Here is a 67,420-nt window from a genome sequence, read left to right on the forward strand (position 1 = left end):
CCCCCGCCCGCGCCCCCGCCGCCCGCGCCCCCCGCCTGCGCCCCGCCCGCGCCCCGCTCCCGGGCCAGCGCGGGGAAGCCTTCGTCGGGGGGCCCGGCGCCCGCCGCGTTCGCGTTCTCGGCCGCCGGGAGCACCGGCAGGCTGGGCGGGGCCGGCGGCGGCGGCGGCGGCTGCGGGCCGGGGGGCGGGTTCTTCACCAGCAGCAGGCTGTCACCTGGGGAGGAGGACACGCGGAGACGTGACATGCTGACAGCGCTCGGCCCCGGCCCCGCACCCCCGCCGCCCCGAGAGGGGCCCAGGTCCTTAACCGATTTCCCCTGCGGCTTCGTGCGAGTCGCAGGCAATCTGGGCCTCAGTTTCTCTGAAAAGTGAGGGGATTGAGCTAGGCCAGAGGCCGTGTTCCCTGTGGCTCTGGGGCTCCTTGACCCTCTGACCTGCCCCAAGCCACCTGGGGTGGGTGGGGGGTGGGGAGAAGCACCGGAAGTGCGTGGGGCAGGCAGCAGGCAGTTAGGAGAGGGAACCCCTCCAGAAAGCAGGGGCAGGGAGGCGGGGATGGGGGTGGGGATGCAGCTATTCGGAAGTCCCGTTGGAAGGGAACTGGCAGAAAATACTAAGACTTAATTGCATTCTGATGTTCAATGCTAATTTATCCAAGGAGAATCTCTCCACTGGGGGGGAAAGAATGTACCAGAACGTATCCAAGGTGAAAGCCAGACAGGAGGCCCACAGACCAAAACCATGCTGCCATTTTCAGTCAGGTTTCCTCTAAGCAAGTGGCCTTCAGACTTGAACAGCAGCATGGTCCCGGGCCCACCCTGGAGTCTGACCCCATCTACACCCTGACCACACGGGACCGGGGCTCTCTCCACCCGGTGTGGAGGCAGCTGCCCTGTCAGCCTCCCCAGAAAGCGCTGTTGTGGCCCACACACCGCGGCCTTTTCCTCGGACCCTCGGGTCCTCCACTACCTCGGGGTCAGCGGGGCACCCAGTCCAGGCTCTGAGCAGCAGAGCAGCGCGCCAGGCCCAGCCGTCCAGACTTCTGCTTGCAGAACTCCTTTGTGTGCCCACTGTATTTAGGGGTCTTCTTACTCCTTCACCCCCCCCCCCCCCAGTGCCCGTTCACTGTCCTCTCTCCCTGGAGGAGCCCTTCCTCCACTGAGGGGCAGCTGGTGGAAGAATCTTTGTTCCCACCTCTTGTTGGCATCCTCCGCCCAGGTCCCGTCTGCTCCCTGGAGGCCATTTCTCAGGCCACATCTACCATGCTCCCACCCCTTTCCCCTCCATGCTCATCAGTGTCTGACTGAGGCCTGTCCTCCTTACACGACACCCCTAAGTACATGGGGCCCAGCCTGCCCTCTCCATCCCCATCAAAACTGAGCAGGCAGAGAGCCCCCTCCACAGGACAGGGGCCAGCAGCCGAGGCTGAAGTAACTCTCCTGGCCTCGATCCCGGGTGCCAGGCCTTCAATCCTGGGGGACCGACTGTGGGCCTTGCTTGTCCCTCCACACGATCTGCGATTCTCACTCCTTCATAGGTGTTATTCTCAAAAGGACTCCAAGGAAACCACATGCATAGGAGCCTCCATCTCAGGGGCTGTTTCCCAGGAAACCCAGCCTGAAACGGTCCTAATCCTACCCAGATAACTCTTCAGACTCCGTGTGCACGTCAATCCACTTTTCTCAACCTTTGATCTCCCTTCCTGACCCAGCGTGGCTCCCGTGGTCAGCACTGGGGTCACTTGCCATGAAACGCCCTTTATGCCTCTGTTCCTCTCCTCTCCTCTGCCCTGCTTGCCTGGGGACCCCCAACCGTGCTCAAGCAGCTGAAGACAGCTAGAGAAAATTGCACAAATCTCAAAAGCACCCCCCCCCCCAGCGAGGCACCCTACTACACTTCTCAGTGTGCCCTCCTTTTCCATCCTTTGCGAGAATGTCGTCATACCTTCTCCTCCAGCCTCTAAAGTGAGCACTTTTACTCTAGACCTCACTGGCCAGGAACTGATTCAGACAGAAGCACAGGACCTCGTTCTGGCTGATGACATTGAGAAGGAGGCTTCTGGGAGTTTCCTCACTCCTTAGAGTGCAGGAAGGATGGCCCATCCTTTCCCTCTGGTCTGGAGGTGATTGCTTAGAACAGCTGCCGCCATCTTGCCCCAGTCATACCAAGGGAGCGGAGCCGAGAGCTGGAAAGAACCTGGGTCCCGGATGATGTACTGAGGCTGAAACTGAACTGCCTCTTAGTTCTATAGGAGAAAACAGGTCTTTGTTCCTCAGGGCAGTTTGAATCAGGGTTCTAAAGCTAATGGAGAGCAGCCTACTGGACAGAGGTCCAGTTATCCCCCAACTTAAAAGAACACTCTCCCTGGACCCCACGTGCTCCCAGGCTCCAGCTACAGTCTCACCTCATCTCTGACCTCATCTCTGTTCCTTTTCATACCAATATTCCTGACGAGTGCTCTACCCTTGCTTTTACTGTTTGCTTTCAAACTCTGACAGTCAGGCATGTGTCCTAGCACACCACCGAAACAACTTCTGTCAAGGTCACCAACAACCTCCAACCTGCCAAATCAATCCACCTGCCTCTTCCCAATCCGGCATAGTCAACCCCTCCTTGTGTTTGAGCTAGTTGACCCCTTCCTCTCTTGAGAGAGTCTCTTCTCTTAGCCTGGGTGATGCCCTTGCTCCTCTGGATTTCCTCCAGGCTCACACCTGGGCCTCTTTCATTCTTTGTCTACATTCTCCCTAGATCTCAGAGAGTCCCCAGCCTTAAAACAGCCTCTGTGTAATAATTTAGCAGGCCTTTGTCCTTGGTTCCTAGGAGGTAGCCTCTAAATCCTTGGAATTTCCAGGGTGATAGGAATGTCTTTGTTATTCGTGGTAGGCTCTGATGTTTTATGCTGACGGGGTAATTCACGGTAAGTGCCTCAACAGTTTAAGCTAACTAAACAGTTTAAGCTAACGGGAGGACTCAGGATGGGGGCTGGGTATGCCAGAAAGACCATCCACAGACAGGATTAGAGGGTTGGGGCTTTGAGCCCAACCTCTGGAGAGGGGACGGGCTAGAGAATGAGTTCACCTCACGGCCAGTAAGTAGTTCAATCAATCATAAGTACGTATGGAAACTCCAGTACAAACTCTGGACACAGAAGCTTGGGTGAGCTTCTCTAAAGGGCAATGCTCTGTGTATTGTCACACATCACTGTGCTGGGACAGTGACACTCCTGATCCCACAGGGAGCAGACAACAGCTTTGTGTTTAGGACCCTTCTAGAATTGGTCCTATGGATCTCTCCTTTTGGCTAGTTCTGATTTGAATCCTTTTGCTCTAGTAAAACTAATTCTAAGTATAGTAGCTTTCCGAGCCCTGTGAGCTGTTCTAGTCAACTGCTGAACCTCAGGGGTTAATGGGAACCCCTGGATTTGTAGCCAGCCAGTCAGGAGTGAGTGGGCTGGGGACCCTCGAACTTGCAGCTGGTGTGTGAATAAGAGCAGTCTTGTGGAGCAGGGCCCTTCACCTATGAAGTTTGGTCTAATTCCAGGTAGTTGCAGTGAGAAGTCGTTGCAAGCTACAATCCCCAAATTCATGTAGCCCCAAGCTCTCCCTTGAACTTCAGACCCCGCTGTTCATCTGCCTACCTGATGCCATCTCAGATCGACAGGCCCAACGTAGAGCGCTGGGTTTACACAGTAACCTGGCTCTCTCCCAGGACTCACCATTTCAGTAAAGGGCGCCACTGCTCTCCTGGTTCTTCAGGGCCCAACCCTGGGTGTCACTCTTGACCGCTCGCCCACCACACATAGTCCCTTAGCGACACGTCCAGAGTCTGTCCTGAATCCCGTCCACTTCTCTCCCTGAGCACTGACCCCATCCCAACTCTGACGGATGGTCATCTCTTCACCTGCTCTGTACCAACCACTTTAGCTTCCTAAATGGCTTCCCTGCTTCTGGCTCATGGTTCCCCCCGCACTGCAGTCCGTTCCTGAACTTATCTTTTTTAAAATGTAAACCCGGGGGCACCTGGGTGGCTCAGTTGGTTCAGCGTCTGACTCTTGATTTTGGATCAGGTCATGATCTCGGGGTCCTGGGATCGAGTCCCAGTCAGGCTCCCTGCTCAGTGGGGAGATTGCTTCTCCCTCTCCCTCTGCCCCTCCCCCCTGCTCTCTCTCTCTCTAATAAATAAATAAAATCTTAAAAAAAATACACATTCTTTAATATACAATTGAGGAATCCCTTTTACTAAAATACATCGTCCAGGGCGCCTGGGTGGCTCAGTTGGTTAAGCGACTGCCTTCGGCTCAGGTCATGATCCTGGAGTCCCTGGATCGAGTCCCGCATCGGGCTCCCTGCCGAGCAGGGAGCCTGCTTCTCCCTCTGACCCTCCCCCCTCTCACGTGCTCTCTCTCTCTCATTCTCTCTGTCTCAAATAAATAAATAAAATCTTTAAAAATAATAATAATAAATAAATAAATAAATAAATAAATAAATAAAATACATCGTCCAGTTAGGCTGAAGTCAGATAGGACACCAGGTCTTTCTTGCATACCCCCGGGCTGGGGAAAGGAGTTTGGCAGGGACGGGTACCTGTGTTTTACAGGTTCTGTGTTTAACTCTCTCCTCCCACTACCCTCTCTCCTTCCAGCTCCTCTCCAGAAGACATGATTCCATGTCTTTATTTTTTTATTTTTTTTATTTTTTTAAAGATTTTATTTATTTATTTGAGAGAGAGAATGAGAGAGCGAGAGAGAGCACATGAGAGGGGGGAGGGTCAGAGGGAGAAGCAGACTCCCTGCTGAGCAGGGAGCCCGATGCGGGACTCGATCTGGAGACTCCAGGATCATGACCTGAGCCGAAGGCAGTCGCTTAACCAACTGAGCCACCCAGGCGCCCGATTCCATGTCTTTAAACTTCAAAGAAACCACAGGTGAGATACTAATTTCAACATTAACAAGTGGAAGGCAGGCCCACTTTGGGAGAAAGTCAAGAGGCTCCGGTGACTGGGCCCGTAGGAGGAGCATTTCCAGATGCTTCTGTCACCCAAACTCTGGGCACTGCCTCCCCAGTACTAAGGTTCGAAGGCCTCCCAGAGATAAAACATGAAGCAAATCATTCTATGACTCGGTGTATCCAAATTGAGGAGGTAAAATGATCCGGTCACTCGCAAAGCCTTGCAACCTCTGCACGGACTCCCCTAGATCCGTCCCCACAACCGCACAGGTCTCCAGGAAAAGCCTTGTCCAGGCCCACGTACTCCTAGCCGACTTGGAAAAATCAGATGGTAGCATCGAGGGACAAAGGTTTGGGCAGAATTCCTGGCATGAGGTTGGATGAACTAGTATGTATGCCTTCAAGGCCAGAAATAGTGGCCTGAGCACCGTCAGGAAAGAAGTGGAAACTGCTGGCACTTCTTCCCGTCCTCACAGACAGTGACCTGGCTTCCCCTGTCCCATCCCCACCCCAGCAGCAGGTCAGAAGAGGAACCACTTTAAGTTCTATTTGAAACAAGGGCACACTGCTCCTTGCCCACTCCTCCAGCCCCGGCCTGCCCTTCCAGACTGGACTAAATTTGTCTCAGACACTGGGATCCACTTACCTGACTTTTAAATGGCTTTCCAGATCAGAAATAATCTATGTCCTCAGCTCTGCCCTGGACTTTAAGCTCCCGGAGGGTGTCAGGAGTGTGCACAAGGAATATATTGTTTAGCTGCTCCTTCAACACTCTGACCAGCAGACGCTAAGTCAGCCGTCTTGAGAACAAGGAGATGGTAGCGGGTCTGGCAAGGAATGCCAGCCAGACGCTAAGTGTTAAATAATCCACAAACATATGCCTAAGGTCCGTGGCCAATAAGTGGAACTTCAAAAAAAGACCCAGGAGACCCAAGTCAGGTGAGACGTTTGGTCCCATACCTGTTGTGGGTAAACAAAACAAAACAAAACCCTTCTCCCTATCTGAGCTTCAGTATCTTCGCCAGCTACTGTGGGGTGCCCGCTCAGGGCTGGCTTGGGGCTCCGGCCAGTGTTTTCTGGTACGTGAGCCACCCACCACCATCACCTCCTGCTCAGGTACCAGTGGGCCAGCTCCCTCCCAGCCCACCCTCCCTGCCCTGCTCTTAGGGGCTGAACCACGTCCCCTGGAAAGATGTGTTGAAATCCAAACCCCCAGGACTGCAGAAAATGACCGTATTTGGAAATGGGATCTTCACAGAAGTAATTAGTTCAGATGGGGTCAGACTGGAGTAGGGTAGGCCCTGAAGACAGCCAGGTGAAGACACAGACACGCAGGCAGAACACCACGGGGGACAAAGGTAGAGACGGAGCGACGCACCTACAAGCCAAGGGAACGCTAACCCTCGCCACAAACACCAGAAGCTAGGGATAGGCAAGAAAGGGTCCCCTACGGCTTTCAGAGAGGGCACGCTCCTGCCGACCCCTCGACTTTGGACTTCTGGTGTCCAGAACCGGAAGAGACAACACATTTCTGTTGTTTTAAGCCACCCAGTTTGTGGTACTTTGTTAAGTCAGCCCTAGGACAGAAACACACCGGCCATCCTCCAAAAGGAAAGGGGACAGTGGTCTGATACAGATGGGCGAAAGGCTGGCATGACAGAACATCACCTACGGGGGGGCGGGGGAAGCGGAGGCAAGCAACCATCCCCGCAGATGAAAGACCAGGGGCCCCAGGGGGCGCGTTACTCACTGGGGCCAGAATCTAATCCGAGCTCTCCTTCCATTGAGTCGCGAGGGCCCCATGGGTACGGCTGTTCCTCCTGCTTGATCCATGACAGAATGTCGTGCGCCGAGATGAGAGACTCTGTTGATGGAAAGAAGGCGGTCTGAGATGCTGTTCACGTCCACTGAGCCTCCCATCAGAGGTTAGAGAACCATCACGTGCAAAGGTCCCTGCTGGCGCTCGCAGGGCACGTGGCGGTAGTGGTCTCGCGTTTCATACTGGCCGTCCTCACCCTCCCTGCCCTCAGACGTGGTATCTCGCTCGTGCTCACTACATCGGGAGTCGGCCAGGGAGGAGGCGGCCCGACCCAGTGTCTGCGCGGACGCAGAACCGAGATCGGAACCTGCGTCTCCCAGCTCTGTCCACGGAGCCCCAGAGCAAACTCTGGGTCCAGAACAGGCCAGAGGGCAGCCTGCTGTCTGACGGCCCGCGGGACCAAGGGCTGAGTGGTAGGACTTCAGAACCAGCAGCCAGAGAAGCGGTGAACAAAGGTCTCGAGAGAGCTGGAGTGTAGACTGTTGACTCTCTATCAGGAAGGGCTGGCTTCCCCTCCTGGCCTGGACCCCTTCAGTTTCTCCACTGTGAAGTTGTAGGGTTGAAACAACAAGGAATGCTAGATTTTATGTCTGATCTTCTCTTCCTGGTATGTGGGGGAGGATGAGACTATGGGTCATAACCAAACGAGAGGACACTGGACTTCCCCAGCTGTGCAAGCACATGCGTGCGTGCGTACACACCCACAGATACCCACATGGACACACCCCCCCACACCCCCACACATGCACACACACACACACACACATATGTGTGTGCAGGCCCCAGACGGGTGGAGCTTCTTTACTGTTCTATATGCCTGGACCCTACCCAGAAGTTTCTTGGAAGACATTTAACTAGTGTTCACCCAGGAAAACTTGCAGAAAATGTAAATTTCTTTCTTTCTGTCACAGAAATATACCCAACTTTTAAAAGCCTTTCTGGTTATGTTTATTGTTCAAAAACTGTTGTTGCAGAAATAATTTTAGTATCAGTTACGTTGACACAATAAATTATCAATTTAATGATTCATTTAGAAAAGTCCTCTGTTGGGGTGCCTGGGTGGCTCAGTCATTAAGCGTCTGCCTTCGGCTCAGGTCATGATCCCGGGGTCCTGGGATCGAGCCCCACGTCAGGCTCCCTGCTCTGCAGGAAGCCTGCTTCTCCCTCTCCCACTCTCCCTGCTTGTGTTCCTGCTCTCACTATTTCTCTCTCTGTCAAATAAATAAATAAAATTAAAAAAAAAAAAGAAAAGTCCTCTGTACTTTACGAATGGTTACATTCCAAAATCCGTACGAAGTTCCTAACTGAAGAACATGCTGTATTTTATTCTCTGAGCCTTTCACTGGCCTTTAACCAAAAGTGATCAGATTGATTTCCCCGCATACAAAGTTCAGTAAGAGTCTCCTTGTCCTTGATATTCATCCTGGTATCTTGCTCACCTGAATTGGGGTCCGTTGGAATATCTCTCTCTGCCAGATCCTGCTGATCCCATACGCATGGGTGCTCCTCCTGTTTAATCCGGGACAAGAGGTCCTGGGCAGAGGCCGGGGAGTCTGTGGGAAAAGAACAACGGAGGCGTCAGGGGACACGAAATGCCTGCAAGTTTGTGCGCTGAGTAAATCTCTCATTTCCTGCAATTATTTCTATTCCTTAAAATTCAGGCATAATTAAAGTATGCTAATTAATTAAAGGTTTAAGTCGGCTTGGCCCCAATTAATGGAGCTTTTGCTGCAAATAAGGGTATACTATAGGGGAGCGTCATTCACGGTGACTTCGAGAGAGTCTTGCTGTGCTTTGGAAACTTCAGTCCTTAGACTGAGACTCAGCTTGAGTACAGACCACCACCATGGACAGAGGTATTCTTAAGGGGATTTTCCAGAACAGCATGCCTTCCATGAAGCTGTTTAGATCCACCATTTTATTGGAATTTTTCTTTCTTTTTCTTTTTAGATTTATGTATTTATTTTAGAGAGAGAGAGACAGACAGACAGTGAGCACATGAGCAGGGGGAGGGGGGAGGGAGAGGGAGAGAATCTCAAGCAGACTCCGTGCTGAGCAGAGAGCCCCACGCAGGGCTCAGTCTCACGACCCTCAGATCATGACCTGAGCCAAAACCAAGAGTTGGACGCTTAACTGACTGCACCACCCAGGCGCCCCTTATTGGGATTTTTCTAAGGTGTATGCTACATTTTTCCTCTGCAGTCTGTTAAAACTCATTTAACTTCATTGCCTTCTTATCTCTTACAGATTTCTTTGAAGATATTAATACTGTGCCGCCGTCCAGGAGCATGCTTGATGGAAAGGCACCGGCCTTTGCCCCACTCAGATGCCGCTATCACTCAACCTGGGAGTGTGAGGCTCTGACTAAGAGGGGCTAAGGCTTGTGGAGCTCTAACCTGTGGATAAGTATGTTACTAGATCTTGTGATGGGTAATTCTGTGACAGCCAGGCCACAGTACACACAGAGTTGGCCAGACATTATTCTAATTTTTTTTTTAAGATTTTATTTATTTATTTGTCAGAGAGCAAGAGAGCACAAGCAGGGAAAGCAGCAGGCAGAGGGAGAGGGAGAGGTCGACTTCCCGCTGAGCAGGGATGTGCGGCTTGATCCCAGGACCCTGGGATCATGACCTGAGCTGAAGGCAGATGCTTAACTGACTGAGCCACCCAGGCGCCCCCAGACATTATTCTAGAGGGTTCTGTAAACGGATTTTATTTTTTGAGAAGATTAATATTTCAATCAGCAACCCCTGCCTTTCATAATGTGGGTGGGCCTCATACCAACAGGTGAAGGCTTCCATAGAAAAAGACAAACCACCCCCAAGGAAGAGGGAATCCGGCCAGAAGACTGTGCTGGGTCTCCAGCCTGCAGATTCTGGACATGCCAGCCTCCACAATCACTGAAGGCAGTTCCTTAAAATCAGTCTGCCTGGCTGTGTCTCTCTCCACACGCAGATACATACCCACACACACCCTGTGGGTTCTCTGGAGCACCCTAATACACATATGCTCTCAGAGGCTTCTCACACAGAGTCCAGCTGGAACGTCACCTAAGAGGAAACCCACCCCGCCCCCCAGACTACCCCACGGGCACAGAGGCAACAACCCATAAATACTTGTTGAAAACAACGAAAGCTCTTCCCAGTCAGGAGCAGGTCCTATGGACTGATATGTTCCCAGACCACAGCGCTTCATCATAAAGTTTCTTACACTTAGTACTTCTGCCCTGGTGCTCCTCTTCAAGGGGAGGAAGGAATAGTTAAAAACTGATATAAAAAGAGAGGTAACAGGACGAGCTAAGCCCAGATGTGCTATGTTTGTGCCCTACGGGAAAACCTGTCTCTCTGCCCACTCCGGACCCAACTCTTACATTTCCAGCTCTGGCCTCTGATCTGCCACACATGACGGATGCTGGGGGCCTGCAGACCATGCTGGCCCTTTCCGCTCCCTCCCTGGCTTAGGGCAGCTACTGGGCTCACTCACCAGTAATGGACTCCGTGGGGATGGCTCTTTCCTCCAGGCCCCGCTGACCCCGGACACATAGGGCTTCCTCCCGTTTCACCTGCGAGGATGAATCCTGTGCAGACACCAGGGGCTCTGCTCCTGGGGAGAGAGAAGGATGTCATTTGGGGTTTTTTCTGAACAATCATCACCCAGATGTTCTCAGGGTCAGGAATACAGCTGACAGCACATATAAGCACAGGAGCCTCGGGCTCCTGTGGGCAACTGCGGGAAGCAGAAGGTTCTGGGAGCAGAGAAATAATCAGTATTCAGGACAAAGGGGTAGGCCAAGCCACGGGATGCGATGTAATGAGGCCCGGAGAGAGTTCCAAAAATGGCCCAGCCTGGGTTTGGTGCTAATCAGGGCAAGGCCAGAAGTTTGACCTCTGTGTACAAGATGTTCATGTTCATTTTTCACCCGTCAGAGAGAGGTAGCCACACACACACACACACACACCATCACAGCCTCCTGCCTGGCCCCAACCTGGATGGATAATGCAGTGTCCTCACACATACAGGACAATGATATATCCTCTCTGTAGACCCCAAGATGTGACAAACAGGGTGTGTCCTGATGTTCTGTGGTGTGACGTACTAGCCCTGAGAGCAGGCGGCTCAGGTGGCCGGGGGGAGATCAGAGGAGGAACCGGAAGACTTGGATCCTGGTTTCCACTGTGCCCCCAGCCCAGCAGGTGAGCCAGCCGACCTCTCTGGTTCTCGGCCTGCTCGTTCCACCCACAACACGGGCACAGCGGTCACCATGCCAGCGCACGCACAGTGATGGATGACAGCTAGGTGACACTGCTGAGGTCCAGGGCCGTAAGCATGAAGGGCTGCCCCAGCTGCTGACCTCAGCCCCTGCAGTGCTTGAAGATGGGGAGCGGGCCGCCAGATGAACTGTCCGCAACACGCCAATGTGCAGAGACAGAGCTGATCAGTGGTGGCCAGGGGCTGGGGGCTGGGGGGAGGTGGGAGTGACTGCTCACGGGTCTGGGGTTTCCCGTGATGAAGAGGTTCTGGAATTAGATCATGGTGATGGTTGCACAACTTTGTGAACCCCTGAGTGGACTTTATTTATGGCATATGAATTATATTCCAATGAAGAGAACAGACTGGAAAGGAAGGGGCTGCCTCTGAGTGACCTTCTAAAGGAACTTGCTGAAGTGGGGTGCCTGGGTGGCTCAGTCGTTAAGCGTCTGCCTTCGGCTCAGGTCATGGTCCCAGGGTCCTGGGATCGAGCCCCGCATTGGGCTCCCTGCTCCGCGGGAAGCCTGCTTCTCCCTCTCACCCTCCCCCTGCTTGTGTTCCTTCTCTCGCTGTGTCTCTGTCTGTCAAATAAATAAAAAATAAAAAATCTTAAAAAAAAAAAAAAGGAACTTCCTGAAGAAGGGCAGAGTTTGTATGATAAGGCAGAGAACACAGTTCAGGCTCGGCTGCACTAGGGGCAGCACCCCTCAGGAGAGCTGAGGGCCTGACGAAAGGCCTCCGGGGCACAGCCAGGACTATAGCCCTGGAACCTTCCATCCCAGTGAGAGCTGACCAGGGACAGCGCTATCAGGAACTACATCTCCTCAGCTCCTCTCCTGCCCTGCCCTGGACCTGGGGCTCTTTTCAGCTGCCATCACCTGTGTCTGGATCCATTAAGATTTCTCTCTCTTCTGGGTCACGCTGCTCCCACACGCAAGGCTCTTCCCTGGGCTCCACCTGGGATGGAGCATCTGGCTTGGGCACTGCACCCTCCGTGTCTGGAATGAGTCGGAGGGGAAGGAAGGACACACAATGAAGTTGACCAACAGATCCCGATCAAGGGCAGCCGCAGAAGTCTCCCCCACCCAAGACCCCCTCCCCAGCAGAGAGCCCCTCTCGGTGGTCGCCAATACCTATGTCAGCTCATCTCTTAGAAGGAACCCTGAAAACAAGCCAACAGATGCCCAATTTCCAGAGTAGAAATAGCAGGACTCCGAAAGCCAACAGCAGACAGACTGTGGCTCATCCATGGGGAGGTAGCGTGTAGTCACATGCCAATGATGCAGTTTGGCCGTATTCCAGAACAAAAGCAGTGCAGTGCTCAATGCTATAGTGACAGGCCCTGTTACTGGGTTTCTAACTGTCATCTTGTTATACTCATTCTTTCTTTATAGCGTTATGAACAGATAGTTACTTGCATTTCCATTAGGGATGAACACAAACACTTTGCCCAGGCTGATAAGCGTTTTACTGCCCTCTGCACAGACCGCTTGCCCTGGAGGAGGGAAGGGGCTCTTACCCAGGGACATCAGGGTTTTATAGTTCTCCTTAACAAGGTTGTTGTAAAGCTCCTTCTGCCATTCGTCCAAGTTCTTCCACTCATCCTCAGAGAAGTAAACAGCGATGTCGACAAACGTCACGGGAACCTTGGCCAAGAAGAGTTTTAGTCTGACACCTGCTTGCTTCTCCCCACAGCCTCCCCTCCGTCGGCCACGGGGCCCCTTCCACCCTAGAGCCTGCTTCTGCTCGCCATGGCTCCCCGTCCCCCAAATCCCAGCCCAGTCCACAGGAGTGGAGTCAGCCCACTCTATTCCTGATCTTCTCGTGCTCCCCAAACAAGGATGGTCAACACTACCTTTTTTTTTTTTTTAAACGCATTTAACCATATCCTCTGTAATTCCACGTTTAGGGAAACTGGGTCCCTGAAGGTAAAGCCAAAGTCAATGTGCTGCTTTTGGCACTCAGGGTGACAGAGGTGTGGAAGGTTCTCCGAGAGGGGATCAGTGAGCCGAGTATAGTAAAACCCTGTTACAAAACCTGTCTTTCCAGTCAGGTTATCTCAGTAAGGTACACAGTTACATTTTTGTCATTAAAACATGTAAATCTAAGGGCATGTGCTAGAGCTCCAGGATCTTGATCTGTTTCGTTCACCGCTATATCCCAAGCATCTAGAAGCAGAGAGTCTGGAGCCAGTAAATATTTGTTGAATACGTTGAGCGGCTGGCTGTTGCCAATACTAGAAAGTTCCACTGCAGCCTGAGTCATTCATCCCAGATGCCGGGCCCCTGTTATTTTAGGCGGTCTCATCTGTTCTATAAAACTGTTACTTCGGTTTGACAAGGGTCCTCTGGACTCATCTCGGATGCTCAGCAGCGTGGCCTTGCCTTGGCCCGCATCGTTCAGAATGGTTTCACTTCATGACTTCAACATTTGAACTTCCCTTCTCGGACACCCAGCCCTGCCCCCACCCACCCCCCACTCTCACACCCACAGGACCAGCCTTCCACTCGCACTCAGAAATCCAACCCCTCCCTTCTCCCTGGCCCTAATTTGAGTCCACTGGTCTTTGCACCTGCACACAGGGCCAAGCCAGCCTATGTGGCACCCATTAGGAAAGGACCAGCCCTCTGGGCTGCAGGCCCACTGGTGTCCAGCTCGGTGAGTGGGCAGCGCCTTTACACAAATTAGAAATGTCTGCTCTCGGGGCGCCTGGGTGGCTCAGTCGTTAAGCATCTGCCTTCAGCTCAGGTCATGATCCCAGGGTCCTGGGATCGAGCCCCGCATCGGGCTCCCTGCTCGGCGGGAAGCCTGCTTCTCCCTCCCCCACTCCCCCTGCTTGTGTTCCCTCTCTCGCTCTCTCTCTCTGTCAAAGAAATAAATAAAATCTTTAAAAAAAAAAAAAAAAAGAAAGAAATGTCTGCTCTCACATCGGGTGCTCATGACCCTACGGGTACCCTGTGCACCTGTGGTGTGTGCACTGTGTGTCACCCACCGACTGAGAGCTCACCCACCACCCATCTCCAGAGACAGAACAGAACTTTTAATTTCCTGGACCTTCCACCAGACTGGGGCATATCCCCAAGCCGCGAAAACCGATACAGACCACTTTCTTCATTTTCATTTCCTGCCCCTAGACAAAAGTCACACAATTCTGCAGGCGACATCCACCATACGTTCATACCACTCGTCCCAGGAAGCCTCTGGTGGATCTTGTGGACCTCTCCTGTGCTCTCTGGGAGGCTTCTTCCAAACTCTCCCCTCTCCCCAACCCTCCCCAGCCCCTCCCCCGTCTTCCCCATCTGTCCTGGATCCTGATCCCGGGTAGCTGCTGGCAAGCTTCCTTGCCCTTCTCACCAAGCCAACCCCCCACTAATGTGCCCTTCATTTCTCCTCCAGCCCCTGCCTGTGAAACTCGACTCAAACAAACTTTTCTCTTTGACATCTCAGGCTCTCCCTCTCCAGTGGCTTTCCCTTGAGGGTCATCCAACCTAAGATGAACCGCCACTCAACTCTGTTGTCTCAAGCAACTCTACTCTCCCTCTTCACTTAAAACACCCCAAGAGACACGCTTTGTGTTTCCTTCTTCACAATTCATGCATCCTTCAACGCCTTAAAATCTTGTCTATGAACTCCCCATGCTCTGAAACCACACCCTGGAAGGCTGTCAGTAGCCTCCTGTTAACCCTTACCCTTTCAGACCTCTTTGCAAGGCCAGATCACCTTTCTGGAATCTCCTGCTTGTCTTCCACGACTCTGCTTCCTCCTGCCCACTCAGCTTACTGCCTTCTCTTCCTCCCCCAACCCCAAGGCTCTGCCCTTACCTTTCCCTGTCCCTTCACTTTTTCCTCAGCAAGTTCACTCTTTGCACAACTTCAGTGGTTACCTCTGTGCGGATGATACTCTTCAGTTTTCCTTGTTCCCTATAGAGTTCAGATTTCAACAGCCCTCTGAGTGGCTCTGTTTAATCGCTTCTTAAGTACCTCAAACTAAATGTATCCAACACCAAGTTCAGCATCTTTTCCAACATGCCAACTCCTCTGCCTCACCTCACCATTTTTATGAAGAGTCACAATTCTGGAATCATATTCCCATAGTTGGAAAGAGCCATCACTACATAAAAACTTCCCTGTGCCAAGATACAGCAGAAGTCTGAGACCGGCCAGAGACGGCAGGGAGCCTACAGTCTAGCTGGACAGAAAAGACTGCCTGTGAATTATCTGTCAGCCAATTAACAGGCACACTAGAATCCAGGAGGCACAAAGGATCTGAGAGACAACAGCCCTCCTTGAATCTGACAAAGAGAATGCACTTAGCATGGCCAACAGTACACAATGAATTATAACTATTAAGAGCAACATTAATTAACTCTCTCATGGTGCTTCATGGCGGTGGGTTTTAAAATATGTCCACAAATTCTTTGGCAGTCCCTTCAAGAAAGTAGAGCCTAATGTTCCTCCCCTTTGGCATGGGCAGGATTTAGTGACTCGCTTCTAACAAACACATTAAGGAGTGATGTGTACAATTTCTGAGACTAGGTCATAAAAGACAGGACAGCTCCACCCCGGTCTCTCTCTTGGCTCACCCACTCTGGGGGGAGCCAGCTGCCATGTTGTGAGGATATTCAAGCAGCCATGTTGGGAGGTCCACACAGTGAGGAACTGAGGCTTTGCCAACAGCCAAGTGAGTGGGCCATCCTGGAGGCAGATCCTCAGGCCTCAGCCAGGCCTTCAGATCACCACCAACTCAGTCAATAGCTTGATTACAACTTCATGAGACTCTGAGCCAGAATCACTCAGCCAAGCTGCTCCTGAATTCCTAACCCACAGAAACTGCAAGATGACAAATAATTACTTTTTTTAGGCTGCTAAGTTTTGGGAGTAATTTGCTACACGGCAATAGAAAACTAAGATGACAGGGGCTCCTGGGTGGCTCAGTCGTTAAGCGTCTGCCTTCGGCTCAGGTCATGATCCTGGGGTCCTGGGATTGAGCCTCACATCGGGCTCCCTGCTCAGTGGGAAGCCTGCTTCTCCCCCTCCCTCTCCCACTCCCCCTGCTTGTGTTCCCTCTCTTGCTGTGTCTGTCAAATAAATAAAATCTTAAAAAAAAAAAAAGAAAGAAAACTAAGACGACAGGGTACATAGTGTTGTACATCCACAAAATCAGTGAATCCTCACAACCCGTGTCATAAATGTGTTGTCATCTTCATCTTACAGATGAGAACCCTGAAATTCAGAGTGACCAGCTGGGTATTTACTTACAAAATTATTTACTTATACTTTACTTCTTTCCAAAAGATATGGAGACCTAGAAGACCCAGTCCCTCACATGAAAGTGTGAGCTCTCCAGCTGGACAGAGTCACTCAGCAAACACCTTCTGGATACTGACCGAAGCCGGTGCAGTTATAGACAAGGAGACACAGCGGTGAACCAAGCAGAAATTACATTCTGGTCAGGGAAGACCATCCAAGAAGACACAAAAAGAAGTAAATATTTAAGGTGCCCGATGGCACAGTGCTTTGGAGAACATGGGAGCAGGGACGGGGAAAAGAGAGTGCTGAGACTGGGGGGATGTAGTTCTTTGGTGTTGGGGGGCCATGGAAGGGCAGACCCCTGATGGAAGCGATGGGGAGGGAGCCAGGCAGGTTCCCAGGGAGGGAGCTTTCCCGTGGAGGGAGGTCCCTGAGGTGAGACTGTGTGGCTGGAAAGGAGTGGACAAGAGGGGTGGAGGGGAGATGAGGTCAGAAAGGTGGGGCCGGAGAGGGGGCCCCTGACGGAACAGGGGCTTTTATGCTGCATGAGGTAGGAAGCCAGTTGGGGGTTTTAAGCAGAGGTAACTGATTTATATTTTTAAAGAATCACTCTGGCTACTCTGCTGAGAACAGATTGTAAAGGGTGAGGGACAAGGACGGGGACAAGGAGACCAGGCAGGAGGCCATGGCAACTATCAGAGGCGAGGTGACGGAGTCTCTCACCAGATGATGGTGGGAGCAGTGGAGGTGGAAAGGAGTGGTCAGCCTGGGGACAGTATTTTGAAGAAAACTCAGATGGCATTTACTAATATATCGGAAGGAGGGCTGAGAAAGAGCAGAAGCAAACATGACCCCAAAGTTTTTGGCTTGAGCCACTGGAAGGGTAGAGTTGTCTTCACGGAGACGAGGATGGGGTAGAACAGGTTTCAGGCGGAATATGGGAGTTCAGTTTGGTCGTGTTAAATCTAAGATATTTACCGAGTCCTGCTGCATTAGCAGGTAAGCATGTGAATCTGGCATTGAAGAAGGAAGTCTGGGCAAGAGACAGGGAGAGAGTGGGCGGGGGAGACTGCATTTGGAAGCTGACAGCACACAGGCTGCATTTAAAACCCCGAGACTGAGTGAAATCATGAGGGAGGGAGTGTAGATAATGAGCCAAAGGTCATTACCCAGCCCTGGACCACTCCAAACATAAAAGGTCAGGAAAAGAAGGTGAAGCCTGTGAAGGAGACTGAGCAGGAGCCACTAAGAGATAGGAACAGAATCAGGAGAGGTCACCTGGAAGCCCCGTGAAAAGGTGTCTCAAGGAGGGGGTGGCCACCTGCATGCAACGCCACCTTCAGGGCAGAGAAGATGAAGGCCGAACTGAGTGTGGACATCATGAGGGTGTTGGCAAGACCAACAGGATGGAGAGGTAGGAGCAGAAGCCTGATTGGCAGAGACTCCAGAATGATCCAATCACAACCTTACTGGAATGCTGAGAATAGAGGAACACGCTCAATGAGACCGTGGAGGACGCAGCAGCAGAATCCAGAGAGTCAGAAACTCAAAGAGGATGTGAGGCCTAGTTTCTTCTACAGATGGATTTCAAGGAAAAATGAAAGAGATGAAGGAGGAACTGACAGATTTAACAAGACTTAAAAGACATATCCCCTTCTTAAGTTCTGATTCAGACAAACTAATAGAAAACAAATTAAACTGTGTTTGGAAGACAAGAACATTTGAACACTGACTGGATACCTGAGTAGGCGGAGGCTTTTGTGGTGGCGGTAGTAACACTGAGGTCTTATTTCAGAAAAAAGAGTCTCTACCTTTCAGAGCTACACACTGAAATACTACCAGGAAAAAAAAAAAAGAAAATAGACTGATGCCTGAGACTGGCTTCAAAATAAAACAGGAGGGGATGTGGGGGGCGGGCTTTAAAGCAAACAAGACTGGCCGAGAGCCAACAGCTGCGGAAGCTGGATGATGGGTCCGTGATGGTTCCTCACGCTATTCTATGCACTTGTGTGGATGTTTGAGTTTTCTATAATAAAAAGGTTAAAAAGGACAGGGAGAGAAGGAACTGGAGACAGCAAATACATGTTTAAGGAATTCTGCTTAACGAGGAGAGAAATGAGGCACCAACTGCAGAGAGAGGTCGAGCCTAGGGAGGTTTTCATCACAGAGACGCGTGATGTTCTAGGACGTCTAGAACGACCAGTAGGGGGAAGAGCTGATGACACAGAGGGGAATGGGGGGAAGGCGGGTGGGTGGGGGGAGTCAGCAAAGGGGGGAAGGGTGGGCCGGCGAGGCCACGGGAACAGGGAAGGCAACAGGCTTGAGGCAGCATCGGGTGGGTGAGGGTCGTGGCTGAATGTGTGCCTCTTTAGTGACTCCATGTTCTCGGTAGACCAGAAGGCTGGGTCATCGATTGACAGTACAATGTTGATGATCCGGGGGTGAGGGGGCGGGGTGGGTGCAGGAGGCGAGGGAATGGAAGGGGGAAATGGAACATGAATTCTGAGCTGCAAGAAAGCCAGCAGAGGGGATGGTCACAACTTCCTAGCAATTCCAGTCAGCGTGGTTTGCCTCGGCCGCGTTCCAATGAGCACGTACAAAGATAACCAATGACAAATGGTCCTCTGTAGGTGCCAAGTGGAAACCCAAGCATGACGAGCGGCAGGAGTCTGCAGACACCCAGATACCTCGGGGGTATTGGGAAAGGTGACAGGAAAGCCTGACAGACAGAAGCAGGCAGATTCTGTGGGGAACGGGTGGAGGGCAGCCTCGTGGAGGTAGAACATTCATGACTCAGTTGTTTAAGTGGAGGCAGGCTTTAAGAGACACTGAAATAAGGGGCACCTGGGGGGCTCAGTCAGGTGAGCGTCCAACTCTTGATTTAGGCTCAGGTCATGATCTTGGGGTCATGAGATCAAGCCCCACGTCCAGCTCCACGCTCAGGGAGTCTGCTTAAGATTCTCTCCCTCTTCCTCCGCCCCTCCCTCCCTGCTCCCCCCACCCCCCGTGTGCGCACTCTCTCTCTCTCTCTCAAAAAACAAAAAGAGAGAGAGAGAGAGAGACACTGAAATCATACAAGAGGAAGCCAGAGAATTTTGTGGGAAGGACCGGCCAAATGAAATTGAGAGTTTCGTTGACATGTGCTGGTCCTCACTTCCATCCCTGTCCCTGGGGACCACCACGTACCTTGGGGACCTCCCCCTTGCTGCCTGGGGGCAGTCTCAGGACCCAGAAATTTCGGTTCCTCAGCAGGTTCTCCATGTTCTCCAGCCGCCTCTGCAGCAGCCCGTACTCCTGCAGCAGGGTCCCCAGCACGGCCCACTTGCTCTCCATGTGGTTGCTGAACTCCACGGCCGTCTTCTCGCAGTCGGCCAGCTTCTTCTCGGCCGTCCCCGTCCGCCCCTCCAGATTTAGCAGCTGGCTGGCCTGGGCCTCCACCTTCCTTTCCACGGCCTGGATGGCGGCCACCACGGTCCAGAGTGAGATCTCTGCCGTGGGCAGCTGGGGCTCTCTCATCATGCGGTCAGGGAAGACAGGTGCCCTGTCTGGGAAGGGCGGGAACTGGAAAGGCATCGGTCGCCGGGCATCCATGTCCCACTCTTGAGCCTGTGTGCAGGGGGAGAAAGTGACAGCGGGGGCTGAGAGCCTATGTGAGGTGGGGAGGGGGGCCTGGGAACAGAGAACAACTAACCAGATGCCGCAGACTCTCGCCCCTCCCCCGTGCCCCCCCCCCCCAGGCTATGGTGTTCATTCCTGGCCCCAGCACTACCTCGAGGAGCCACCCGGCCAACCTTCCCATCAAGATCGGTCACTCGTTTACCCACGTGACCCTTCGTAAGCCAAGGCTGCAGACCCCCGCCCGCAATGTCACCTGCCGCTTTCACAGCGCAGCTGTCTCCTCGGGGGCTAGACCTGACGATGAACTCTCTCGAAAGTCACCTAGTGCCTTCTGATTCAAAGTAAGAATTCTGGCCTAAGTCACCTGACCCTAATCTCCCCTGCAATCTCCAAGCAGGTTAGGGCAAGAATGATTATCTCTGCTTTAAAGATGATGGAACTGCGGCACAGAGATGTGGCTGGTCATTCCGCGGCTCCTGGTGTCACCGCCCACCGGAGCAGAGCTAGGTGCTACACGTAACAAAAGCACGGCTCAGGTAAGTGCTGCCCCCATACCCGGCAGCTGTGACCAAGGGAGACCCCAGAGAGCCTGAGTGAGCAGGTGAGCAGCCTTTTTTCCATATCCAACTCCTGATTCATATTTTCTAAAATGAAAATAGGTTTGCCAAAAAACGTCATTCACCGAAGAGGGGACATGCCTGAGAGGAGAAGACTTTCTAGTCCACTTCCTGTCCCTGGAAGGTGAGGCCCCATGGGTCCGCGTTGGGAGCTGAGCCCTATGACCAAGAGAGGGTGGTCCCAGTTCACTGGTGACCTGGGAACTGTCCCCATACCGTATAGCAGTACCCAGGGCTTCCTGGCCAACAGCAGGGCTGATAACCAACTCTCCTGGCCATGTGGGATGGCAGGTGTCATTTTCTTTCCTCCCTGTTGCTGCTGACGAGGCCCTCGCGCTGGGCAAAGCGGAGGCCTGCTGCTGAGAGGTGACGTGGGCAGGCCAGGGACACGCACGCCAACTGCCCTAACTCAGAGCAGCTGTGATAGCCACAGAGGAACACCCCACAGCTTCCAGGGACTCGCTCCGAGACGTGGGATACTGGGAGCAGGGCCCTGGGTGCCAGACCCTGCTAAGTAAAGAGACCATGTTTCCATCAAAGCCATCCATCTGAGCTCATGCAGGCCTCGCTCCTGACGGCCCAGAGAAGGAGACAAGGGCTGACAGTGGAAGTTCAGAGCGTCACCAGGCCCAAATGACTTTTGGAAGGTCTGGAGAGGTAAGGCTGAAAAATGATCCCACACAGCAACTCCTGGCTCACTGGTCAGAGCCGGGGGAGAAGCAGGCTAGGAGCAGAGGGGGCTTCTGCGGGGCCAGCCCCGGGTCAGTTCCCACACTCGCCCGGGGAACACGACTCCGCTCTCGATCAGCACCACCGCCTCACGCTGTACACGGTACACAACTCCAAAGCACTGACTCTCAAAACTCGGGCGCACACTGAGATCCTTACGAAGCTTCAAGAACTGACGGGTGTCTACTCTCCACCCAGAGACGCCGATTTCACTGGCTGGGGACGAAGTTTGGGCGTCAGGAGTCTTAAAAGCTGCTCAGGTGACTCCAGTGTGCAGCCAAGTTTGCCAACGGCAAAGTCACCGCTCAATGGCCCCCTTCCTCCGTCACACCCGGTGCAAAGGAAAAGTGAATGACACGTTGTACTTGGTGAGAGATGGCAATACAACATTAATACAAATCTTTTTGTCCAGGTGGCTAGGGTGTGAACCCGATGGGGCACTCCGGTGCGCACACAGCCGGGGCCCGGGCACAAGTGCGCGAACGGGAGCCCGGGCCGGGGTGCGTGCCGCGGTCACGGCTCCACTAGGTCCCCGCCGCCTTCCCCGCGGGGCCTCCTCTGGGCGCGGGCACCGGGCCCGGGCAGCACGCGGCCTCGGGGCCTGCTGCTCGGCGGCGCGCGCGGGCCGGGCCTGCTCGGGCGCCGGGGCCGGGCGCGGGACTCGGGGCCGGGCCTGCTGGGGGCCGCTGCGCCCCGCCTGCCGCGCGAGTCCGCCCGCGCCCCGGCCCACCCCGGGCCTCCGATTCGGCGCCCGCACACCGAGGGCCCTCCGGCGCCGACGTGCGCCCCCCCCACTGCCCCCCGGCGCCCGCAGCCCCGCGCCCGCACCCCCAGCCCCGCAGCCCCGCGCCCCGCCCCCACGGCCAGGCGGCGCGGCCATGGCGCTGGGCGGGGGTGCACCCACCTGCATGGGCGGCATTCCCTCGGCCATTTCCCCGCGCAGCGCCGGCTCCTGGTGGCAGACCTCCTCCGGGGGCAGAGCCTGGGCCCAGCTCCAGCTCCCGCTGTCCAGCCCCAGGCCCTGGATGCCCAGCTGCTGAGGCTGCGGCCGTGTTGACACAAACTGCATCCTGGGAGTGCTGTTCCCCGCTCGGGCCGGCCAGGGAGAAGAAGAACGTTTTCCAGGCGCCTTCCCCCTCGCCGGGGCCGGACAGCTCCATCTACAGCCCGTAGGAGCAAACAGTCCCCTTCGGCGGCGCTCCCCGCCCCTGCGCAGCCAGCTCGCCAGCCAATGGTCTCCGAGCTCCTGCCCGCCTGCGGGGACCGGCGGGGGCCACTTCGGGGCCCAGGCCACTCCCACCGCCGCCCCCAAAGTGGCCCTGGGAGGATATGCTCGTCAGAGCCCTCCGTGTGGGATGGCCTGCCCCAAAGTCCCAAACAATGCCAGGTCCCGATTTCTGTTAATTCTGCAAATATGTATTGGGCTATCCCAAAGGAAAATGGTGCCTGACCCTTTTGAAAAATTTGCAAGACTAATTGTGTCTGCGGACTCTATCTTCTGGCCTTTGCCCTTCCCTCACGCTTTTGCAGGCTTGACCTCCCACTCTCCCTCCCCAGTCCAAATACACCGGGACCAATTCCAGGTCTTCGCATTGGTCTGGATGCTACAGAAGGGATCTGGGCTAATGTGTCAGAAGAGGGCCGAACTCCTCCTCCCAGGTAAGGCGCACCGCATTTCAGCAGCAGCCTCTTCCAAAACCTTTAAATGTAGGTCAACGTCACTTTGAAACATTAAGCCAAATCAGAGGAGGAACCAGGGGAAGGCTCGGGTAGGCTGATGCAGAAGATAGGGTGAGGGCGAGGAAATTCACTCATTCATTCCACAAATATTTACTGAGCAGCTACTATGTGCCAGGTACCACTTAGATGGTGGGCTTTGCATTTGCATATACCTGAGTTTAAGTTCCAAAATCACAGCGCTCTAGCTGTGACTGTGAGCAATTTAACTTCTGAGCTTCCGTCAGTCTCTCCAAATAGAAATGAAGCAAATAAGGTCTACTCCCCAGTTGTACAGTCAAATGAGATGAGATCAGTGCTTAGCACATAGCAGGCCCCCAACAAAGGTAGTTACTCCCCAAAGGTAAATCTTATAATTATCCTTAAAATTGTATCTACTTTGCTTTCCTAAATGACTGGGTCCTATCTTCTTAAGACAGAGACTCCAGAGCTCCTTACTGCCCTGTGTAGAGGAAGACCTGCCGCAGAATCAGCCCAGACGGGTACCCTTCTGTCTCACTGCACTTAGTAAAATAAAAGGCATTATCCCCCCAAGTGAGACATGTGCTTAAAGCAACATATTCAGAACAATTATCAAGTGCTTTCTCTGTTAGGCATCCTTCCTGGATACAGAAGGAGTATCTTGTGGACCGTCTTATCCTCAAGGAGCTTACAGGCTGCTGAAGGTTATGTTCCCAGAAGCTAGTGATCTCCTTCCCTCCATTCCCTGGCCACAGGCTGTCCCTTGTTTGTAAATATCATGTCCACTGTTGTTAGGGGAACCAGATAAGCAGAGTGTGAAAAGTTCCAGGTAAATTCATTTCCACGAGTGACACACATCAGAGCACATATTCTGACCCACCAATCATCAATCATCCCGCTTTCCTAAAAGTGGGAGAGGCTGGGTTAGCCCCAAAGGTTTAAGCCATCTTTTCAGTAAAAAGCAGTTAAAACTACTCCCCTTAAGCATTAAACTAGTTATAATACTAGTTATAATAACTGGCTTACACAATAAGTCACCATCATAGCATATCCGCTGCACGTTTCTCCCTTCACAGAGGGTGCATTTTCACAAAGCCAGCCACACTTGAAACCCCTGCAGCCAGAGTGGCTGCCCAGGGCCAGAGGCTGTGTTCACTGCTATGACATGCGCAAAGCGACTCAACTCAAACAGAATTTAAATGCACAGTTGCACTGTACTAGCATGGTTTCGTAACTGCCATGCCTAGCAACCATAGGCCACAAAAACGGGTTAGTGGCTGCGGCAGGGGGAGACGTGAATGGGGGGATTAGGGGACACCTCCCAGAAGGAAAACAGGAAGGGTGTGGGGAGGGGGCTGTTGTAGCTGCACTGGCCGTGGACCCTCTGATGGGTACTCCAGTGACTGAGGGACTGGCGGGGCTGGGAGCTGTGCTAGGGAGGGAGAGGTCCTGTCCTGGGAGAGCTGCCAGGTCACTAGGCTCGTTTCTCTGAATCACGGGGTAATTGTGAGGCAGTTACCTGAATTACTGAGGAGCAGAGTCAGCAGCTGGGTAATGTGGATTATAAGATGTCAAGTATCATCGTTAATAAACATCTCCTGAAAGGGAAGGACCCAGGACTGCCCCTCCATGCCTCAGGAGGGAGCTGCTTTTCATCTCCTCACTAGGAATTCTATAGCTATGGCTCTGGACAGGGTGTTTGAAGTGACAGATGCTGAACCAGAGGATGTGAGAGAGGCCAGAGGAGAGGGGATGCAGAAATGCCAGAACACTTATGTGTCGTGATGGTTAATTTTATGCATCAGTTTGACTGGGCCAAGGGATGACCAGTTGGCTGGTAGAACACTTTTCTGGGTGTGTCTGTGAGGGTGTTTCCTGAAGAAATTAGCATTTGAATCGGTAGACTGGAGAAGGTGCCCTCACAAATGTGAGTGAGCATCACCCAATCCCTTGAGGGCCTGAATAGAACAAAAAGGCCAAGGAGGGGCAGATTAGCTCCTCCCTGGAGCTGAGACATCTATCTCCTCCTGCCTTTGGATGCCAACTGTCCTGGTTCTTGGGCCTTACACCACTGGCTTTCCTGGTTCCCCAGCTTGCAATGGCAGACCATGGAACTTCTTGACCTCCATAATTACATGAGCTAATTCCTAGAATAAATCTCCTTTCATATATCTCTGTATATCATTTTAGTTCCGTTTCTCTGGAGAACCCCAATACCTGTGTCCATCGTTTCTTAAGTCTTCCTGGTGCTCCTGTGCACTCCATGCCCCACCAACAACTGCAAGCTTTATTTGAGAAAGGAAACCTCCAGATTCACTCAGCTAAGTGAACAGGGTAACCAGATTAGCACTGCTATCTCGGTGTCTCCCATGCCTAATTTAACAAGCAGGCTTAATAAGGACAACAGTGTAATCCATAGGAAGGAGAAAGGAGAGCAGCTTCAGCTCCCCTCATCCACTGGCATGTCTGTGGTTCCAACTTCCTGTCTTCACTTGAGGATCTAAGTTATGTCAACCTCCAAAGGAAGGGTAACCTGTAGGTGGCCAAGTCACTGGCATCCTAAGTGTGACTAAAAATCAGACAATGGAAGAGGGAGAAAGTGTTGATGTGGGGATCACAGTACAATATTTTGTATCACACAGTTTTTAGGTCAGTTTGCTCTTGCTAATGAGTCTTCAACATGCTTGCCTTTTCAGATCCACCTTTTGCCAATATTTTTATTCAAACTTAAGTGTGCGTGTGCATGTACATACACACCCGCACACATACATTTTCCCTCTTTCCCACTAACTTCTGAAAATTCCTGCTTTTCAGAAAGTTTAGAGAAAATACTACTTTTTCCCTCCTGAGTTTATTCTCAGCCTACTTTAATAGGCATTTCATCACCTTTTTCACAAGTCTTGACAGAGTAGACAAGTGAAGTTTGTTGGCTTTTCTTCAGTTCTTAATGACTGTGTGGTACTTTTGCTCAATCTTAATAAACATGTAATTGCTTGAGTGACTAAGCGAGTTAGCTACTCAAGAGTTCTACCGCAATGGGTACCTGGGGCTTAGAAACCCTGTATGTGCAGACAGGTTTTGTGTTGGGAATTAACAATTGCACTATGTTCTCTTGAATCTTCTCAATGGGTATCCCTTCGATTTTTAAGTGTGGATTTGATTACTAAAAATGGCCAAAATTCATTCAAAATGAAGTCCGGAGTGCATACAGAATAATACTGGTTTTTCTAAATGCAACAAATAGGGTGTGAAACCACATGTTATTGTTAAATCCAAGCTGGTAATGACATCACCACGGTCCCTCTTCATTCTTCAGCAAACTGCTAGCGTCACCAAAATAGAAGTCAGGGAACAGCGCAGGAACCCGTGCGGCTCCCGTCTGTGCGCATCCAGGATCCTGCCCGTGTTTCACAGACCATGTGTCTCTGGACAGCGCCTGCAGTGGGCACAGCTGAACTGAATGCTGCTTTTCCCACAGCCTCTAGAGGTCCTAACTTAACTACGGAGATCAGTCAGAACTTTTTCAACAGCAATTCTCATAGCCTTATTTCCTACTAAATTATGACGTCCCATGGTGGATTCATCTGCCTTTTATTAATCTCCAGTCCACAGCCCCCTGCTCCAGTAAAGCAGGCTAACTGCTCATTTCCAGTCCAGTAACTCACTTTCTCATTCTCTGATCTTCTAAACTTGCAGGCACATTAGAATCACGTGGGGGAACTTAAAACAAACAAAATGCCCAGGCTCCGCCCCAGGCAAATTAGATCATGCCAGGGTGGGCCCTGGCATAAATATTTTTCTCTAAGTTCCCCAAGTGATTCTAATGTTCAGCCAAGAACCCTCCCCATGTGCTTGTCCCAGCCTCACGGGATCACCATGCAGAAATGAACATCCTGAATTATTACTTAGCGGCTGTTAAATATAGGATTGATTTAATAATTGTTCATTGTTTTTATCTTGCTGTTTATTCAGTGAGGTTGGCTTGTAGATATTGTTTCTCTTACACAATTTTTTAAAACTATAATTCAAAGCCAAGAACTAACACACACACACACACACATATACACACACACACACACACACACACACTGCTTTCTGTACTTTCTGCTTGCTTAACCCAAACTCTCCAGTAACATGCCTGCCTTCTTAACTTGTTATAATTCCACAGGTACATAAAACTGGTTATCTTGCATAATAAGTTGCTGGTAGAAGACAATGCGTTAAATAGGTTGACCCGACACTTTCTGCAGCACTTTGCTTTCGATCTCTGCTCACACACACTGCTGTTGTCCTATTGCTCCCCAAATGACAATCTAGGGCTAGCTTCTCCCTAGCACAGGCAAGCAAACTAGAAGCAAAGGAAGGACCACTGCCCAGTCTTGAATGAAGAGAAGCACTAACAACATCCAGGAAATTGTTTAACCGGTCAATAATTCTGCATTGACTATGTCAACACTTTCACAGGCCTGCGATACGTTTCAAAGCACTTTTGAAGACCTATCCTCATTTGAGCGTCCCAACACCTATGTAAAGTTGATCAAGAGGGTATTATCCTCATGCTAGGAATGAGAAAAATCGAAGCAAGATTAAAAAACTCTGGCCTCCTGAGTCCTTTCCAAGAACTTTTCCATTTCAATAATCCTTATTCTTATAAAGTATTATAAATGCTGTATATAAATATTTTACATTATAAACACAAGGGAAAAATAACCACTGAATGACCCCAGTACCCTAGAACCATCATTATTATTTTGGTAGGTCTTTTTATTTTCCTATGCTTTAAAAAAATGCAATGAAATGCATAGTGCATATTTAAAACATTTTATAGTTTTGCTAAAACTCTGTCAGTTTGTGTGGCTTTGGTGTAATGATAATATGGTTAGAATGAGATTCTAAAAATGCATACCTCTCCAAGGTGTTTATTCTGCTGTGTCAAAGCAATCTCTCAATAGGGCAGAATGTGGGGAGAAACCAGACAAGGAAAACAGGACCCAGACATAAATTCTTAAATTCCAGGATTTTAGAGCTGGAAGGGATTGGATATTACCATCATGTTCTATAGGAATTAGGAAAATGAGATCTACACAAATTTAGTGCCTTGCTCCGTATCAAGTAGGTAGACAGTGTTCGGCTAGGACCAGAATCCAGTTCTTCACCCCTACTCCGGTGGTCTTCCCACTATGCAATCATGCACTGAGCACCCACATCCCCCCAGCACCGGGCCCATGAGGGATACAAAACAAGACATGGCCTCTGTTCTTGGGTAGCTTACTTTTTTGGACCGGTCTCAAGATTTTACAATAAATACTGGCTTTGCTGATAAACAAACACAAAGCCACACAGATCAATGAGGTTTTTATCAAATATTTTAAATGTACCTGGCAATGTTTGAGAGCGTGGCAGCACACTGCTTTTGAGGCTTCTCTGACTGGGCTGTATCGATCTGCCTTCTTCAGTGGTTGATTGGTCCTAGGGGTGAAATACTTTCTTGTTTTGAAGAGGCAACTTGACCAAGTTGACAAAAGTCATTGTGGATGTGGATGTGATCATGGCCAGAGTTACACGTTTAAAAAGAAACTAGAGAAGGGTCATAAAGGGAGGAGTAACACCCTAGAAAGTGAGAGATTGCTCCTTTTGCAAGATACATAAATAGTACCTTCCAGGTCCTTTATGCTAAGGACAATAAGCTCTGGTCTATGATAGTCCTAATGAAGTAGAAGTCTTTGAAGGAACCCTGTCACAGGTGGGGAAACAGATTTTCGCCTATCCTACTGTACCAGAAGTGCAATCTGGGCTACCATTTGCCATTCCCAAGTGAATCTACTGGGCCCACAGGAACACAGGCCCTTTCCTCCTGACTACAGCTGACCCAAGATGAGCCTGTAACCCCAGGGCCGCCAATCCAAGGGTTGGCTGGAAACTTGTGTGACCTGGTATAGGAAGAGGAGCTGGGCCAGACCCCCTGCTTCAGAATCTGAAGAACACCAAAAGAATCAGAGCCACATGGTGTCATGGTACATAGAAACTTGTGGGAGCCAGCAAGTACAGAAAAGATAGGATACAAGAACAGGTTAAACAGAAGCAAAAGATGGCAGGCAAAAAGCTGAGACATCCAGCAATCATGCGCTTCCGTAGAGTAGCCCAGATGTGACCGTCTCTCTGGTCAGGCCCGGACACCTTTGGTGATAGCTGTCGTTGTGACGCCTTCTGTGTCCGGCTCTGCGCTAAGGACTTCACACTGGCTTCCTTTCCCGCTGAGACACAGATCTCGTTCTCACCACTTTACAGATAAGTAAACTAGGCTCCTGATGGTTAAGTAACATATGTTACATCTGATGATGCCAGGACCTGAATACAGGTCTGACTCAGAGTCTAGGCCCATGACGCTGTACTCACCCACATGTGTCCTTAAGTTCAGGTTCTTTGCACTCCCCAATCCTCCTCCTCCTCCTCCTCCACTGCCTACCAGTTTGATCTCACTTGAGGTCCTTTTGCTGCTAAGAGTCTGACACTTCCCTAGTCTAAGACTGTCTTGTATATAGGCCCTGTGAGAAGTGAGTGCTTCCTTTGTAGAGTGAACAGAACAGGGTCGAGGCGTCCACCAAACACATAGAAAAAACAAATCTGATGACAAAGAGTTCCTCATCTGTAAGCCATGTGGGGAAAGACTGGCTTTTACTCATTGCTGAGCAGCCCTCAGACACCTCTTTGTTGTCTAGGAAGCTGCGATATGGGGTGATAGGTGGGGAGAAGGACTGGGGTATTCTGACTCTCCTAAGAGAAAACCGTGAGCAGAAACTGGGTGTTCCATCCCATTTGGAATGGATAAAGGAACTGAGACAGTGAACATTTGTTATTCCCCAATAAGCCGTAGGGTCTGATCCTGGTTGGGATAGGCATGGTCACCCAAGTCTCTCCAAAATGCTCCAAAAAGAAGCCCCGCAGAATCTCCCCCACCGGAACTTTGCAGTCCTTATTATTAATGACAAGAAAGTTACGTAAAGCACTGCTCTAGCCAGAGCCCAGCTATGGTGTTTCCAATATCGAATATCCAGCAAAAAGGATCAGAGACCTCTCACTTTCTAGATAAGCAATCAACTTCATTTATTTTCACATCTGTGGCTGAAACAGAGGCTCATCTAATGGTGACAATGAAAAACTTAGTAAGCAAAGAGTGAATCTGGTTACAGTCCACATCTGGGTCTACTCCGAGGAGATAGGCCTATTTGTGTGTGACAGACTTCTTAGCCCAGGGGCAGACTGATGAAGGGCACATTCCTGGGTTCTCCTCTTTCCTGCCTTGTCCTGACAACCAATCCTCAGGTACTTCAACTGCAGTTAAATGCATGGTTTCTCTCAGGAGCCTTCGATGGACCAAGTTTCTCCACACGCTGAAACCTTCCCGGTTCGACTTAACTTTTCCACTGAGCGCATTTTATGTATCCACCCTTGAATCTTAAGCAAACAAACTCTAGAGCTGGCCTGGAGTTCTACATGGTAGAGGATGGGTGCCGGGAAAGGAGGCCAGAATGCACAGCTGAAACCCCCTGGTGTGTATGGGGCTGAGGATTAGGAGAACACCTACTTGCATCTTTCTGGCATGGCCCTGCCCATTCCCTTTCACTGAGCTTCGTGGCTCTGGCCTCATTGGTATTTGAACCGTGTTCACAGCCTGACAAAGTTTGGGCCCCTGCTGGCTACAGTTCCTTGCAGAAAGGACTGTGGGCTCCATCTGCAGCCTTTTAACCCACAGGTCTCTTTCATTAATAAGCTCTGTGTCCTCATTAAATCTTTGACTTAAAAAAAAAGAATTTCTGATGTTATCTAGACCAACATCACACCTCATGTTAGGAATCCCTTTCAAGCACACCCTGGCAAATGCTTAAATGCCTCCAGAAAAGGGAGCTCACCACCTAAAGATAGTACTTTGATTCTTCTCCCTCTTAATTAGGAGACCAAGGTGCAAACCAGAGCTGGGTCTCACACCAAGTTCCTAGTGGGTCAGCAGTGAAGCTGGAACCCTGGCTTTGGGAGCCCCAGAACCCCCCCGTTTACGCGTGGTACGGGTCCAGATTCTAGCTAGAAAGCTCTTAATCCCAACGTGCCAGGGTTCTGTTCGTCAGTTGTCTTGGTTTGTTCTATACTGGGATTTTTTCATCGCCTTCAGACTATAAATTACGGCAGCAGACTACGTCTCACACCCATTTCTTAGGTCTCCCATGACCCCTGGTATTGTGAATGTCACAGAGCAGATGTTTCATAAATGCAATCATTCTAAAGAGCATGTTCAGACAGAGCCTTCCCAGGAGCAAAGCTAGCTGGGGTAACACTTTCCTAGTGTGTTTAGGCAGAGCTAGGCTGGGTGAAGGTTGGGCTAGGTGATAAGGAAAAAATGGGTCTCTCTGTTATCATTTCATCAAGAAAGTGTTCTAAGTACTTGCAGACCTTGTTTCCAGGCATCTTGGAAAGATTCAGGGGAAACAGAGTATAGGAATAAACAGCTTTACTGCCCAAGACTTAGGGCTGTCTTTGTTTCCCACCTCAGGCTCCCAGCAAGAGTAACACAAATCGAGTTCCATCAAGTTTCAACAAGAAATGTCTCTGCTCTGATTTAGGGGTCTTATGTGGCTTTGCCTGGATAGAAGCCAGAGATAGAGAATTCTGGCAGAAGAAATGTGTCACAAGTTTTATGATTTTTTTTTTTTTAAATTTCTAGAGGCTCACTTTTTTCCTTTCACCAGCCTCATTTTGCAGATGAAAATTTGCAATTTCTAAAGGGAAAGGGAGTTATGTCTAACTGCAAAGCCACTGAGGAGTAGGACCACACTCATACTCTCCTCTGACCGAATGTCCCCGACAAAAGAACACATGGTAGCCAAGGTCCCTAAAAGCAGAACAAGCAGCAAGAGGCTGTCCTTGTCTGTATGTGGTGCTCAGCGCTCAGGGATCTAGAGTTCCTCACTCTGCCCATTGCCACTGGGGAGAGTCAGAAGGGGTGAACATACACTCTGATGGCTCAAGAAAGCTGCATTACAGCACCATCATCTCACAACTGAGGAAATGAAACCTGAGATCCACTGGCACTTTCTGAAGCTCCATAACACTTCCGGAAAGTGCTGTGATCTATTCTGCTGAGGACTGTCAAGAATATGAGACACCAGGAACGGAAAAATCAGCTTATTAGCTTGGAAATACGGAAAAATTTGATGTAAATGACTCCTTCTAAGAAACATGGTTCAGGCACAAATCTTAGGCTGTTCTGAAATTTCTCTGGGCTCTCTAGATTTTAAAGCTAGTGCTGAGAACACTGCTCCCACTTTTTTAACCAGGACCTCGGCAAACGTTCCTAGCAGTTTAAATGCCAGTAAGAGCCTGAATTCTGCAAATCAAACTATTCAAAGAACTGTTCTCCTTAAGAAGCTTTTAAAGTCAAACTTCTTGCTCCCCCAATATTAACCAAAATGGATTAGAAGAATTAATCTAGGAAACCTAGGAAGGCAGTCTTGAGTTACCATTCCGGGAGAGGCAGTGCATGAGCACAGGGGCAGACCTTAGCTCGTGCCAGGGAGAAGCAGTACCATGGCCCGAGGCTCCAGCACTCTCTTCTAACAACCATCTTACCATCAGGGAATTAATGAGGTTCATGCCTCGTGACGGGCTTCGAGTTCTGGAGGCTCTTCCCATGCACCTGTCCCCACCTAGAGCCACAATCATGATCAACTTATCACCCTGTGATGGAGTAACAGGGGCCAAATCTTGCTTTCCAACCTCTCTGCAACCTTCTTATATAACTTCTGCTCAGGTAATACTTTTGTAAAGATCGGGATGCTGGGCTTCCTTCCAGGTCTTTCTGGGTTTCAAAATGTCGTGTTCTTGTGATGTTATGAAGTTCCAAAATTCCAGCAATGTCTCTAGTCAAGGGTCTAAGATCCCAAATTCATCGCCGGGCCACCTAGCGATTACTGCAGGGGGGTGGAGGGGCTCGCGGGCATAGGTAACCGGAGAACATAGATAACCAGGAAAGGAGCGAGGTTTACAAAACCCCCCCTCCGCTCCCTTCCCCATACCACTGACTGGTCTCTAGCCCTTCGGTGTTAACGGCGAGGCCAGAGGTCTCGAGCCCAGAGAGGAGGGGCCCCGGGGGGTCAGGCGGCTGTCCGGCTGGGTCACCGTCGCCCCCGCAGCCCCCACTGTGGCCCGACCGCAGGTGGTCCTTGAGCGTCTGCTTGTAGCGGAAGCTTCGGCCGCAGTAGGCGCAGGGGTAGGGCCGCTCGCCCGTGTGGATGCGCTGGTGCTTCATGAGGTGGTGCTTGCGGATGAAGCTCTTGCCGCAGTGCGCGCAGCTGAACGGCCGCTCGCCCGTGTGCAGCCGCCGGTGGTTGAGCAGGTGCTCCTTGCGCATGAAGCTCTTACTGCAGTCCGTGCACGGGTACGGGCGCTCGCCCGTGTGGATCATCTGGTGGCGAATCAGGGCCGAGTGGCCGTTGAAGTCAATGCCGCACTGGGGGCAGGAGAAAGGCCGCTCCTGCGCGTGCCCCCGCTGGTGGAGCAGGAGGCTGATTTTCAGGCTGAAGCTGCGGCCGCACTGCGCGCAGCGGAAGGGCCTCTCGCTCGCGTGCGCCCGCCGGTGGCTGGTGAGTCGGGCCTGGTCGGCGAAGCGCTTGGGGCAGTCGGGGCAGGGGAAGGGGCGCTCGGTGCTGTTGTGGACCCGCAGGTGGTAGGTGAGTCTTGACGGGTGCGTGAAAGTTCTGGCGCAGTGTGGGCAGGTGGGGGGTGTCTCGCTAGCATGCGGCTGGGAGCTGCCGCTGAGCTCGGCCTGCTGGGGAAAGTGCTTCGGGCACTGGGCACAGGACAAGGGGGGCTCACCCGTGTGGCTACACTGGTGGGTCAGCAACATGTCTTGGCTGAGGCTCTTGCCACAGTGGTGGCAGGAGAATATCTGCTCCCCGGCTGGAGGCGGCAGGGGGTAGCTACCCAACTGAGTAAAAGTCACTTGGCCCTCAGAGGCTTCGGCCAGCTCAGTGGCTGGACGTCCAAAAGGCGCCATGGATGCGGACGGCTGGCTTTTGAAAGCCACATCTGAAAAAGTATCCTTTGCCGCTGGTGGTGGAGAAGAGAAGGTGACTGGAACCTCTGGGCACAAAGAGGCTCTGGCGAGGCTTTCGGCTTTGATGACAAGCTCTTCATCTGAAAGAAAGGACTCAGAGTCACACCTGTCAACAGCTGTCTCGTGGCAACTGCCGGTAATCCTACCCAGCTCCAGCAGACTGCACGGAGCTCTTAATTGGCTCAGATAGGAAGCTCAGTGGAGGTCTGAGATAATCATCAAGGCATGTATAGTCCCTGCGGCAAATCATCAGAGGGCTCGCCGCTGCGCCTCTTCAATGCTCCCTGCTCGGAAAAGGAGAAACCCCGGCATCCACCTTTGCCAGCTCTCCTTTCATTCGGTTTCTCCTCTGCTCCAGGACTTTGATTCTGTTGCCTTTTGTGACAAGGCCTAAAATTACGCATTCACCCACTCCTACTCCCCTTCAGTCTGCCAGATAAATCCTTCCTGTTAGCTCTCCGTACTTTCCCTGAAAATTGAGTCCCTGTTTCTGCCTCTGCTCTCTGCTCAGTCTGCCCTCCCTTTTGTAGCCTGCATCCCTTTCTTCCCATCTTCCCAAAGTATGCCCAACCTTGTCACACCAATCTTGCAGGGCCCAATTCTGGCTTCACAGCCTGCTGTGGGCCTTATCTAGACACCCAAACTAAAACTGACGTATGTTCTCCAAACTCCTCATTTCTTTTATAGAAGTCATCCGTCCCACTCACCCTGGAGACTTAACAGTAGGCACGCCCAGTACTGATGTGTGTGTGCCCGATATAAATATCCCGAGGAGCAGAAACGGCTATTTTTTATTTCTGTTTCCTAGAGTCTAAAAGAACATAGGGAATAGAAGATATTTAAAAATAGGTTGCATTAAGTAATATAAATGACTGGCTTCCTTCTGGCCTTGAGGTTCTCTTCTACAATTCAGATGGCAAAATATAGATGGTGCTAAGGATCTTGGAAAGAAGCTGTTTGCTTCTTCTGCCATCACTGTCCTGAGGGAGAGCTCTTGGTCGACATTTGTGCCTCTCCAAGGACACTCTTGTCACTATGGCTAGTCTCCTCCCATTTTTGTTCTATCCTTTTCTAAATGATCCTCCAATGTTCTTCTGTCTTTCCCCATTCTCATACCTTTGGTCCCTCTGTGTGCACTTGTTTTTCGTCCTCTAACAAACCTACTTTGTCTTTATACTTAAAAGAGAGTGTTTTCTCACTTAAAATATATCTTAGTTTGATTTCATTTTCATCTCTAACTTATGTGAGCCTGTCTTTTCCCCCCTTTCCCCATTCTTCTTCCACTTCCTTGCCTCCATAACCCCCTCCTGTCCTCGGCTTCCTCTGTTGGTTCTGGCCTAAGCGGAGGCTGGGTGTGGGCATCTCTGATTCCTCACTCACCAGCATAGGCGCCCTTGTGCATGTCGCTCTCCTTGGTCTCCTGTGGGGCCCCAACCTGGGGCTCTTCCTCTTGTTTGATCCAAGACAGAATATCTGATGTTGAAATGCCAGGCTCTATTTGGGGGAAAAAGAGAATGGCCTTCAGGGCTCGACTCAGAAAGAGAAAATGATCACGTTGGCTTGTTGAACACTGTCTTGCCCAAATATTTATCTCTGATTACAAAACCAAAACTGAACCAGCCTTTAAAAAAAAGGCATACATCTGAGAACCAGTTCAAAATGAAGCCAGATTTAATGTATTTTTACATGATATAATCAACGTCAGTGATTGTTTTCATTTTAAAACAAATCAGTTTTTATTTTGGAGAGGATGCCCTGACATGCATCTAGAATTATCGGTGCCTTTCATTTTGTTAGCACTCTCGCTTCCAAAATGTTTTTACTTTCTCTCACAGCTTTGTTTATGAAATAATGAAGCAGGGACTCTTTTCTCCATTTCAGCAGAGAGGGATTATTTTCTCCATTTCAGAGGTTAAATACATTGCCAGTAAGGAAGTATTTATGATGAAACGCCATATTATCAAAGGCCTGCTTTAAAATATAGCAGGAAAAAAGCAGAAGAAACCAAGATTGACCAAAAAAGTTTTTCTGAGATGTTAATTAAAAAACAAAGACATTCCCAGAATTACAAAGTCAGGTCCTTTTAAACACAGATCTGACTCCTTAGAAACATACTTTTCAGGTTCCCAATTCTGGGCTCTAAAAGATCATATTACTTCTGCCTATTAAATGATATAGCTCATTGTTTCCTGAACCCCCCAGGAGAGGGGATAGCAGTCTTTGTGAGTCCCTCAGGCCTGGCGGGGGGGGGGGGGGGGGGGGGTGGTTCTTTTGGAAAGAAAAAAGAACAGCCTCTCAAGGCTTTGCACATAACATGGCTCATTTGGTCAGTGCAGAAACAGCTGTGCGAGCTATCCCAGCCAAGGCCTAGGTAGCCTTTTTTTGACCTAAGAGGACAAGCTGGTAAGCTGACAAGGTGCGGAGAGTAAGTTCAAATTGTACGCAGGTTCTGGTTTTATGTGTAGCAGATAGGCAGAACTCAATGTTTTTGCCCAATGCCTTTTAAATCAGTTAGAGACCACTGAAATCTAAAGGTGTGCCCAAAGCAGAAATAGCAGGTTTGACAAGACTGAGGCCCGAAAGACTGGCAGGTTGTGCGGTGAGACTGGGGAGACACAGGTTTGGGCACATGCGGCAGGTTGCCTTACCAACTCCTGACTTTAAACTACAGGATGAAATGTACTAAACATAGTCCAGCCTTTTCTTTCTTTTCTCCCAGATTTTATACTCACACATATATAAAGAGAAAAGCAGGAGGGGACAGACTGGGTTTGAGGAAGAGGGTCTTCTCGCAGATATCCAGAGGAGGAACTTTCTATTCATTAAAACTATGAGACTTTTAAAATGCATAATTGATTCTCTTCATTAATTTTCTGAATGAGTTAGTGCTCTAGAAACCTCCAAATGTCATTCAAATGACTTTTTTTTTTTTTTGGTTTAGCATTATGAACTCATAGAATGTTATCTATCTGATGAGTTTCAGTCCATTGCTCAAATTGTCCCTTCTTTGGCCAGCAGGAGCCTCTTCAGAGCAGCTCTGTCTTTTCACATCATCAAACATGTAGTTTCCTTCATTTCTGGGGTGACAGACTATCCCAGGTTCATCCTGTACATTTCCTGCTCCATGCACACAATCACTGATCTGAGAAATGGAATTTAGAGAATGCAATCTGGATGATAAGGATGCTAACTGCTCATAGGGTGTTGTTGCTTCTAGCTCCTTTCCATGGACAGAGCTATTAAAATACATATCTTTTAGAAAAAGTGTCATGAGTTTATATTAATATATATGATTCATATTTAAGATTACAGGGTTTTAATTAAGTCCTTTGATTTTATACTTGTATCTTTTCTCCCTAACCCTGAAAATTTTGGTTCCTGATGACGTTAACATAATCTTTGCTTTATCTGAATACTTGTGTCAAAGTAATACCAATATTATAAACAAAAATATGAACTCAATTTAAGATTATTTTGTGATACTTTTAGTCTTCAGGATCTATCCCTCTAGGGATATATAGTTAAAATATTGTTTTAGTCAGTTGGAAGAAATCTATTCTATGTATTTATGTTACATATATATCATACAGTAATCATTTCAGCCTGTGCCTGATTTTTAAAAATTTTTGTTTTTTAAATTTTGTAAAATATTTATAAGGTTCCGAAATCAAAACTATAAAATAAGATACATTCAGAGAGGACTAGTTTCCATCTCAAATCTATCTCTCCTTGTATAGGTAGCCATTCTTACTGGTTTTTGTTTCAATTTTCCATTGTTTCTTTGTAAAAATAGAAGCAAATATATATACATCTTCATGTTTTTCTTCTTTATATGGCATACTAATCAAACTATTCTGTATCCCAGTTTCTTGACAATATATTCTGGGCATGTGTATAGCAGTATAGAGATCTTTCTCATTCCTTTTTATAGCTGTACTATGTAGCGGTACCATTGTTTATTCAAGAGTGCCCTATTGATGGGTATTTGGATTCTTTCCAATCTTTTGTTACATTAGTCAGCAGCCAACCATAAAAGCTTTGGAGTGGTTAAAAAAAACAACCCAGTTCTCCAGAAATGTAAATGGCTGTTGTTATTAGAACCCACTGGCTAAGTATATCTTCACTGAACTTGGGAAATCCCAGGAAGCTAACCCTTCCTGTTGAATAATGATGCTAAAAGTTCCTCTGGTCACTTCACTAGATCAGTACAGCTAAGGAAATACTGATTTGATTAAATAATTGGGGCTTGGCACTACATCATAGGATGCACAGCATACTGTAGTGTCTACTGTAATTTGGTGGGAGTGGTGGGAGTATAGCGTGAGGACCTTTTGGAAGTGAAATGAAAGGAACAAGAGAACTTGAATACTGTGATGGCCTGATAGACACCTGCATGGGGACAGAATATGGCAACTGCTGGCCAGGCGACCACAACAGCTTTCAAAGCACATCCCTCACAGGCCTAAGGAACCCCAACAGTGGATACTTACGGAAACATAGAACGAAAGTAAAATCATGGGTTCCTACCAGCAGCAGGCTTTGGAGAAAGCCAGAGAATAGAGAAAAACTGAATACTAATCAGATAGGAGGAAATGGAAAAATGCTGAGGTTCTAGATTTGAGAGGAAGTTAAAAATAGAAAAGCTGAGGGGCGCCTGGGTGGCTCATTCAGTTAGGCGGCTGACTCTTGATTTTGGCTCAGGTCATGACCTCAGGGTCATGAGATCAAGCCTTGCGTAGGTCTCTGCACTCAGCAGGGAGTCTGCTTGAGATTTTCTCCCTCTGCCCCTTCCCCTGCTCGAGCTTTCTCTCTAAAATAAATAAAAATCTTAAAAAAAAAAAAAATAGAAAAGCTGATGACAATAAAATATAAAAATTTAATGTCTACACTGGTTGAATGTCATTTTAACTATGAGGAAATCTGATTTTGTGTGTGTGTGTCTGTGTATTTTTTTTTTTTTTTTTTAAGATTTTATTTATTTATTTGAGACAGAGAGAATGAGAGAGAGAGAGAGCACATGAGAGGGGGGAGGGTCAGAGGGAGAAGCAGGCTCCCTGCTGAGCAGGGAGCCCGATGCGGGACTCGATCCAGGGACTCCAGGATCATGACCTGAGCCGAAGGCAGTCGCTTAACCAACTGAGCCACCCAGGCGCCCTGTGTATGTTTTAAACAGGTAAGGACCCATGCTGTCTGAAAAGAAGCTGGAACCTTGAGGTTCTGGGATATGTACAAAGGTATAAACCGAGTTAAAATGGTGCTGAGATTGGACTTTTTAAGCAGACAACAAACAATACTTAACACATGAAACAACCAATGGTAAAAATATAAAAACTTTCTTTTGAAATTTTCTGTGAAACAGGTGTGGGACTAAAACATTGCCAGGTGAATGTGGTAAGTATTTGTGTAGTAAGTTAAAACCTCAAAGTTTTGTCATCCCCAGGATGATTCTTGTTCTCAAATAGGATAAACTAAAATAAAAGGATTATCATATTGGGATATGCCTTAATCACTGGCTTTGTTTAGGAAAAGATGGCCTTGCTGGACCAGAGTGAACAGACGCAGATAGGGGATCATGGAAATGCACATGAAACAATGACCCCGAAGTCTCCCCACAATTGCAAGATTTAGAAATGAATTTGCTTTACTTCCAGGTCATTCTACAATCTTGGCGTGAGTTCATGGCTTCTGAACCAGAAGAAAGACAAAGATAATGGACTTTCAGTAATTATTCCATTTGAACTTCCTGGGTCAAGTTTTTCTCCAAAGAATTCTAAAAACTTGGTAGTTCAATATTCAAACTATAAGTGACCAAATAGTGGCCCCACACACAGCTGGTCTGCATGAGGCCCTGGTGATATAGTTAAAGAATCCCAGAAAATCTCAAGATTATATTTTTTTGTGTTCTCCCATTCACTACTATTCTCCACTAATTGTATGCAATTTTATCTAAGACAGTAGGCATCAATGACTATTCCCTAGGGAGATATAATAATTTTTCTTTCCCTTCATCGGATTCAGATGATGGGGATAGAGACAGAATGTAAAATTAATTCCAAGATATTTGGACATAAAAGGAAAGGGGTGTCACATGGTACCATTACTATCCTCAAATCCATTCTACCCATTCTACCTATATATTTAATTATAATGCACAGGTCTTCTAAAGCTGCAGAATGAAATATGATAATAAATTATGGGCTTTATGTTATAAGAAATATGGATAAAATCCAAATGTATTTTAGGAAATTAAGGTTTCTAAAATTATATCAATATTCCAACATAAACACATGAGTCTAACAACAAATTACACAGTATGTGAAAATTGATTTTTAAAACTACGATGTTTTAGAGAAGCTGCTTGCTGAAAAGCAAAAAAAAAAAAAAATTTGATTCTTTGCATATAGAAACTACTTTTTTTTTTTTTTAATTTTGTGTCTTGCCTTTTTTCTTTCCTATTATTATTTTTTTTTAAGATTCTATTTATCTAGGGGTGCCTGGGTGGCTCAGTTGGTTAAGCGGCTGCCTTCGGCTCAGGTCATGATCCTGGAGTCCCGGGATCGAGTCCCGCATCAGGCTCCCTGCTCAGCGAGGAGCCTGCTTCTCCCTCTGACCCTCCCCCCCTCATGTACTCTCTCTCATTCTCGCTCTCTCAAATAAATAAATAAATCTTTAAAAAAAAAAAAAAAGATTCTATTTATCTATTTGACAGAGAGAGAGAGACAGCGAGAGAGGGAACACAAGCAGGGGGAGTGGGAGAGGGAGAAGCAGGCTTCCCCCGCTGAGCAGGGAGCCCGACGCGGGGCTCGATCCCAGGACCCTGGGATCATGACCTTAGCCGAAGGCAGATGCTTAATGACTGAGCCACCCAAGCGCCCCTAGAAATTATTTAAAAAAAAAAACAAAACTGTAAATGGAGAATAATCTATCAAAAAGACATTTTATTAGTTACATCACTAAAGTGGCCTAGAATTAGTACCCCTGCCTCATATTTGTGTGGAACAATCTGTTATGAGCCCAGGGTGCCTGGGTGGCTCAGTCGGTGAAGCGTCTGCCTTTGGCTCGGGTCATGATCTCAGGGTCCTGGGATCGAGTACTGCATCGGACTCTCTGCTCAGCGGGGAGCCTGCTTCTCCCTCTCTCTCTGCTCCTCCCCCTGCTCGTGCTCTCTCTCTGTCTCAAATAAATAAATAAAATCTTAAAAAAAAAAATCTGTTATGAGCCCTAATAAGCAGACAGTTTATTACTATTCTCCACTGAAAGGAATCAGGATTTTTCGTGTGTTAGGAGAAAGAAAATCTGGCTGCCTATCCTCAGAAGGGCCTGCCTGCAAGGTTTACATCCCTATGCTGATAGAAAACTTCCCCTCAATGTTAGGAGTGCTTCACCAGGCCTAAATTGTTTGTGTAGTGTAGTTGATGCTGAACATTTGTCTTCTTTCCGGGAGTCTAGAATTTTGGTATGTGTGAGGCAGAGGATGCCTACATGACCAGCTCACAGTGAAAGCCCTGGATGCTGATTCTCTAATGAGTTTCTCTGGGAGACAACACTCTGCACATGTTGTCACAACTCACTGCTGGAGGAACAGCATGTGTCCTGTGAGACTCTACTGCAAGAGGACTCTGGAAGGTTGCCCCCGGTCCCCTCCAGACTTTGCCCTGTGCGCTTTTTATCTCTGCTGGTTTGCTCTGTGTCCTTTTGCTGTAATAAACCTTAACCCTAAACATGACTTTATGCTGAATCCTGTGTGTCCTCCTAGTAAAGGACCGAACCTGGGGGTTGCACTGGGGACCAACACAGCCTAGAGCATGTATATATATATATATATATTTTTTTTTTTGAAGATTTATTTATTTGAGAGAGAGAGAAGGAGCATGAACGGGGGGAGGGGCAGAGAAAGAGGGAGAAGCAGGTTTCCTGCTGAGCACAGAGCCCAACTTGGGGCTCGATCCCAGGACCCCGAGATCATAACCTAAGCCGAAGTCAGACACAACCGACTGAGCCACCCAGGTGCCCCTGGAGCATATTTTTAAGGAAAACCAGTACTGAGGCACCTGGGTAGCACAATCTGTTAAGTGTCTGACGCTTGATTTCAGCTCAGGTCATGATTTCAGGGTCATGAGATGGAGCCCTTGTCAGGCTCCACGCTCAGTGGGGAGTCTGCTTGAGATTCTCTCCCCCTCCCTCTACCCCTGCCCCCGCACTCACACATGCGTTCTCTCGCTCTCAAATAAATAAATAAATCTTTAAAAAAAAAAAATAGGGTTGCCTGGGTGGCTCAGTCACTTAAGCATCTGACTCTTGATTTTGGCTCAGGTGGTGATCTTGGAGTCATGGGATTGAGCCCTGCACTGGGCTTCTTTCTCAGAACAAAGTCTGCTTGTCCCTCTCCCTCTGCTCCTCCCCCTGCTCACTCTCTCTCAAATAAATAAAATCTTTATTTTTATTTATTTTTAAAGATTTTATTTTATTTATTTGACAGAGAGAATGTAAGAGAGGGAACACAAGCAGGGGGAGTGGGAGAGGGAGAAGCAGGCCTCCCGCCGAGCGGGGAGCCCGATGCGGGACTGGATCCCAGGACCCCGGGATCATGACCTGAGTGGAAGGCAGACACTTAACGACAAGCCACCCAGGTGCCCCTGCTTGTTTTAATTTTATGTAAACATGTATTAACATATTTGGTTGACCACCCACAAATGGAGTCTTAAAAACCATGGTAAAAATGAACTGACAAGATGGCAGCGAAATGAAACTTTCATATACTATTACAAAACCAAGTTACTTACATCTCTGCCATTTGTCCCCAAAAATAAAATGACACACTGATTTATACTAGCTGAAAACTATGTCAGATAACTAATAATGTAAACTAAGGAGTAATTTCCTTTTTTTTTTTTTAAAGATTTTATTTATTTATTTGAGAGAGAGAGAGAGACAGCAAGAGAGGGAACATAAACAGGGGGAATGGGAGAGGGAGAAGCAGGCTTCCTGCCAAGCAGCGAGCCTGATGCAGGACTTGATCCCAGGACCCTGAGATCATGACCTGAGCCGAAGGCAGACACTTAACTGACTGAGCCACGCAGGCGCCCCTAAGGAGTAATTTCCAATAATTACTGTAATCAAGTCACCCAACTTTTTGATATGATTTCAGATTTATTATTTATATCCCTGATATAAAGTTAATCAAATTCAATCTGTTACATTGCTTAATACAATCACCCATAGATTCTTTTTTTTTAAATTTTATTTATTCGTTAGACAGAGAAAGAGAGCATAAGCAAGGGGAGCAGCAGGCAGAGGGAGAGGAAGAAGCAGACTCCGCACTGAGCAGGGAGCCCGATGTGGGGCTCAATCCCAGGACCCTGGGATCATGACCTGAGCCGAAGGCAGACACTTAACTGACTGAGGCGCCCCTCACCCACACATTCTTAAAAAATAATATGTGTGGGGGTGCTTCTCCCTCTCCCTCCGCCGCTCCCCCTGCTTGTGCTCTCTTTCAAATAAATAAATTTTAAAAAATCTTAAAAAAAAAAATGTGTGGCAGATACATGCATTCCTCCAAAGTCAGAATGTTAAGAATGTTAAGATCTGAAAGGTTCATTGTATGTAAAATTTACCTCAAAAGAAAAAAATAGTGAACTCTAGGTTAATGATATTCATACTGAACTATTAATGGGGAAATGTATTAATGTCTTTATTGATTTGGAAATACAATGAAAAGAGGATGGATTGACAGGGATGCAGAGATGGATAAATACGTGCTAATGGAGTAAAATATTAGTGGTAGAATCCAGGTAGTAGGTATCTAGGTGTTCACTGTAAAATTATTTCAACTTTTCTGTTTGGAAATTTTCATAATAAAATGTTAGAAAAAAATAACAGTGTATGGGAGAGGGGGTAGGTTGTAAGAAAAGTTCATCTAATAGAGATGTCTGAAGGATGAACTTTCTGGGAGCTTTCTATCCAGCAAAGAACAAAATGATGAGCTTTTTCTGAGAGCAGAGGTGGGACTTCAGAGAAAATTCAACTGGACTTGGGTGAGCAGTCTTTCCCACACAATATGAAGCAGCTACCAACCAGATAAACAAGGGAGAGTTCATTAATGCTGGCTGGCTCCCAAACCAGGCAAAATCCGCTTGGCCCAGGTGGACATCCTCTGCTGGTTCAGTGCGTCTCCGAGGGACCGTGTGGACTCCCAGCCCACCCCCAGCACTTCTGAACAATCAGGTGTACACTCACTGAAGCCACTTCTCCTCATATGAGCATAATTGCTTCCCCTGCCATCTAAGGATATGTTTATTTTGTTAAATAATTAAGTCTCAGAACTTTGTCATGGAATACCATTAACAGCCTCAGATTCGTGGTAATGACGGAAGAAGGCAAAGGACCAGTAATCTCTAAGTACTCTCTCCTAGCTGCTTCAGCATGGAGAGGCTCTGGAAGCCCTAAGCCCTGCTTACTCAGTTCTGAGCCACTGTCTCTGACCAGGAAAGGGAGACAAGGAATGGATAATCTCTTCTGCTACTTACCTTCACTGGGGTCTGTGGGAATCTCACTTTCCTCTGGTCCTGCCTGCTCCTCTGTATTATGTTCTCCTTCCGGCTGAATCTGAGATAAGACATCAGGTTGATTCATGGCATAATCTAGGAGAGGAAGAAGGGAAAGGGGGGATGACCAAGAGATCAATGAGGATGACAACGAACTGCCATTAAGGCTGAGCTATAGGCTTTGAGGTCCATGGTCCCAGAGGATTCCTTTCAGAATCTCTACCACTCGGCCCTATCTATTCACCTCCTGTATGGACGCTATCTCTTCGGAAAGCATGTAAGAGGAGAGGTAACGTGTGGGAAGGCACACATGCCTCGTTAGCACTGCTCGCCTGCTACTTTCACTGAGGGACAGGGACAGTGTGCCTCAAGGTGGAGAACAAGGCCGTTTCAAGGTGAAGGACGCCCATGGAAACCACCCTGCCGGCCCAGCCAGAACTCTGAGCTGCATTCTCCGTCCTGCAAATTGGCAGAAGGAGAGATTATGATTTTCCATTTAGCAAGGGCAAACTGGAAATCTTTGGTTTGCGATCAGAATGTCAAGTGTGTGAGGACAGAGTGAAAATGAGAACTGCTGGAGGACAAGGGCCTGTACAAAGTCCCCTTAGTGCTGCGGTCACCTCATTCAAAAGGTGACAGCGTGGCCTCACCCATGGAGATGAGAGACTCGTAGTTGCCCTTCATGATATTCTTGTAAAGTTCCTTTTGCCATTCTTCTAATTTTTCCCACTCTGGAGTGGAAAAGTAGATGGAGATATCATCAAATGTCACAGGCACCTGAAATTATAATCACACTGGGGTTAGTCCCTCCTGCTGCAATTCAGTCATTCCGTTTATCTGAGCACCTACTTGTCACAAAAAACTGTGAGTTGCTGGAAGGACAGAGGAAAAACTTAAGGCACAGATCCAAGCTCCAGGAGTTGAAGATGTTTTCAGGGAGAACGGTAATAAACTTTAGGGTTCCAAGTTTTGGGAGTTGGAGGATATTACTTGTAAACAGTTCCTCATAGATAGGCACCAATGCCAAGCAGTATTTAATTCACATAATACAACATATTCTGAATATCCACTAAGTACAAGGCTTACCCAATTATCAAGATTATAAAAAAAATGGTTTCTGCCCAAAATAAGCACATAATTATATTCAAATTAAAGACATGGACCAGAAATTTTGGATACCAAGCTATAATGGGGCTGGGATGAGTCTAGAAGAGGTGGGGCTCTGGCTAGTCCTAAAAGACAGACAGGCTTGATGGGAACAGGAAAACATGTAAGCACAGAAGACTGGAGAGTACTTTTGGAGGAGAATTCCGAAGGTGGCCTAGTTGGAATTCAGGCTTCGTGTAGAGAATGGTCATATGCAGAACAGAATCCCCCGACCCTCCAGCATAGTTTTGTCTAAAGCTAGGTACTTTCTCCTGGGTAAAAACTAGAAGGTTCTTCTGTAAAGAAATACAAGAGTTGCCTCCCCAGGTACCTAGTATGGACACTATCACCTAGTATAACGCTCTCCTCATTCTGGTGTTCAGCTGCTCATCATCATAAGGCCAACTCAACCTCCTATCACTGACAGCTTTCTATAGTTAAACTCTTAAATAAGAGCTAAGCACTAAGTCTCAATGACCAGTTAGAAAAGACTGCCACATGAACAATAAAGACTGAAATGAGGGAGGAGGGATGCCTGGGTGGCTCAGTTGGTTAAACGTCTGCCTTCGGCTCAGGTCATGATCCCAGGGTCCTGGGATCGAGTCTTGCATTGGGCTCCTTGCTCAGCGGGAAGCCTGCTTCTCCCTCTGCCTACTGCTCCCCCTGCTTGGGCTCTCTCTCTCTGACAAATAAATAAAATATTTTAAAAAATAAATAAAATAATATGAGGGAGGAAAATGTGTAAAGAACAAAAATACCTAGGCAACATAATTTAAAAAACAAAACCATACCACCACCAACTCCTCTCTAATTAGTATCCCCACAAAGATTTAAGAGATATAACACCACCCATAAAATAAAACAGGATGCTATGAAAAAAGAAAAATCAGAGAACAAGAAAGACTCTTGGTAACTACTACACACACACACACACACTCTTTTTCCCAAAATTAAAAAATTCATACTCGGGGCACCTGGGTGGCTCAGTCAGTTAAGTGTCTGCCTTTGGCTCAGGTCATGATCCCAGGGTCCTGGGATCGAGTCCCACATCAGGCTCCTTGCTCATAGGGAGCCTGCTTCTCCCTCTCCCTATGCTGCTCCCCCTGCTTGTTCTCACTCTCTTAAATAAAATCTTAAAAAAAAAAATACATACTCATCTTCATAAACTTAACACAGCCATTGAGAAACAAAGGTCTATACAAGACTATGAGGTAACTGGCTTTATTTTCCAATTGCTTCATTTCTGGAATTTTTTGCCTCCAACTAGAAATTTTGTTCTTAGGGACTAGAACTATGATTATTCATTTTACACTTTGCTCAGCATCTAAAGCCAGGGTGGGGACAAATGTAGATACTCAATAGCATATTTTCTTTTCTTTTTTAAAGGTTTTATTTATTTATTTGACAGAGAGAGAGAGAGCGAGAGAAGGAACACAATCGGGGGGTGGGAGAGGGAGAAGCAGGCCTCCCGCCGAGCTGGGAGCCCGATGTGGGGCTCGATCCCAAGACCCTGGGATCATGACCTGAGCCGAAGGCAGACGCTTAACGACTGAGCCACCCAGGCGCCCAGGACCAGAGTTTTTGATGAGCTTCTCAGTGAGACACAGAGGACGGGCATGCGCTGGGGCCCAGGGTGCGTGAGGAAGCTGCAGCTCTGCGACCACGCACAGGAGGGACTACAGTTGAGGAATCCAGAGAATTCCAAGCTCAAAGCTGGCAGAGACACGGAGTAGGAATAAAAGTGATTATAGACTGCAGTCTGAAGGTCTGTCTTCGGAACAGCAGGCCCTCCACGGTCCTTTCAGCAGGCCTGGCAGAGCGACTAAGCAGCAGCAAGCATTGACCCCAAAGCTGACACCGAAGACATCACCTCTAAGGAAATGGAACAGCCTCCCTGGAGACGGCATGCGGTCCCAGGGTACTGGGTGTTGACAACACAGCACTGCCTTACTCCTGGCCTCTGGGTGGCCCCTGCACTCCCTATTTGCTCCTTGCCACAGCACCTCAAAGTGAAGCCCACCTAGATCTAGCATCAGTGGAGACAGCTCTCTCCTGTAAAGGAAAGATCTTTTGGCTAAACAGACTCACATGGGGGCGCCTGGGTGGCTCAGGTCTGGGTTCGACGCAGGTCGTGATCTCAGGGTCCTGGGATCGAGCCCCATGTCAGGCTCCTTGCTCAGCAGGGAGCCTGCTTCTCCCTCTCCCTAACCCCCCCCCCCCCGCTCCTGCTCTCTGTCTCTCAAATAAATATTTTTTAAAAATTGTGGTAAAATAAATACAACATAAAATTTACCATTTTAGCTATGTTTTTTTAAATCTTTTTTTTTAAGATTTTTTATTTATTTATTTGACAGAGAAAGAGACAGCGAGAGAGGGAACACAAGCAGGGGGAGTGGGAGAGGGAGAAGCAGACCTCCCGCTGAGCAGGGAGCCCGATGCGGGACTCGATCCCAGGACCCTGGGATCATGACCTGAGCTGAAGGCAGACGCTTAACTGACTGAGCCACCCAGGCGCCCCATTTTAGCTATGTTTAATACAGTTTAGCGGCATGAAGTCCATTCACATTACTGTGTGACCATCACCACTGTCCATCTCCAGAACATCCCAAATTGAAACTCTATCCCCATGAAACACTCACCCCAGCCCTCCTGCCCCAGCCCCTGGCACCCACCATTCTGCTTTCTGTCTCTGTAAATTTGACTATTCTGGGGACCTCATATAAGTGAAATCTTTGTCCTCTCGTGACTGGCTTATTTCACTCAGCATAACACCTTCCAGGTTCACCCATGTTAAGAGTGTGTCAGCATTTCCTTTTTAAGGCTGAATAATATTCCGTTTCTCTCAGAACTTTAAGGGCATTCGTCCTTTGTCTCGTAACATCAAATGCCATTGATGAAAACCTTAGGGCCAACTCAATTCCAAATTAATATTTCGGTATTCCAAAGAAATACCAAATCCATTTGTAAGAAGTCTATTTTCTTCTTTCTGGAAGTTTTCATCTTCCATTTGTACTTGTTTTTCTAAAAGGTGTTGAGGTTGTGTCTGAGGTAGGTCTTTTAATATTTGTGTCAGAACCTTGGTATGAGCTTTCAGTCAGAAAATGGGTGTCTTTCCAGCTCTGGGACCTTTTCTTCCATAATTCTATTTTTATATTTCATCCCCACTTCTCCTTTTCTTGCTGGAAAGATGGATCATCTTTGTCTCTAACTTTCCCTTCTTGTTATTCACCTTTTTAGAGTTCCCTGACCTTTCTTTCCAGCCTTTCTCATTTTTATTTTAACAATTTAATTTTCAAGAATATTTATTTCTAGCTCCTTTTTTGAAGCAGCCGGAATTTTTTCAAATGGATGCAATATCTGAATTTCTCTGGGAATATGTATTAGAGGTTTGTCTGTTAGTTCACTGTTTGTGTTTTTTTTCTTCCAGGATTGTAGTTTGTAGTACTTTCTTCTAGTTTGTAGTGTTTGTTCATCCTGGTGCTGTAATTTTTTTTTAATACTGAGTAATGCTAGGTTATATATTCATAAGTGAAGGATTTGACTGATTAATAGGTTAACTTTAGGAAGCTGGCCTGTTTTCTCTGCCACCATGTGAATCTGTTTAAAAGGGTTTTTTAAAAAGATTTTATTTATTTGAGAGAGAGAGAGAGCATGCATGAGTGGGGGGAGGGGCAGAGGGAGAGGGAGAAGCAGACTCCCCACTAAGCAGGGAGCCTGATGTGGGACTGGATCCCAGGACCCCGGGATCATGACCTGAGCCGAAGGCAGACGCTTAACCAACTGAGCCACCCAGGTGCCCCAATTTTACCACAATTTTAAAAATTGCAACTAATAAGAAAACTGTGGGAAAATTATTCTGAACTTGGCCCTCAAAAGTAAGGACAGAATAAGAGCATTTTCAACAAAGTCACAAATTTACTTCCCATATTTAAAGCTAGTAAATCTTCAGTATATTCTAATTTCAAGAAGAAATCTTTAAGAAAAATCACATTTTATATATGATTTTGGAGTTTAAGATGGAGAATTTACTTTTTTTTTTTAAGAATTTATTTATTTGGGGAGGGAGGGGCAGAGGGACATTTAAACTCCTGGGGCGCCTGGATGGTGCATGACCTGGGCCAAAACTGAGTCGTGTACCACCCAGGCACCCCAGGAGTTTAAATGCACCCCAAGAATTTAAATGTTATCCATTTATCCAGGTAAGATAATGGATACACACTTTAATTTACCTTTTCTGCTAATCTTATGGCAAATATTAAGTCTAAATTATCCCACAGAACTCCGGGAGAGGCTGCAGACACACAAGTGAAACATACTGGGGAAGGTTCTCTGTCAGATGTGGACTAATGTCCCTCCCTGTGATCCTGGACAGAGAAGTCGGTCACTGTTCTCTCTTCCCACTCACTCTTCAACCTGCCCCCTTTCAGATTTCTATCCCCCACCCCACCCCCGGACACACATGCATGGGGCCAAGAGAACTCTGGGCAAGGTCACCGGCTGGGTCTGTGTTGCCAAATCATACTCTGTCCTCATCTTTCCAGACCTCTCAGTAACATGCAACCCGAACGACAACTCTCTCCTTCAATGCCTTTTCTCCTTGTCCTCTGACCCCACATACTTTCCCATCTTGTTCCCACCTCACTGGCCACTCCTTTTCAGCCTCCTTTGCTGGCCCTGCCTGCTCCTGGAGCATGATCCTTGGACTCTTCCTCCTGCTTCTCTACTTTCTCTCCTGAGGCAATGACTTCCAGTCTCATGACTTACAATATGATCTGTGCACCAGTGACTGCCAGATACTTCTCATCTTTGAGCTGCAGAGACCACTTAACATCTCTCCTAAATGTGTCACGGGCATCTCAAACCTAATACTGCCAAAAGAGAAGTCCTCATTCCTTCCCACTCCTCAAGACATTCCCTATCTCAGTAAATGCCACCACCATCCATCTGGTTCTTCAAGCCAAAAGCCTAACAGTCAGTAAACCTAAGGTGGGTAAGAGCATATGCTCTGGAGCCAACTGGGTTATGATACCACTCTATTATTTGTATTTCCAAACTATATGATCTTGAGCGAGTTAGGGTTCTTTTTTTTTTTTTAAGTTTATTTTAAAGATTTTATTTATTTATTTATTTGGCAGAGAGAGAGAGAACACAAGCAGGGGGAGTGGCAGGCAGAGGACAGGGAAAAGCAGCCCAACGTGGGGCTCGATCCTAGGCCCCTGGGATCATGACCTGAGCTGAAGGCAGCCGCTTAACCGACTAAGCCACCCTGGCGCCCTTAGGGTTCTTATGAAAATAACCAATTGTTCTAAGTGTGTTATCATACAGTAAATTTACAATGATCATTGTTCTTCGTTCCTCATTCCCTAATTCCCATCAGTGACTCCTACCCATCAATTCCACCCAACGTCCTGAATCTGTCCACTGTCCGTCTCCTCCACTGCTACCCTCACCCAAGCCACTCTCATCCCTCCCACCATTACAGCTGCCTACTGGTTCTCCCTGCTTCTGTTCTTACCACCTGGACCAGTCCTCCACAAAGCAGCCAAAGCGATTCGTTCAAAATATAAACGAGATAGAACTCCTCTGCTTAAAACCTTCCATTTCTTTCCATTACACCCAAGATAAAACCAATTCCTTACCTTGGTCTCCAGACCCCTATATCAGTGACTCACAGTCCCAATTGCATATCAGACTCCACTATGGAGCTGTAAGAATTATTAACGTTGGGGCGCCTGGGTGGCTGTCAGTTAAGCGTCTGCCTTCAGCTCAGTTCATGATCACAGAGTTCCGGGATCAAGCCCTGCATCGGGCTCCCTGATCAGCGGGGAGTCTGCTTTTCCCTCACCCCCGCCACCCCCGCCTCATGCTTGCATGCTCTCTCTGAAATAAATAAAATCTTAAAAAAAAAAAAAAGAATTATTAATGTTTAGACCCCATCTGGGACCCACTAAGTCAGAATCTCTAGCTCTGATGTCCACCAAAATGTAAAAAGTCAGGGCTGAAAAACACTGCCCTGAATGACCTGCCCCCTACCCACTTCTCCAGGCATATGCCTATCTCTTCACTGCACACCAGCTAATGGGCCTTTCCCCTTGCCCTGAGTGCTGCATGTTTGTTTGTGTCTTCAGGACTTTGCACTGGGCATTCTCTCCGCCTAGAAAGCTCTTCCTCAGATCTTCTCACAGCTGGGTCCTTCCTGTCATTCAGTCTCAGCCTAAATATTAGCGCCTTTATGATAGCTTCTCTGAAATCCCATCTAAAATAAATCACCAAATAGCACTTTTATTTTTATCTACGCACTTACGTGAAATATTTTGTATGTTTATATTTATTATCTTTCTTTCTCCACTAAAATTTAAGCTCCAGGGAAGCTTGTATGAATTGTTCAATGCTGTGCCTTCAGGATATAGATATGGAGCAAACAGTATGTGCCCAAGGAAACTAGATGTCTCAAGGCTGTATTCCATAGCTTAGGAAGGATGTTTATCTTCTTTTGGTTCATGGGCTACTCCCTGCAGCAGAGCTGGTCCCTAGCACCACAGCACACTTCTGTAAAGGATGCTGAGGGACAGGAACATGTCAATCCTGGATCTACAGAGCCCCAAACCCTTCTATTAACCCTTTACTCTACAGCTCTTCCCTTGTCCTCCTCTTTTTCTCCAGAACTACCAAAAGATTCAAACAGGCTGATTTAAATGATATTTAATTTAGTTTCCACACCAAGATTGAAGCAAGCAGGTTAACAAAGAAAAAAGTGACTCAGAGGCAAAGGATAGGAAAAAGCATAAGAGAAAAAAATCTATCTGCCAGGTAGTCAACTTTGAACTGGAGTTTTCCATTCTTAAGTTTGACACTTCAAATCATCGCTAAATTGAACATGAAATGCTTCCCAAATGGATAAACAAAAAAATACCTTCATCTTTCCTTTAGCCTGATTGGCCAACACTATCCCTTCCTCCTCATCTAAGGACTAGTGGCACCACTTTCCAGCCAGAAGGGAGGGCATTACCTTTGGGAGATCTCCTTTAATGCCCGGGGGCAGCCGCAGGATCCAGAAGTTCCTGTTCCTCAGCAGGTTCTCCAAGTTCTCCAGTCGCCTCTGCAGCAGCCCGTACTCCTGCAGCAGGGTCCCCAGCACGGCCCACTTGCCCTCTAGCTGGTTCCCAAGATCAGCCACTGTCTTTTCACAGCTGGCTAGCTTCTTCTCTGCTGTCCCCGTCCGTCCTTCTAGGTGTAGGAGTCGCCGGCTGTGGACCTCCACCTTTCTCTCTATCGCCTGCACGGCTGCCACCACGGTCCACAAGGAGATGGCTGCGGTCTGCAGGTGCGCCTCATTTGCTGCTGGGGGCGCGGGAAGAGGAAGGGGCTGCAGGGATGTAAGGCATTCAGAGTCCCATTCAGAAGTCTATATGCAGTGGAGAGATGAGACAAGACATTGAGTGTTGGAAGGAGACCTAATCCAAACTAAAATCAAAGCAGGACTGGTTAACTGGTTAACCAGCTGAGACGACTCTAAATATAGTTTTCATACTGCCTGCATAAGCTTCATCTTTGTGGAGCTCATCAGCATCAAAAGCCAAGAGAAATTGCTTTGGTGGTTCAGAGATGAATTAAGTAAGACAGTGAATGAGTGAAACTGGATAGAGAACCAACCTGGCATATTCCCTGGGATGCTAGGCCCTAGAGCCAACTGTCCAGGGGCTCAGGTTGCTGCTGTACCCTCTATTTCTGGAAAAGGCCTAAAGTGCATCAGATCTTTCCAGGTTTCACTGAACTCACTGCCCTCTGATAAACCCTTTAATGACATATGCTCTGGCCCCGTCCACCACCCTGCTTACAAACCACCACCACACCATTCAGTAATAGTTAATTAAAGCTGAGAATGTTGAGTATGGAGAAAACATGATGGCTACTGTCAAATATTTGATGGCTATGAAACAGAAGGCAGAACAGACTTGTTTAATATTATACTGCGTTTACTTCAGAGGGCAGAACTAGAACCAACATGGAATTTTCAGGCAGGCAATCCCTGGCCTATATAAATAATTTTTGAAACTAGATCTCTCCAAGAAAATAACAGGCTGCCTCGTCACTGAAAATGCTGCGAAACAAAAAGTGTATTAAAAAAAATTCTGACAACAAATAGGAGGTTGGACCAGAATGACCTCTACAAAGCCTTCCAACTCCATGAATCTGATAATGCCCTCCCTGGCCACAACCTCTCATCTCTCCAGCTCATCCGCTATACTTGCTCTTCAATCCTACTAAACCCCTCACCATGCCCACCATGCCTTTTGCTCCTGGCTTACTAGCCTGTTCCAGGCTTTGTTTTCTTCCTCAGTTGATCATTTCAACCACCTTCAACCCCCTTCTGTCTCTCTGCCTCACCGGCTCCAGCTTTGAATCTGTCTAATTGTTCTTCCTCTCTTCCTATAAGCAAGCTGGTAAACCCTACTAAAGGAAGTCACACAACAGGGAAAACTGGTGTCACCACACACCAATGGTTTCTAAGCAAAGCAGGAACTCAGTGCTGCCTGGTGTCCCCCCCCCCCCCACCCAGTGCTTCTCTTCCCATTCCATAAAGTGGCCACTACAAACCCCCAGCACACTCCTTAAACTTTTAGTACAGCGCTTCTCAAAGTAATGTGCATAAGAATCATCTGGAGATCTTGCTGAAATGCAGACTTCGATTCAGTAGGTTTGGGAGGAAAATTGCGATTCTGCATTTTGATGCTGATATTGCTGGTGCTGGTGCCAGGAGCATGCGTGGAGCACTAAGACTCCTGTCCACTGCAGGCCCCCGCAATCTCAGGGGACAACATGGCCTCCTACTTTGAGAAAAAAAATTAGAGTAATGAGACTGAAACTCTCTCAACTTTCTCCTTTTTTTCCACACCCCTTGCCACTTCAAACTCATCAGTAGCTTAACCCATGCTTTCTCCCTTCCCACAGCAAAAAGTTTGATCCTATTTAAAACTAATCTCTCCACTTAGGCTCTGAATGTCAACTCCTTCCACATTTTTAGGGACATTGTTCTTTTCTCTTTTTTATGGTATTTCAGTCTCTCCTGGTTCTTCTCTGTAAGAAAGACCTGCACTATTCAATATGGTAGCCACATACGGCTACTGAGCACTTAAAATGTGGTTATTTTGATTGGGATGTGCCATAAGTATAAAATACACACCAGATTTTGCACACTCAGTATGGGGGAAAAAATGTACAACTTCATTAAGTTCTTAACATTGGGGTGCCTGGGTGGCTCAGTTGGTTAAGCGACTGCCTTCGGCTCAGGTCATGATCCTAGAGTCCCGGGATCAAGTCCCGCATCAGGCTCCCTGCTCAGCGGGGAGTCTGCTTCTCCCTCTGACCCTCCCCCCTCTCATGCTCTCTCTATCTCATTCTCTCTCTCAAATAAATAAATAAAATCTTTAAAAAAAAAAAGTTCTTAATATTGGTTATGCACTGAAATATTTTGTATGCATTGGGTTAAATAAAATATATTAAAATTAATTTCATCGATTTGTTACTTTTTGAATGTGACTACTAGAAAATTTAAAGTTCAACTTGTAGTTTCCATAATATTTCTTAGATAGGATTGGCATTAGAGACAGGATCACCTCTACCACATTAAAAAAAACAAACTCGGAAAAAGGAAAATAGGTCCCAGGATAGAGACAGCATTCCCCTCTGCCCTACTGCCCACCCCACTGCTACTGTTCCCTCTTTTCCTTCCCTTCTCACTTTCCAGCACTCCTCAATTGCCCATTCTGGCCCCTGACCCATAAAACGGCTCTCCTTGGGGTGACCAAAGGCTTCTTCGCTGACAAACCCAAAGCATGTTTCAATCCTGTTACTGGACCCGTCCCCATTGGTCCTACGTGGCTCTCGTGCGCAGGGACTCTCTTGGTCATCTCTGCAGCTATAGCAACTGGGAGAGGGCTTGGCACGCCGCGGGCCTGCGGTAAACACCCGCGGAATGAATAAACACACACAAGCTTATCCCATCCTCGGAACCCGCGCCAGTCCGTCCTTCAGCAGTCCTGACCGAGGGCCCCCTGCGCGGCGGGCACTGTCAGATACCGGGCCCTGGGGATCCCTGGGCTCACGCAGTCCCTCCTCCCGCCTCGCCGTTACCGTCACCGCCGCATCTGCGGCTGTGCGAGGCTCAGGTGGACTGCACCGAAGGTGATTTTGTGCGGACGGCTCCCGGAGCCGAGAGCCGCGGATGCAAAACCCAAACCGAGCGAACTGCCCTAGGTCTGGCGGGCGGCAGGGGGCTGACACCAAGCGGGAGGAGCCCCTCTCCACTCATTCCTCTTTCATTAGCGGAAGAGGCGCTCTCCGCCACAAACGTCCAAATGGGAAGGGGGAGCCCTGGGCCTCGCACCCGAGGCGCGGGGACTTCGCGATGGGGGAGGGGACGCGCCCTCCCGGCCCTGAGCTCGGCGTCGGCGTCCCACCCGGCGCCTCAGGCCCCTCCCCGCCAGCGGGACCCCGGGAGCGCCCGGCGCCTGACAGGCCGGGCGTCCCGTCCCGCTCCCCTCCCTCGGGTCCGCGGCGCAGAGCCCTGGGCGCCACACCGTCCCGGGCTCGCAGCGCTCGGCGCGCGGGCCGCCCTTACCGGAGCCGGGGCCGCCTCGGCCATGGCCCTGCGCTGTGTCCGGCCCGGCCCGGAGTCGCCGGAGTCGCTGCCGCCGCCGCCGCCGCGCGGTCCCACGCAGGCCGGCCCCTGGCCTCTCCGCAGGCGGCGCCCGCCCGGCCCTGCCTTCCCTGCCCGGGCTCGCGCGGCTGCTTGGGGCGCGGGGACTCAGCGGAGGCACGGCGGCCGGCGGGTGAAGCTGGGTGGCGGGCAGGCTCAGCGGCGCTCGGCCCGCAGCGGCCCCTCAGCTGGCGCTTTGTGGGCACCGAGCGCACCCTGGGAACGGCTTCGGCCTAGACGCGCCGCAGGCCCGCACCGCCCGCGCAGCGCGCCCCCTGCCGGCCCCGGCGGCCACTTCCGCCCCGGCGGTGGTTGTGCGGCGCCCGAGGGTTGTTTTCTCCTTACCCCCGGAGGCTTTAACAGAGAAGAGCTCAGGGCCCAGCCCCGAATCGGGGCTCTTTCTGGGGAGCGCTTTCTTCCTGAAGGCCCAGTGAGCGGGCACCGCCCGAAGGGAGGCGCTCCGGCGGGAGGGCAGCCCAGCTTGGAAAGGCGGCAATGGGCGGGGTGCGAGCGGGCCGGTGCGTTACAACGAGTGGCACAAATCTGTGATGGAGAGACATTCGTCATTTGCAGAAACAGCAAATGTGGCGAACAAGATGAAGCGGCTCGCGTCTCACGTGGCCCGTGTTAGGACCCAAACTGAAATCTATAGTCGTCTTTACCTCTCGGATTATCAAGGTTGTAGTTTGCTGGGTCTATACTAATGGACAGGGGAGAGCCAGGCGTTATCTATGGGGCTTGTGTGTTTCGTGTTGACAGAGTGTGTGTTACGGTTACGATAACCACATGACCCTGAGTTTCTAGCTCAGTCCTCATTTCAAACATGCTCAGCATGAAGATCCTCCCAAACCTGTATTTCTACAAATGAATCAAATCAATGTCCATAACCGTCAAAGTAACAAATCACAAAAGTGTGAGAACCACCCTGTTGGGGCACCTGCTCTGGAGCGCGCAAGCTATTTTTAGACTAGCTATATCTGTAGTTTGAAGTCTGCCGGGAAATATATTTTGGTCAAATGGTGAATGTTTGATAGTTAAAAATTGCTATTCTCTAAATGAGAATGTCACCGTAACAGAGTGAACTTGTAGAAAGAAAAGATAAAACACGAACTTTCTTGGAAAGGAAATTCATTTTTGATTTTATCATTAAAAACGTAGTAGTTAAAATGTTAATGTTTGACCTTATAAGGTCAAGAACAGTAATTTCTCAGCTCTGGCGACTGCTGGATGCTCTTATGGACAATAAATAGGGACATTTACATTACTTAATAAGATACTTTCAACTGAGCTTCATGGAGTAGCAAGGCTACTTCTGTCAGCATAATATGGTAATACTGCCACCAATTTATTGTGTTTCTTCCTCTAATAGGCAATTATTATGGTAAAGAGTTTGTTCCTTTTTAATTCTTGACCCTGATAATTTCTTGGGCGATGACAGGATTCCAGTGAAACAATTTCACCGACTGAAGTTTTCTGTACTTTCAAGAAGATGCATATTTTCACAAGCAGATTTAAGATGGTTGTATTCATATTTTTAATTTCTAATATTCTTGTCTGTTCTTGCCACTATACACAATCACTAGAGAAAAAATTTGTCCTTAAAGTTTGGATTTAGAAATATGACAATGAAGCAATTTAATTACTTTTCAAGTTAAGAAAATAATCGAAGTTTCCATCTGTAGTAGCTTTCCTTGTATGCACACCAATTTCAGCTTCTTCCCGGAAGAATCAAAGGAAGATCTTTTCAGCAGGAATCACTGTGCAGGAAATACACTCTTAAGGCACATCAATTTACTCATCATGTTCCAATAAACAAACTGCTTTCTATATAACCAACCATTCATTATTAGTAAGTTTTGCTACTTTGGTAATGTTCTCTGGGAAATACAAAATTAAGGCCTTATTGATCAGCCTTTGAAAGACGTAATAGCTTGTTTAAATATCTTGTATATGTATGTGACAAGACAATTTCACAATCTCTTGTGTACTGTATAATTTGTTATTGGCTGAAAAAAAATTATGGAAGGGGTCTACAATCGTTCTGCTCGCAGCCAGTCATTTTTTACTACATCTTTTTTTCTTTTTGTTTTTGGTGGGCAGCAAAGCAAGGTTTATTGAGCAATAGCAAAGTGATAGTACAAAGCTCCCAAGGAGGGAGGGGACCCGAAGGGGTTGCCCTTTTATTACATCTTTTAAAGCTATAACCATTTTCTGAATATAAAACTGAACGGTGCAAACAAATTACAGTATGTTTGTGCTCACAGCCTTTACCATATTTGTTGTATAGTCAATGATAATTTTGTGCATTTGTCTTTACTGATTTTATATTCCATAAATATTTCTCAAAGTCAGATTCACTGTGTGAGACACAAGAATCTTTCTTTTTTTTTTTTTTAATTTTATGTATTTATTTGACAGAGAGAGAGGGGGAGAGAGAGCACAAGCAGGGGGAGAGGCAGGCAGAGGGAGAGGGAGAAGCAGACTCCCCGCTGAGCAGAGAGCCCGATGTGGGGCTCCATCCCAGGATCCTGGGATCATGACCTGAGCTGGAAGCAGATGCTTAACTGACTGAGCCATCCAGGTGCCCCAAGAAACTTTCATCAAGTAAGGAAAGTAATCCTCTATGTTGTCAAACCTAAAAACTTAAGGTTGATTCTTCCAACCTTGTATCCAAACGTCATACCATATACTTTGGGAGCACATTTAACATTTTCATTAAGCTTTTTGTGTATAAGAAAATATAAACCAGGAGAAAGTTTTTAGGAATGTTTTCTAGGGGCACCTGGGTGGCTCAGTCAGTTAAGCCGTTGCCTTCAGCTCAGGTCATGATTCCAGGGGCCTGGGATGGAGCCCTGCATCGGGCTCCTTGCTCAACAGGGAACCTGCTTCACCCTCTCCTTCTTGTGCTCTCTGGCTCTATCTCCCTGTCAAATAAATAAATAAAATCTTAAAAAAAAAAAAAAAGGAATGTTTTCTAAAATAAAGCAATATTTAGAATCCATAGCTTTGGCAAATCTCAAAAATTCTTTCTCTTCCACTGCTGAAATGGTTTAATTAATCTATTGCAATTATTTCTACAAGCTTTAAAAAGCATTTGTCTTCACAGATACTAAACCATGACATATTGCCTTATTAAAAGCATTCTTGAAAAGTTCATTGTTTAGAGAGACAAATGTATTTTGGGTGTCTCATTTTATCTAAATGTTCTTTTTTTTAATGCTGTCTCTATACTTTTAAGTATAGAGTACATGACTCAAAGATGATTTATCATATCTGTGTTATACATGAGTTTTTTTTGTCTTTGTGAAATATTGAGGTAGCCGTGTTGACATTCTGCTTTTAATTTAACCTCCTATGTGAAAAATTACAAAATAGGGCTTTTTAAGATTCATAGACTAAATGGAATTAAGTAATTAAACATTAGTTTCTATATATTTTTTATAAAGTATTTTTTATTTTATTTTTTTAAGTAAGCTGTATGCCCAACATAAGGCTTGAACTCATGACTCCGAGATCAAGGGTCACATGCTCTGCCTACCGAGCCAGCCAGGTGCCCCTCTACAGATTTTATTTAAAATGCAATTGCATCAAAGAATTCTACAGTAATTAGAATTATGATATAATCTAAACTTTACTATTTTGCCCTATGGTAGTATTTATATGTTTATAAATACCTGTAGGCTCAAAAAGGATATAATATTCTTCCTAAAGCTATCTGGATAGCATTCTTTCAATATTCACATTAACTGTTAACATATTTATTTAACTACTTGAAAGTTTTTTTATTACATAGAACCAACATCTTCCATAATCCTCGATAATTATTGCAACATTTTACTTTTGCAATATTAAAAATACAATCATATGTACTTCAACCAACTGTTAGCAGTTCAACATATAAAGCACATCGTCAAATTTAGCATTTCAAGTTACCAAGTTATCTAGAATTTAGAATACCTACATTTGAAAGTAGATATTCAGATATTAACAATAAATATGAATGAGATGCCATGTTTATGTTATTGAAGATTGATGCACCGATGGGACATGATAGAAATCTACCCAATCGCACAGCCATTACTCTTGAATAGGTCTAAGAACACCAGCAACGACACTGAGTGAGCATCAGCTATTCTACTTTGCAATGGTCAAGGCTGGATGGTAGAATTTGGACAAACTCTGAGTCTGAAGCCAAAGGTCGGAGCACCCCCAGTACACGGTGCATGTAGCTTTCATCTAGGCACACGTGAAAGATCTGGCAACTGTGCAGTGATCAGATTACTGTGGTTGTAGATGAAAATCTCCATAGTTCCACCCACAACAGATACAAACATGAAATGAAAGTAGCTGTCGTAAGTAGGACATAGGAAAGAAAACATTTCTATGTCTTGGGAGTTTCAGGGAAGGCTTCCTGGAGCAGGTGACATGTAGCTGAACCTTGAAGGAAAATTAGAAGTTATCAGACATCCTGAGAATGGAACACGGTCATTCCAATCATAGTCAACAGCAATGCAAACTCCTAGAGGTGTGCTCAGCACGGGATAGTCAGAGAACTCTACATGGGGCAGTGCTGCTAGATCTTAAAATGTGGAAACGTGGGGAGGAGAGCACAAGTGCACAGGATTAGAGAGGTTGGCAAGCTAAATGAATTCATAGAAGGTTGACAAAAGGGGTTTTGAAAGAATTAAAAACAACAAATACCAGTCAGGTAGTAAACTAACATTGAACTGGGGATTAGCATTTATTGAGTACTTTACACAATCATCTAATTGAATCCCTACATCAACTACATGAGGTAGATGTTGCCAGTTTTTTTTACACCTCAGTTTATGTGAAATTTTGCTGGGTAATTCTCCACAGCGTTTCTACATGTGTTGTGACAGCTTTTATCCTGGACAAGCTTTCCAAGGATATTTGTTTGGCAAACAGCCTGGGAAAACAGAGGTAGTGTCTCCCTCTGGGGGAGAAGGCAGATTTGTTTCTTCACCAGGATAATAAAGATACCGTCTTCCTCCAGGTCAGAGGTTGCACACGTATGCTAGCATCACCCTAATAAGATTAGGATAGGACTGCCAGGTGAAATATTGGATACCCAGTTAAATTTGAATTTCAGATAAACAAGTGTGCCCTACACAATACTTTTTAAAAAAAATTTATTTATCTATTTGAGAGAGAGAACGAGCGAGCACAAGCAGGGGGAGTGGCAGAGGGAGAGGGAGAAGCAGGCTCCCCGATGAGGACTCGATCCCAGGACCCTGAGATCATGACCTGAGCTGAAGGCAGCGGCTTAACCGACTGAGCCACCCAGGCGCCCCTGCCCTATACGATACTTAACACTAAAAATTATTTCTTGTTTATCTGAAATTCATATTTAACTGGACATCTGTATTTTTACTTGCTAAATCTGGCAACTCCATGTTGGGAGTTTCCTTCCTAAGCTTGCTGTCCCTCTGCTGGGACACAGATCCACTGTGTGTGAAACAGACACCTGGGCCATAATACACTGTCCTTATGGGCAAATTGATGGAACATGAAGTTCATGCTGCCTACTGCTCTGGGAGTAATAAAGTCCTTTGTCTCTGACCCAGGAGTCTCCTGCCTTCTCCAGCATCTCTGGAAACTATGGCAGGCTAACTAGTGAATGTTTAAGTAGAGTAAAACTTCAGAGCCCATAGTTCCTTACTTGACACTAATCCCTTATAGAGGAACACTGAGATTGTTTCTAATCTGATTAGACACTATTACTATTATAAGCAATATTGTCACAAATACCCTGGAACATACTTCTCTGTGCACAGGTACAAAAACTTCTGTTGGAAAATTTCCTGGAAGTGGAAATGTTGGGTCAAAAGGTATGTACACTTAAATGTTGAAGTATATCAACAAATTGTTCTTCATAGAGGCCATATCCATAAACCCTCACTAACGATGCATAAGAGTATCAGTTTCATTCCCCACTTGAGTCGACTATATTCTGAAGTTTTTTGATCTTTGCCAACCTAATAAGTAAAAAGTGGGATCTCATTTAGTATTACTTTGTATTTCTCTCATTATGAGTAAAGCTGAACATCTTAAGCTTAAAAGCCTTGTGAATTTCCTTTTCTGTGAACTGTTCACATTTTAAGCATTTTTCTGATGAGTTGTTGATATTTTTTTTTCTTAAGCTTTTATTTATTTATTTATTTATTTATTTATTTATTCATTCATTCATTTATTGGGGGGAGCACCTGGGTGGCTCAGTTAGTTAAGCGACTGCCTTCGGCTCAGACCATGATCCCAGGGTCCTGGGATCGAGCCCCACATCTGGCTCCTTGCTCAGTGGGGAGCCTTCATCTCCCTCTCCCTCTACCTGCTACTCCGCCTGCTTATGCTCTCTCTCTGTCAAATAAATAAATAAAAATTCTTTTAAAAATAAGTTTTTATTTTAATCACCCAGTGCTCATCATGACAAGTGCCCTCCTTAATCCCCATCACCTATTTTACCCATCCCCCCCTTGTAATTCCCATCAGGTAACCATCAGTTTGTTTTCTATAGTTAGGACTCTGTTTCTTGGTTTATCTCTCGCTCTCTCTTCCCTCCCCCCCCCCACTTTGCTTGTTTGTTTTGTTTCTTAAATTCCACATGAGTGGAAAAAAGAAAAAACACAAGAAACAACAGGTATTGGCAAAGATATGGAGAAAAAGGAACCCTCTTGCTCTGTTGTTGGGAATGCAAACTGGTGCAGCCACTCTGGAAAACAGTATGGAGGTTCCTCAAAAAGTTAAAAATTGCATTGTATCGTTATAAATTTCCCTCTTAGAACTGCTTTTGGTGCATCCCAGAGGTTTTGAACCATTATGTTTTCATTTGTTTCCATGTACTTTTTTAATTTCTTCTTTTATTTCCTGCTTGACCCATTCATTAATAGCATGTTATATAACCTCCATGTATTTGTGCTCTTTCAGATTTTTTCTTGTGGTTGATTTCTAGTTTCATAGCATTGTGGTCAGAAAAGATGCACGGTATGACTTTGATCTTTTTTGAGTTTGTTGAGGCATGGTTTGTGGCCTAATATGTGATCTATTCAGGAGAATGTTCCACGTGCACCTGAAAAGAATATGTATTCTGTTTTAGGATGGAATGTTCTGAATACATCTGTTTAAAACATCTGTTCCAATGTGTCATTCAAAGCCATTGTTTCCTTGTTGATTTTCTGTTTAGATCATCTGTCCATTGCTTTAAGTTGTTAAAGTCCCCTACTACTGTATTATTTTTGATTAGTTCCTTATGTTTATTAACTTTTATGTATTTTGGTGCTCCCAAGTTGGGTGCATAAATATTTATAATTGTTTTATCTTCTTATTGGATTTCCCCCTTCATTATTGTATAGTGTCCTTTTTTGTCTCTTGTTATAGTTTTGTTTTGTTTGTTTTTTTTAAAGTAGGCTCCATGCCCAGTGTGGATCCCAACACAGGGCTTGAACTCACAACTGTGAGATCAAGACCTGAGCTGATATCAAGAGTTGGACACTTAACTGACTCAGTCACCCAGGCACCCATATAGCCTTCATTTTAAAGTCTATTTCATCCAATAAAAGTATTGCTACTCCAGCTTTCTTTTGACCTCCACTTGCATGATAAATATTTCTTCATCCCCTCACTTTCAATCTGCAGGTATCTTTAGGTCTAAAATGATCTCTTGTAGGCAGCATATAGATGGATTTTTATTTTTTTTCTTTTCCGTTCTGTCATCCTATGTCTCTTGATTGGAGCATTTAGTCCATTTATATTCAAAGTAATTATTGATAAATATGTATTTATTGCCATTTTATTATTTGTTTTGTGGTTGTTTTTGAAGATTTTCTCTGATCTTTTCTTGTCTAGTCTCTCATGGTTTGCTGGTTTTCTTTAGTGATATATTTGGATTTCTTTCTCTTTATTCTTTGCATATTTATTAGTGGTTTTTGACTTGTGGTTACCATTAGGTTTGTATATAACATCTGCATATAGCAGTCTATATTCAATTGATGGTCATTTAAGTTTGAACCCATTCTTTTTTTTTTAAGATTTTATTTACTTATGTGACAGAGAGAGACACAGCAAGAGAGGGAACACAAGCAGGGGGAGTGGGAGAGGGAGAAGCAGGCTCCTCACCCAGGAGGGAGCCCGATGCAGGGCTCGATCCCAGGACCCTGGGATCATGACCTGAGCCGAAGGCAGACGCCCAACGACTGAGCCACCCAGGTGCCCCAGTTTGAACCCATTCTTTACTCCTCTTCTCCCCACATTTTAGGTATATGGTGTCATATATTATATCCTTTTTTATATTGTGAGTTCCTGACTGATTTTTTACAGAAATATTCATTTTTACTGCTTTTGTGTTTCCTACCTTCATTCCTATCATTTTTGGTCTTTTTCTTTCCACTCAAAGAGACCCCTTTAATATTTCTTGCAGGGCTGGTTTAGTGGTCATGAACTCCTTTAGTTTTTGTTTGTCTGGGAAGCCCTTTATCTGTCCATCTATTCTTAATGATAGCCTTGCTAGATAGAGTATTGTTGGCTGTAGATTTTTCTTATTCAGCACTTTGAATATATCATGCCACTCCTTTCTGGCTTTTTCTGCTGAAAAATCTGCTGAGAGTCTTACATGGTTTCCTTTTATGTAACTGTCTTGTCTTGCTGCTTTTAAGATTTTTTCTTTATCGGGCGCCTGGGTGGCTCAGTCGTTAAGCGTCTGCCTTCGGCTCAGGTCATGGTCTCAGGGTCCTGGGATCGAGCTCCGCATCCGGCTCCCTGCTCAGCGGGAAGCCTGCTTCTCTCCCTTTCCCGCTCCCCCTGCTTGTGTTCCCTCTCTCACTGTGTCTCTCTCTGTCAAATAAATAAATGAAATCTTAAAAAAAAAAAAAAAAGATTTTTTTCTTTATCACTATATTTTGCCATTTTAATTACAATACGTTTTGGTATGGATCTGCTTTTGTTGATTTTGTTGGAGGTTCTCTGTGCCTCCTGAATCTGGATATCTGTCTCCTTCCCCAGATTAGGGAAATTTTCAGCTATTATTTCTTCAGATAAATTCTCTGCTCTCTTTTCTCTCTCTTCTTCTTCTGGGACTCCTATAATAAGAATATCTTTACATTTGATGGAATCACTGAATTCCCTAAGTCTATTCCCATTTTACATAATTCTTTTCTCTGTCTTTTGTTCAGCTTGGTTACTTTCCATTACTCTGTCTCCTAGGTCATTAATTCATTCCTCTGCTTCCTCCAGCTTGCTATTCATTCCATCAAGTGTGTATCTCATTTTGTTTATTGAGCCCTTTATCTCTACTATGTTATTCCTTATCTCTATGTTAATGGCCTTGCTGATGTCCTCCACTCTTTTCTCAAGTCCAGTGATCAGGCATGTTACTTATATCTGTTTTGCTTAGATTTCCTGCCATGGCCTTGTCTTATTCTTCCACTTGGGACAAATTCCTTTGTCTTCTCATTTTGTCTAAGTCTTTGTGCCTGCTTCTCTGTGTTAGGAAACTCAGCTATGTCTTCTGTTCTTAAGGATAATTGCTTTATGAAGAAGAGGTCCTATAATGCCCTGCTATGTAGTGTCCTCTGTTCCCCGGGGCCTGGCACTTCTGGGAGTATCTCCAATGTGTGCTGTGTGTGCTCTGCTGTTGTGTCCTGGCTGCTTTATCCTTCAGGCCAGTCATCTGCAGAGGCTCTCTTTGCCTGTAGTGGGCAGTATTTGGTCCTTGGCCTGAATGTGCCATATTTTGCACTAGGTGTGCTTGTGAAAGGAGACTTGTTGCCACCGCCACCGGAACCAAGGCCTTGCAAAACTCCCAGGTTGGGAGACACAGTGTTGGCAGGGATTTGGGCTGGTCTTCTGAGGAAGAGGGCCCACTGCACTGGGACTGGGAAGGGTGGTTCCACCAGAGCATGGGCGGGGCGGGGTTTGGTATAAGCAAGTTAAGTAGTGAGTGTTGGCCCTGTGCCCTGTGTTTATAATGAGGGCCAGGGGAGGGAAATGGCTCCCGACAGTTTCTTTATTCCTGGAGGGGTCTCATGAACGCTGCCTCTTTGAGGCATGCTCTGAGATGAGCAACTAACCTCCCCACTGTGTGCCCCATGAGCTCTTCAGATTGCTGTTTTCATACTGTGTGTCTGTGGGCTGTTTGCCCTGCCTTCTCTCCAAAAGCAGCCCCAATGTCTTCCAAGCTCTCCCATAGCCAAGCATGCTGACCTTTAAAACTCCCGGCTCTAAGCCCCTCTCACTTTCCAAGCCAACTGCTATAGGGATTCATTTTCCCCATGTGCTCCCCAGTGTGCCAGTCTGTCTCTTGGGCTTCTTTCTCTAAGACCGCAGCTCCCTCCTCACTGCAGCAACCAGGATCCATTTCTTTCCCAAATTACATCTCTGTATTTCCTACCTTCTTCTATGCAGCCTCTTGTCTACCTTCAGTTGTGGAGTTTGTTCTGACAGTCTTCAGATCAATTCCTGGGGCATTTGGGATGATTTGATAGTTATCTAGTTGTAATGGTAAGACAAGGTGAGCCTAGGGTTCTCCTACTCCTCCACCTCTTCCCCTCCACTATGAGTTGTTGATATTTTCGAGTTGCATGAGCTCTTTATATAGTAGATAAATTAAACACTTGTTTTTCATGTTATATATACTTTACCTAGTAAAGACATCTGCCATTTGGCATCTTGCCAAATAGAAATTTAAAATTTTTATGTGAACATTTTCAGTGTTTTATGACTTTTGGTTTTGGCGCCTTGCTTAGAAAGGCCCTCCCCTCTCTCAGTTTTTTGGTTTTGTTTTTTTTAATCCTTCACATTTTTTGAAGAAGTCTTCATGAAGGAAACAATGACTCAAAACTTCAGCCTGGCTTTGGAAGCATTTTATATCTCTCTAAGATACTTTTGGTTCACCGGCATTTTCACAGTACAAAGTACTTACTAAATTGGCACACTTGTGGGACCTCTCAGCATTGGCAAAGCAGAGGCTATTTTGAGATTCATAAAAGGAA

At 47.4% G+C, this 67,420-nt stretch overlaps 2 protein-coding genes across 3 annotated transcripts in view; both read right to left on the minus strand.

Annotated features, from left to right (window-relative positions):
• Window positions 1–22,535, minus strand: part of ZNF282 (zinc finger protein 282) — a 23,535-nt gene extending 1,000 nt beyond the window's left edge. The window contains exons 1-8 of the mRNA XM_032401235.1: window positions 22,128–22,535; window positions 19,446–19,865; window positions 12,530–12,656; window positions 11,889–12,008; window positions 10,246–10,365; window positions 8,202–8,315; window positions 6,694–6,807; window positions 36–214 (exon numbers count right to left, since the gene is read on the minus strand). Of these exons, the coding sequence (XP_032257126.1) occupies window positions 36–214; window positions 6,694–6,807; window positions 8,202–8,315; window positions 10,246–10,365; window positions 11,889–12,008; window positions 12,530–12,656; window positions 19,446–19,865; window positions 22,128–22,292 (1,359 nt within the window). The 5' untranslated portion in view covers window positions 22,293–22,535. The remainder of the gene's footprint in view (window positions 1–35; window positions 215–6,693; window positions 6,808–8,201; window positions 8,316–10,245; window positions 10,366–11,888; window positions 12,009–12,529; window positions 12,657–19,445; window positions 19,866–22,127) is intronic.
• A 7,461-nt stretch (window positions 22,536–29,996) lies between these two features.
• On the minus strand, window positions 29,997–57,941 carry ZNF398 (zinc finger protein 398). Of its 2 annotated transcripts, none has more exons than XM_032401376.1 (6): window positions 56,763–57,941; window positions 52,728–53,123; window positions 45,223–45,349; window positions 44,555–44,668; window positions 35,409–35,522; window positions 29,997–34,108 (listed from the first exon to the last, which is right to left on the minus strand). In XM_032401376.1, the coding sequence occupies exons 1-6, from the start codon at window positions 56,982–56,984 to the stop codon at window positions 32,955–32,957; spliced, it is 2,127 nt and encodes a 708-aa protein (XP_032257267.1). In that variant the 5' UTR covers window positions 56,985–57,941; the 3' UTR covers window positions 29,997–32,954. The 2 variants fall into 2 exon arrangements, with proteins under 2 accessions (XP_032257267.1, XP_032257268.1); XM_032401377.1 differs by lacking the exon at window positions 56,763–57,941 and adding an exon at window positions 56,340–56,444.
• Window positions 57,942–67,420: the final 9,479 nt, after the last annotated feature.

The sequence above is a fragment of the Phoca vitulina genome, unplaced genomic scaffold (assembly GCF_004348235.1).
Source record: "Phoca vitulina isolate PV1807 unplaced genomic scaffold, GSC_HSeal_1.0 scaffold4, whole genome shotgun sequence".
Classification (NCBI taxonomy): domain Eukaryota; kingdom Metazoa; phylum Chordata; class Mammalia; order Carnivora; family Phocidae; genus Phoca; species Phoca vitulina.

Bases quoted from the DNA above. Each gene is read 5' to 3' on its own strand.
- ZNF398 (XM_032401376.1), bottom strand. From the start codon at position 56,984: ATGACGAATGTCTCTCCATCACAGATTTGTGCCACTCGTTGTAACGCA. The intron at 44,669-45,222 runs GTGAGGCCACGC...TTCCTCTCCTAG, and splicing joins CGAGTCTCTCATCTCCATGG to ATTATGCCATGAATCAACCT. The intron at 34,109-35,408 runs GTGAGTGAGGAA...CCTTTCTTTCAG, and splicing joins GCACAAGGGCGCCTATGCTG to ATGAAGAGCTTGTCATCAAA.